We start from the raw sequence: 72,089 nt of genomic DNA on the forward strand, positions 1-72,089 counted from the left end.
TCTCTATAAAGAAAAACAATAATATCTATGGTTGATTCTATATGCTAACCTGATTAGCTAGCATCGTCAAATAGCATTATACAAAACATCTAAAAATAGTTAATCATACTTATCAATCAAAATTGATAATAATCATCGTTATGAGTGTTAAAATATCGAAAGGTTCAAACTATTTTACTGACCTTATTAAAGGTTTAGTACAGGTTCATATGACAAATTTTTAAAAGTTCGGGTTAGTTAAATAATAAAGACAAATTCCGATTTAACTCTTAGATATTGACTAAATTAAAAATAGGATTTACAGGATTCGAATTAATATTTTATGGTAAAGAGAAAAGATGCATATAAAATCCCAAATTAAAGATTTACCTAAAAACCAAGTCACTTATGTTAAACAATCTGGCTTCAGGCCATCCTTTGATAATAAATTAACAGGCTCCAGGATATTTAGTATTAGGGCCCTCACAATAGTATTGTAATTTAATTAATTTCATTTCTTATATTTAAACTTTTTAAAAATATTTTTTTTAGATCTTGCATAAAATAAATACTCACGCCGGCGAAATATGGCCACTAAATGAAACCCCTACAAGCTGACTCTTACCTATTAAATTACCTTTTTCTTTAATACTCATATAATTCTTAGGAATTCCAAAGGCTTGGGAATTGATTAGCTTACGAAGTTACTTATTACAAGTTACTCAAGGGCTATGGATTAAGCATTAGGGAATGGGTTCATATAAGATGCGATGGAAAAGTAGGGAATCTAGAGAAAATAAAGAGGATATTGTAGAAAGTAAAAGGCGTGATTGATACCTTAAATAAAGCTGGATTGGTTATCTGAAATGAAATGAACATAATTTAGAGAAAGTATACAAGTGTTATCTTGGCGATAGAAAGTTGTTGGGAACGTTTTTTTGGCATTTGTAGTAAGCGTTAGATTCTGGGTAATATGTCCCAATCATAAAGCACAGAAATCTTTCGTTAGCGCTAAAAAAGAGTTTATACTGTATTGTGATTGTGTAAGAAGTTGCATGATGATTGGTAGTGACAACGAAATTCAAACTTAGTAAAGGATAGAAAATCCTTAAAAGTTAATAACAAGAAAAATATGAATGATAATTATTTCTTGCTAAAATAAAACTAAAATAGTAAGAATAAATATTGTATTCATTCTAGGAAAATACATCTGAAAAATGCTCAGTTTTAAAACGAAAATACTCAAAATAATACAAATGCTTAGACTAAGATAAACCTTATTTCTTAGGATAACAAATTAAATTATAGATTAGACAGAATAAAATATGTGAGTTCCAAATCTTTTGTTGCCTATGCCATACAATCACAATGCAGGAAGAAAGTGGCATGCTTCATTATCAATAAATACTAAAATAGTTGCTAGAAATGTTAGGCCGAATTCAGCAATCCACAAACAGGGTATCTCTTTTTTAAAAAAATTATGGATTCTCAGGGAATAATCCAAACTTCTAAGAATTGTTCCAACAAGATGGCTATCATTAATATCAGCTCTCGAACTTTATTTTTAAAAAAGAGTTATATGACATGTATTTTGTTTTTTTGCTATAACCTTTTATTTATTATGTAAAATATTGTAGCATTGGCAAGCCACATCATTTTACAAGATAAATAAAATCTGGGCTATTTTTCTGCTATACTGTGGGTATTATTTAGATTTAAGTAAAAGTCGTGCTTTTTACTATGCACCAACCCCGGTAGGATATAGCAAGCTCTTCAAAATTAGATGCAAATATTAAATTTAACACATAAAACACAATATTTTTATCGCCATAACTATTGCATAATTAAACAAAATATAAATGTTTAAAAAATGTTTTCATATTAAAGTCATACATATAATAAATAATCTCTGACCTAATATAATATGCCTTCAGATAATTAGTTCATTATATCAAATCTTCGGGATTTTAAATAAATGGCAATATTACCCCAATAAAAATTTTGCCCTTCCCCTAAAAAAACTAACTTCTAAGCCCACAAAACTATGCCTCCTACTCTTTCCATCCCTATTTCTTCATACCTCCTTTCCAATCCTATTATATTCTATGACAAAATTATTGCCCCTCATAATTGCAAAAATAATCGGTAAAAATTAGGGTTTGGTTTGCTAAATTTACAGACAGAGAACCCATTTCAAATATTTTATAGGTTGCCCCAAGTAAGTTTTCACTTCACTCTTTTTCATTTTACCAAAACCAAAAATACTAAATAAAAAGTGTAAGTAAAAGGGCTAAAATATTGTTTTTGATATCTTTTGAATGCAGTGCAGAGCTCCTAATATTAAATAACAATATGATAGGTAGTATGCATAAAAATATAACTTTTGACAAAATTTTAAACTATTAGCCCGAGATAAAAAAAAATTAGACATTTGCCGTTTTCTCCTCCTTCGGTATCCCGTTCTCGATATTTCCTTTTTATAATGCTAAGGAATATTTTAACTAGATATTTATTTATCTTGTGATAAATAAATGTAAACTGAAATATGTATGATATAAGGGGTAGGAATGATTATTATACAAATATAAATTCATAATCATAAAATAATAATATTTTTGAAAAATATTTTAAATCTGTAATTTTTAAATTTGGAGAGCAGAGGGGTGTCCCCTTTTCCCTATCCCCTGCTGGGTACTCACCTGGCCCTTTCGTAAGGTTGTATAAACATTCATTCTACAATCTATTCTTTATTTGGAAACCGATAGCTTAATGATTTTTTAATTATATCATAAATGGAGTATTCAAAGAGGAGCGTGAACTCCAGACACAGTGAAATAAGTGATATATTTAATTTGTAACTGATACTCCTCTACTTATAAGCTTCGAATTCTTTTACAATAGAATTTTTTATATTTCAAATAATTGATAATTATATACCAAAAGAGATAAAGCAAAATAAAAATTATCGGCATTTAAATTAAATTTGTTGAAATTACTGAAATTTTATTTAAAAAAATAAACAATCTTCGATAGATTTTATTTCAATTTTTAATGTTTCTAGGAATAGAATTGACAAAACAATAATATAATATTAGAAATTATACTCGTATTCGTAAAATACTAATCCAATAGAATAAAATCCAATAATTCGTTTTAGATATAGTTCTAATAAGCTTTTTATGGTTATTTCTAATAACTTTTTGATGGTCCAAAAAAAATTATTTCAATATTTAAAAATATTGCCCCCCTCCCCCGTTCGTTGAAAATTCATGGCTAAGCGCCTGAATCAATTTTAGAAAATGGCAAATAATATACATTATATTATTTAAGTCAAAATAAATTGTCTTGAAAAAAGTATTCTAAAGTATTTATAATAAATTACATTTATTTGAATTATATTATTTTTACATTCGAATACATTGTTTTTTTTAAATTTACCACCCAGCATACAACAATTGATTAAATTATAAATAGTTTGACTGAAATTTAATAAGATATATTCAGGTCATTTTTGGAATATTTAAAAAAATAAATAGTGACACTTTAATATCTTCAATTTTTTTTAAAATGATAGCTTGAAATTGATTGAAGATGCCACCAAGACATCGAATTTTTTTATAACTTCATATCCATTCATAATGAAATCTATGAAAATGACTTAAGATCTAAACGAAATATTTATGATTTAAAGCTGCCAGGTAATATGGAGTCTAACAGGTGCGCGAATCTCGGGGTCTAATTTTTTTTTGAAAACCCAGAGGTGCGACTTAAGATCTAAACGAAATATTTATGATTTAAAGCTGCCAGGTAATATATGTATAAAACTTGAAATACCAAAAAAGTAGAATAAATCGAATGGGTATAATGTACAGCGATGATTGCTAAATTTAATTCCACAAGATCATTTACCTCTATAGGGTTGGTCTGCAAAGTTCGGTTCCATTTCGGTTTTTACAATATTAGGGCAAATTATAACATATAATATTACTGATCGATCCAAAAATTAAAATTATAAATGATACCAATTACTAAAATATTAAAACTATTTCGAACACAATCCTACCAACTGGCCCCTCTCCTTAGAAAATATTTTCATAAAGATTTGGTTTCAGCTCATTTGTAACGATACATTTTGTTTTCGTAGTTGGCTTTGGCACCTTTGATATAATTATACTTGAGGTGTCAAATTTTTAATATAATGTCCAATAATGTAGTTTTTTTCCATATATAATACTTTATTATCATTAAGAAATGGGTAAAGAAGTAAATATATATTTTAATTATAAATTGAGTCAATTTAAAATAAAAAGATTTTATGGTTATCATAACTCTCATTAATTATCCTTTTTAAATAACATTAAAATAGTTCCAAAAATATTATTTTTATCACTGACAAATAAAACATTTTTATAAATCGTTTAGAAATAAATTTAAGTTTAGCAAAAAAAATCGTAAATAAAGAACAATAAGGCTACAATTGCGTAAAGTAGAAAAAAAAGTTATTCTCTTCCAGATTTTCAGTAAGTAATAAGGAAAATATGGAGAAATAAATTCAAATTTTGGTTTAAACTTCCCACTTTTAATCTCCATTGCCTTCCTATTGATATTATTCCGTTTTTATTTTATACCCTTATCTAAACTTATTTCCGTAGATTTTAAATTTGATATGCTACAATTATTTTCATACCCATTTATTTATTTTTATCCAATAACAATAATTGCTGGATTAAACCCAATACATTATTATTTGTCAAAAGTATATTTCATAAAATATGACTAATTTTTTTAACAGAAATATGAATGATAAATCGATAAGATTATTATATCATATTTTTAATGTTTAAATTTCTTTTTAGTATTATATTTTATTATTACTTTTTTATATAAGGTTAAGTTACATAATTTTTAAAGTTAGCAGGTTATTGTTTTCTTATCGGTCTCGAAATTAGTGTTAATATGTTTTTGTCTACAATAATCTGTGTCAATTCTTCCCCCCTTAAAATAAATATTAGTATAGGTTCTTTTCATTAAATATTCTGTTTCTTAATTGGTCTAAGTGTTTTCATACCCTTATCTGTTTTTTACTTTAAATCATATCACTTTCTTTATGAGTGATAACTCCTTTGCCCCATTTATCATCACCTTGTATTTTGTACCAAATAAAATCTCCAACGTTTATATCTATTTTGTGGTAATACTATTTTATCTCTATCATCTTCTTCCTCCAAAGGTTTTAATAAGTCCTATCAAATTCTAATATCACGATTAAATATACTTTTGGGCAACTCCTGATGTAGCATTTGGTGTGTTTCTATAATTGAATAATAATTTATCAAGTGCAGTATCTAAATTAATCTTTATGTTCCTTTACATGTTCATCTTTAACGTTCTATACCATCCGCTCCACCTGGCTATAGACTGCTGATGGCATGCAGAACAGCAAATGTTTTATGCCATAATCGTTGCAAAATTTCACGAAAAGATTACTTGTGAAGTTAGTACCATTATCAGTGACTATAGTTTCAGGTATTCCAAATAACAAGATGGTTTTAAAAATTTCTTTTATTACTGTTGTAATAAATGGAAATTTACTATAGACATCGTTAATTAATTTTTTGTGAAAAAGACCCGTATAATCTATTTGTTTCCTTTCAAATGGTTTAGTTGCCGGAACCCATGGTTTTTTTTTTTTTAGGATTGTCAAAATATGTATTACAGTCGTCACAACTTTTTACTTCCATCTTTATGTCGTTATTTATACGGGACTACCACATATAATCTTTGGCTAAGGATTTGATTTTTCCTGCTCCCAACCTTCATGTAATGTTTGCAATACGTTTTTTCTCAAACATGGAATTATGATTTTGTTATTTGTAATAATAATTAGTTCCAATTGAAATTTTTATATATTCTTTTATAGGTTCGTTATTCCTTATATTATTTATGACTTGTGACACGTATTTTGTTAAAATTAATAGGTGCATCTCCTAAATTTTTTGCAATTGTAATATTTTCAGTAACTTCATCATTATATTTTTGTGGTAATCTTGAGAGACAGTCAGGAACAACATATCTGCCAGCTTTATACTTTGTTAAAATCTTAACCTCCTAAAGTTATGTTCCATTTCTCTAGCCGTAAGGACATTGTACTGTTGTCCTTTAAGCCCTTCGTAAAAATATGGACTAAAGGTTTATCGTCAGTGATTATTATAAATTTAGTCCCAATAATTACTCCTGGAACCTCTTAATGGCAAACATTATGTCAAGAACCTCACGCTCAATGTTAGTATAGTTATTCAGATTTGAGTAAAGTTCTTGAAGCGAAAGCTATTGGTTTTTCTTTTCAATCTTTTGAATGTAAAATAGCACAGCTCCCAATCCACATTTGAATGCATCAGTAGCAATTCCGATTGGTAATTTTGGATTAAAATAAATCAGTATTGGAGGAAGACTAATCAACATCTTTTAATCATTAAAACTTTTAGAGTGCTTTAAATCCCACGTCCATTTTTCTTTGTTAGCTATTTTGTATTGTATAGAGGTATCTGCAAAATTGTTCAAAAGTTTCTGTAGTAGCCAGTTATTCCCAGAAATGTTAATACTGGCTGTTTGGTTCTGGCATATTTATTATTGCTATAATTTTGTCATGATTAGCGTGTATACCATTTGCATCAATATCATGACCAATTTTATTTTTGAACAATAAACTATTTGCAAAATTAGGTATTAAACCATACTTTATAATTCTCAAAAACTTTTTCCATGTTATTTAAATGAGTTTGATTATTATCTCCAATTAGTAAATCAACGATATAAAATATTACATCTATCATATCACCAAATATTTGGTCCATCGTTTGTTGAAAAATTGCAGATGAAGTCCATGGTCCAAAGGCATTCTTGTAAATTGTTAGTATCCCTTGCAGTAGCGTAGTTACGGGGGTGGTTTTAGGGTTTGGACCCCTCCCAGAGCAAAATTTTTTTTGAGATTATACGTTCAAAAGACTTAAAAGTGATTTTATATGAATTACATTTTTCTGGTTTTGATGTCTGTGGAAGGATATTATATTACTATTGAAATTATTCTGGATAGTATTATTATAAAGTCATTGAGAATAATCTACTAAATTATAATAACATATTATTGATGCATTTAAAAAATATATTTATTATATATTATCGAAGATATGGTTATGATTTGTAAGATAAACCCGGCCGAAGGCCGGGCAAAAGGGCCGAAGGCTTTTAGTATGGACCCTCTCTAAGAAAAATTCCTAGATAGGCCACTGATCCCTTGTGTGTGGATATTGTCAAAAGATATCTACAGCTTTTATCAATAAAAATTCGCAGGAACGCATTTTTAAAATCGATATTGGTAAATTTCTTTCCTCCCGAAAGTTTAGCTATTAAATCGGAAGTGGATATCTAAAATCTTCTAGAGCTGGATTGATTGTGTCTTTAAAATCGGCGCAGAGCCTTATGCTCCCATCTTACTTGTAGACGACGGTTATAGGACTCGTCCATCGAGCATCTTTTACCGGCTCGATAATTTTTTTTTGTATCCATCTATTAAATTTTTTACCAACAACATCAATTTATGCGTAAAGTATCCGCCTTGGCGGTATAATCTTGGTTTGGGTAGTCAATATAGCTTGATATTTGCTTTGTTGAATGGTTTGTTATTTATTTTGGATTCACAGTTTTAAATAAGTTTTTTAATTTCGTCATCAGAGTTTACATCCATCTCACAAATTTGTTTAAAATATATTTGAAAGCGTTTAACCATGAACGTCATAATAATGCGTTTTTTCTTGATTCAACAATCACGGCCTGTAATTTTTTTGTGATAACATCAAAATTTACGTTGATCTGAATTGTGCCAATTACTTTTGATTAACATCATAAGCTGATAACTGTAGTTTAGATTTTTTAATTTCTGATATGCCTATTTTCTTAGCTATGTCACGAGGTATAATTGTATATCTTGATCCCGTATCAATTTGCATTGTGGTAGTGGTGTTATTTAATTTTCAGAGTTACCATAAAAGCACTGTGATCCTCATATGTTTTTAGTCAAATTGTTAACATTAAAACCAGATCCTTTTTGTTTTCAGTTGTATCAACTTTGTCTTCTACAATTTCTTCAATGTTCATGTTTCAAATATTTTTGTTATGCCGGGTTTGGTCATCGTATTGTATCTGTTTTCTCTGAAACGCCATGTGTTATTTCTTCTACCATAGTTATTAAAATTATTATCATATTGCCTATAATTGTTATTCTTATACGACCGATAGTTGTTATTATTGTTGTAATAGCCTCTAAAATTATTGCTGTTAAAATTTCGATTTCTATTGTAAAAGTTGCTTTATATCTATTATCATAATTTTGTCTAAAATTGTTTTTATAATTGTCATTAGTGTCAAAAGGATTAAATCTATTATAATTATTTTTATTCTCATTTCTAATATTATATCTGTCTCTGATTATTTGAAAATCGGGGCTTATACTTATTATTAGAATTATAAGATCTATTTTGATTTCTATAATCCAGCTTCTTATGACTATTATCATTAATATTTCTATCATTATTGTTTTTTATAACAATTAATAACTTTGTCGCTGTCTTTAATAATCACATCGTTTACTTTAATATTTAAACTATCATATTTTCTTCCTATCAATAATATTTCGTCTAAGCTAATTTTTCATTATTATTAAGTTTATATTTTATGTTATCGTTTATACTGTTATTCTTAGCTTTTCTTTAATACGGTCGTTATTAATGAAACCTCAATCTTGTCTAAACTTGCGCAATCTTAGCCACCAATCATGAAACGATTCATCTTTCCCTGATTGGTCAAATTAAATTTTATAATATGGTTATTTTTATTTGTAAATGGTACTAAGCACCTTATTTTTTAATTAAACTATCATAATCCCTAAATTCTGAATTATAGCATAAAGTTTTAAGTTTAGAATATACACCACCCATATGTTATTAAAACAAACTTATCAGCATCAAATAACAAGCGCGTAAGTAGCGGGGGGTGCAGAAGGACAAATCCCCCCCCCCCCCCCCAAGCCAAAAAATCCAGATGCCGGATATATTTTTCAAAAAATTATTGTTTATGTTAATTTATATTTTTTAATATTTATTCCTATCTCTTTCTTTTTAAATATACATTTAATTAATAACATTCATTTACTAAGTTATTTTATTAATTAATTTCCATTTCAAGTTTTCCTCGTAATATTTATCTATTATTTTCAAATTTCTAGAGGCGTAATATTTATCTATCATTTTCAAATTTATAATTAAATCATAATTATGGACATAAGAAATTTTTTTAAACATATGGATGATGATAAAAATCCTAGTCATCTTACAAAATGCAAAAAAGTACAAATAATTTTATAACATTTATAATCAGCCTAGAAGAAAAACGCATACTTCTTAAAAAGGTAAAGATACCTATGTTAAATATTTTATTTAATAATAGATTTATATACCACCCCTCAATTTTCAATATTCCAAACTTTATGTGCTAATTGAAAGCTAAGATTTCAAAACCGCTATTTTATTAGATGGTTATGGCTAGCATAGTCTATCTGATACTATGGAACTTATTGCAAGATATGTGTCTTGTTTGTCCCAAGATATGCTGAAAGAAATTTAGTTAAGCTTAACAGTCTTGTTAAGACTCCATTTAATAATTATAAAGATGCTGGAGAAATCTTTGACAATCATCAAAAAACAAATTATCACAAAAGCTGTGAACTGATTATTTTTTCAAATTAATTCAAAGTGGGGATATGATTCCCATTTCATCACAATTGACAAAAATAAGATTAAAATAGCAAAAGAAAATAGATGTAAGATTATCAAACTAACTTTTGAGCACATTCTATATTGTGAATTGCAGGGCCTAGCAATGCGTGGCCATTTGGATTCAGGAAGCTTGAATTTCAATTGTAATGATAATGAAAGTAATTTTAGTCTTGTAAAATTTAGGGCATTAGGGGATTCTGCATTAATGGAATACCCCAAGTGACAAAATATTTTAAACAGAATTATTTCTGAAACTCCTTATACAACAAAGAATGCAAAAAGCTTGTCCAACGAGATAGAGTCTTCGCCATCAAGCAGTAGCAGCTTTTATGGAGTTATATTAATGCTCTTACTGAAATATCACAATGACCTGAAAAAGATATTTCCTCAGAAGCAAGCAAATTATTGGATTCAATACTGATATCAATTTTTTTCTCATTAGAATGTATTAATAAATTATTTAACTATACATCTATTTTATATGATACTTTTCAAAAACAGGAAATTGACATGATTGAGACGATGAGAATAGCGGAGAGCATTTTATTCGAACTCAAGGAAATTAGGGCTAATGTTGATGAAAAATTACATATTTTATATGTTATTGTTGAGTCAAAAGCAGAGCTATACGAGTTTAATATTTGTATCCCTCGACTTCCAGCAAGGCAAGCACGTCGTCCAAACATTAATATAGGGTCAGTAGAAGAGTATTATAAAATAAATGTCTTTATCCCTCTCTTAGATACATTTAAAACCCAAATAAATGAACGGGTTTTAATTCATCAGGCAGCACTTACCAATATGCAGATAATACTTCCACAAAAGCCTTCCCAACCTTTTTCAGATGGTGATAGAAAAAAGTAAAATATTTGACAGATTTTTATCATGAAGATATTAAAGTATCTTATGATACCTTATTAGCTGAATGCCAACTATGGTATAAAAGATTAACTATGGTTGATATAGTCCCAAAAATGCTATTTATGCTTTGCATCATTTATAACATCTTTTATATTATTTTTCCAATGTATTAAAATTATAATATATTAGCAACTTTTCCCATTAATACTGCATCTAATGAGAGGAAATTCTCTTCTTTGAGAAAAATATATACATACCTAAGAAGTACAACTTCTGAAAGTAGATTAAATGGTTTAGCCACTTTGAATATTCATAGGGATTTTAAGTCAAGCACGGATGAGATAATTGAAAAATTAGCTTAATCCCAGCCAAGATTGGATTTTACATTATAAATATATAATATGCTTCTTTATAATATTATTTATGCAATTTTATTTTTTAATGTGTTATATATTTTTTCATGAATACATACAAAATACAATTATTCCTAAGAAACTTGTGTATTAATTTATATTTCTAATTAATTTTTTTACACTTTATATAAATTTTAAAAGCTCAAAAAATTTAAATTTCTATTTTGGGTCATTTGTTTTAGAGTGATTCATATGCTGGTTATATCCACTTAAAATTTTATAATTCACATATTTTATAATTTTTTATATGCCGGGTGATTATATCCGTTTAATATTTTTTAATTCACATTTATTTTATAGTTTTTTATATGCCGGTTTATATATTTAATTTTTTATAATTCACATTAATTTAAAATTGTGTTTTAGAAATTATTAGTCCTAATAAATTTATGATTGATATAACAATAATTTTATCTAAAAATTTAATTACCCCCCCCCCCCCCCACTCAGCAAATTCTTGCTCACGCGCCTGTCGGATAATGTTGTATTATTTTAAAAAATTGTGATTATTTCAATATATAAGTCACTTACTATATTTTGGGAAATTTTATAAAGAAGTTATAATTTAAAGTTAATAAAGTTAATTTCCATTAATTTATAAAATTTAATACATATGCAGCATGAATTTATAATATGTTTCAAGTTTTTTAAAATTTAACAAAAGTGCATATGATTTGCAAAAATTTTATCATAACTGAGTAAATAAAAAGCATTATCTAGTAATTTATAATATTTTAACATTTCCTACAAAGTATGAAATCAAATAAACAGGTCCCAGCAATTTGAGAGTCATTACTCAATATCCTGAGTGCCTACAATATCAAGTAGTTGATATTCATATATTTTGAAAGGAATATTCAAAATTTTATAGATAAACATTATAAATAATATTTTGTATAAAAATTTATTGTTTTTTTTAAATTTTTTAAATGTTAGAACTCATCATGTTAATATTTTTAGATTATAATTATTATATTCATCCCATAAGACGAGACGTTGCACCATGAGACATATTAAGGCTATTTTATTTTAAATACTGGATCATGTTATTTACCTTTTATATACATTATATTAATTTATTTTGTTTTAAATTTTTTATTTTAATAAATTTATTCTCATCACAAAAATGTATGATAGAGAATTTTCAACACCGAGTTTACCCGGGGCACCATGTTATTTTGTGTTAACTATCGTTTCTAATTTTATTATAAAGTAAATCTATTTACAAATTGTTATATAATAAATATTCAAATTTGTACTTTTATTTTATTTTTGCCTTTCAACTTACGATTTAACCTTTTACGATTCAATCTTTTACAATTTAACCTTGTAAAATTTAACTAGTTACAATTCAATCTTTTATAAATTAACTTTTTACAACTTAACCTTTTATTACTTTTGTTTTTCGTTGATTATATGTATTATAATTAATATTCTTTAGATATCGATAATATTAAATCTATTTGCTCAAATATTGATATTTGGACCTTAAAATAGTGATTTAAAACTTAGATATTTTTTATCAATACAGGATAAAAATATTTCAATTAATAAATTTAATCTAGCGTGCCAAAACCTAAACAAATTTTTTTTAGAATGGTACATTAGACTGTCCAAATTAAATAAAAAATGTTATTTTTCCGACGAGAGTAGGATAAAGGAAAAGTTAATTTCGTCAACTTTAAACGACAAAATAAAATATAAATTAAGTAACAATATTAATTTAACCTTAAATAAAATGGTGGAGATAGGAAGTAGATTAGATAGCATTAGTATTAAATTAGATGTTGATAATGTAAGTTATGTTAATTACGATAAAAACCGATAGAGATAAAAACTTTAATAATAAAAATAATGAGCATAAAGGTTTAGTTAACCAAAGCACTTCCGATAACATTTTTCCTTGATACAACTGTAGGAATGATAATAATAATTATTTTAGAAACAATTTTAGACAAAATTATGATAATAGAGATAACAATTATAATAGGAATAGAAATAGGAATTACGATAATAATAATTTTAGATACCATGATAGGAATTATGATAATAATAATTATATATACCATGATAATTATAATAACAATAACTATAATAACTATTGCTACAACAATAATAATCAATCTAACTACTGTAGAAATTATACATGGTATAATAATCAGAGGAAACAAATTCAATACGGTGATCAAAATCGTAATAATTACCAATCCTATAGTAACAACTCAAATAATTATAGAGGAAGCAATATCAATCAGAGAAAGCAAATACAATATAAGAACAACAACTATAATATGAATATTGAAGAAATTGTTGAAGATAAAGTCGACTCTATAAAAAATAATAATGATAACGATCTCAACATTAATAATTTAACTGGGGACATGCTTAATAATAAAGATAAGGCATTTATGACTACTTTAAAAGTAAATAATATTTTAAAAGTGATGCAAGTCGACACAGGCTCCAAGTTCACCATACCTCATGAATTGGCTAAAAAAAATTGGTATTAAAGATATTAAAAAATTCAAGTTACAACTTACCGCCTATGACGGAAACTTAATTAAAATCATCGGCGTTACGCAAGTTAAAGTGATTTATGAAGGTATCACGAAATATTTACAAGAGGTAGTCGTTGAGTCAAGAAAAAATGCCTTGTTAGGCCGTACATGGATTAATGCCTTCAAAAATATTTTAAATAAATTTATAGCAAATATTGACACAAACTATGAAGATAAAATTAAAAAATTGATTAAAGAGTGCGAATCCAAGTTGACGGACAATTAACAAAGCAAGTGTCAAATTACATTTAAGAAGAGATGCCCAACCTAAAATTATACCATCTAGACGTATACCCTATGCAAAGATTGATCTTGTGGGCAAAGAACTTAATAAATGGATAAATGATAAAATTATTGAGTCGGTGAATGATATTTGATGATGGGCAAGTCCTATTACCGCCGTCTACAAAGATGATGGGAGCATTAAGCTTTGCGCTGATTTTAAGGACACTGTAAACCCAGCTCTAGAAGATTTCAGATTTCCACTTCCACGAATAAATGATCTAATGGCTAAACTTTCAGTAGGAAAGAAATTTACTAAGATCGATTTTAATGCCTTCTTACAGGTCCCGATTGATAAAAGTTGCAGAAATATTTTGACTATATTCACGCACAAGGGATATTACCGATTTACTAGACTTCCTTTTGGGCTAAAGACCTCATCTGCAATCTTCCAACAGATCATGGACCAGATCTTCGGTGACATAAAAGATATCATATTTACATTGATGATTTACTTACAACCGGAAAAAACGATGAAGATCATAAACAATATAAAAAAAGTGTTTTAAAGAATATCATCGTTTGGGTTAGTATCTAACTTCATCAGAAGTGTGTTCTTTAAAAATAAAGTGAGGTTCCTAGGTCATGATATTGACGTCGATGGAAGTCATGCTAATCCCGACAAAATTGAAGCATACGCGAATATGCCAGAACCAAAATCAGCTGTTGAATTATCAACATTTCTGGTAATGGCTGGCTACTACAGAAAATATTTGGACAATTTTGCAGAAATTTCCGATCTTCTATATAAAATCGTCAACAAAGTAAAGTGGGCTTGGAACTTAGAACACTTTAGAAGTTTTAATGATTTAAAGAAGTGATTAGTCTTCCTCCTGCCTTGACTTATTTTAATTCTGAATTACCTATAGGAATTGCTACTGACGCATCTAAATGTGTTTTAGGAGCTGTATTATTTCATACTGAAAAAGACGGCAAAGAAAAACCAATGGCTTTCGCTTCAAGAATTTTATTTAAATCCAAATAAACTATACCAATATTGAGTGTGAGGCTCTCGCTATTATGTTCGCTATAAAAAGGTTCCAGGAATACTTAATTGGCACGAAGTTTACAATTATTACTGACCATAAACCTCTAGTCCACATCTTCACCAAGGGTCTTAAGGACAATAGTACTATGTCCTTAAGACTGCAGAAGTGGAATATAACATTAGGAGGTTATGATTTCAATATAAAGTATAAAGCCAGTAGTTCCTGATTGTCTCTCGAGATTACGACAAGAATGTCACGATGAAGGTGTTGAAAATATCACAATTATAAATGACTTTGGGGATATACCTATCAATTTTAATAAAATACATGATGAAACTTTCAAAGATATTAAATTAAAACAAGTCATCAATGATATTAAAAACAACGTGCCTATAAAGAACAATATCTATAAAAACATTGAATTGGAATTGAGTATAATTAAGGATTCTCTTTACAAAAGCAACAAAATCATAATTCCATCTTCTAGGAGAAAATATGTACTACAGTCATTATATGAAGGTCATTTGGGAGCAGGAAAAATCAAATCCTTAGCCAGTGGTGGTCTGGTATAAATCACGACATAGACATGTAAGTGAAAAGTTGTAACGATTGTAACATATATCATGACAATTCTAAAAAGATACAGAAACCATGGGGTTCGGCAACCAAACCATTTGAAAGGATACACATAGATTATGAGGGTCCGTTTTTCACAAAAAATTGGTTAATAATAGTCGATGCCTATAGCAAATTTCCAATTATTGTTCCTGTTAAAAATATTACGACCGATATCACTTTAAAAGAAATTTTCAAAACTATTTCGCTATATAGAATACCTGAAACTATAGTAACTGATAATGGCACTAACTTCACAAGTAATGATTTTGAAAAATTTTGCAATGATTATGGTATTAAACATGTGCTCACGTCCGCGTATCACCAGTAATTCAATGGCCAGGTAGAACGCATGGTGAGAACATTCAAAACACATATGAAAAGGAATACCAAAATTGACTTAGATACTGCACTTGACAAATTTATATTCAATTATAGAAAACGCGAAATGATACTACAGGAGTCACACCCTCCAAGTGGTTCAATTGCGATATTAGGGTTAAATGGGACTTATTAAAATCGTTGGTAGAAAAGGAAAACAGAATCAACGTTGCCTTACCACGCAATAGAACCTTTAACGTAGGAGATTTTGTTTGGTACAAAGTACAAGGTGATGACAAATGGTGGAAAGGTATGGTCACCAGCGTCTACATGACAGGATTTTTACTGGATGCAAACCCCCTTCAAAAACCTTTGCCTACCCCCCTATTTATTTTACTCTTTTCAGAGAATTTATAAGCATAACTTAAATTAATCTATCTCTACTACCAACTATTGATATTTTGCGAATATAAAGAATTTATTTTGTAGATAATAAATTCAATTAAAACCTCCATTATTTACAATGATATGGTATTATGAGCTTGCTGATATATCTAAACTTTTAAATTAAAAAGGATAGCAGAAAGTTTTATTTGGAAAACAATGTGTATGATAGTTTGCAATATATAGATTTGGTCGATAATTGTATTATAATATTTCATTAATAAAAGTATAAATTTTTCAGCAATAAATTTTGTCCTATTTCATCTCAAAATTTAATAGAAACCCCCCCCCCCCCCAAAAAAAAAATTTTTTTTTATCCTACCCCCATTAAAACAGCCTACTCCCTCAAAAACATAGGATGCAAACTGTTGCTGTTCCTACCCCTCCCTCTCATGTAGAAGCTGATGGTCACACACAAAGAAAGTGACATGATGTTCCAAATCAAGACAGATAAATGTATTTTGAGGAGACACTTAGATCAATTAATAATAAGGAATTGTTTTAACACACTTATTAATCATGATTCTAATTCTAAAGATTTTTTTAAGGAGGGAAGTGTGGACAAAAATATAAAACTACTGATAAAAATAATGTAACACCGATTTCTAGACCAATGCGAATTAAACAGAAACCTGCTTATCTAAAAGATTATGTAACTTAAAATATAAAAACATATAAAAATAAATTAAACAATTAAAAGGCAAAAAATAAATTAAACACTAAAACGCAAAAAATAAAAACGCTAAAAATTTTATATAACAATCTTATTGATTTATCATCTTCACTTATTATATAACAATCTTATTGATTTATCATCCTTCACTTATTCAACTTGATCAATTATATTTGGACTGATGATAATAACAATTTTGAAAATTGATAATAATAACGACTGAATACTACAAGGCTCATGATAGAATCACGGTTTATGAAGACAACTCGATAAGTATAACAAGCTTACGATTTAAACAAACCAACGTGCAAACTCGATTTAAGCAAACTAACGTACAAACTCGATTTACACAAATCGACGATTGAGATAAGCCAATGATTACAATGACTTATGCAACAACTTAACAACCATAACGATTTGAAGAATCATTCGAACGACAAACCTTCTATGACAGCTTAGAACATTTTATGAGAAGGCTTTTTAGAAGAAGGAGAATGTTATATAATAAATATTCAAATTTGTACTTTTATTTTATTTTTGCCTTTCAACTTACGATTTAAACTTTTACGATTTAACCTTTTACGATTTAACCTTTTACGATTTAACCTTTTACGATTTAACCTTTTACGATTTAACCTTTTACGATTTAACCTTTTACGATTTAACCTATTACAATTTAACCTTGTACAATTTAACTTTTTACAATTCAATCTTTTGTAAATTAACTTTTTACAACTTAACCTTTCATTACTTTTGTTTTTCGTTTTGATCATATGTATTCTAATTTATATTTTTTAGATAATATATATAGTGTGTGTAGAACATAATTAAGGAGAATAGATATTTAGAGAAACATTTTTTTTATATTTTTTTGGATGAACACACCATCATCTACATAAATGATAAATATCTCTAGAAGTCAAAATATAATCTTCTATCGATCTATATATATGTTTAAAATTTTAAAATTTGAATGGCTAAGTTAAATAATTAAATAACTAAATAACACGAAGATTATCTCAAAATCAAAATATAAAATAATATTACAAGATTTCCTTATCTCTCTATATTGTGCAAATTAAATTGAATATACCAATAGTTCAAATTGAGTAGATTAAAAATAATTATGTGAATGTTGAAATAAAATTTAACTTATAAATACTATTTAATGAAATTCGATCCCAACTTCATAAAATATCAGCCAAACGATTTTCTTCGCCTCGGCGATATCTAAAATATTTATAGTATATAGCAATAAATAATTTCATATATTTTAATCCTCCTCCAAATGATTGGATTTTAATTATTTCTCAAAATATATTAGATTAGGCAAATTTAATAAATTAAATTTTTTTATTTAAAATTATTTTTAAAAAATTAATTCTACTCTTCAATATAATTTATTTTATTTATTAATGGAGGTATTTATTCTAGTATATGTATTCCGTATTACGTTTATGCTCTGTTTATTTTATTACAAATAAATTATTTTAAGATACATCGAATTTATCATTAAAGTTTAAATAATTAAAAATTTATCAAGTTAAGGTAGTTTGTAAAACGATACTATTTAATATAAATCTAGCATTTGAGACATTTATGATATATAAATATTAATAAATATTTTAAAATAATTATTCAAATAAATATTTTCTTTCGAGATTAAGCGTGACTAAATTCGCGAATTTTATCTCAGAAACGCATGACCCCCGAAACTACGAATATTATTCAAGTTTCTAATTTATCTATACAAGCAACTCAGGAACAAATTGTAACCCTTTTCGGTTTTTTGGGGGCTATAGACGATTATAAATTATTTTCCTCCGAGTAATAAATTTTGTTAATATTATTTTTGATCTTTTTTATATTTCTATACATACATTATTGACTTATTATTATCAAATTCTAATAAACTAAGAGATGTCACCACCTTTATAATATATATATATATGGCTGACTTTTTATACTCGTTAAAAGTATATATATAGATATTTATGAAAGTAACTAAAAAAAAGAGTTATTTATATCAAGTATGAATTATATTTATTGGCAAAAAATATATAAAATCTACAATTGATATTGTTCTATATAATAAAATAAACCTATAAATCGAATTATTAAATTTAAAATATTTTTCATAACAATTTGCTTTCCTATCGTAGAAATAAGTTTTAAATCAATTCATATATAGTATATTTACTTACGTTAATTTAAGACAAATATATTTTTTTGGTTTTTTTAATCAATATATGATTTTTACCATACATGATTTAAAAATTTACTTACTGGTATAGTTCAGTAATTATTATATTTTTAGTCATTTAAGCCAATTTTTAGCTGGCTAAAAAATTTGCTGATAATTTTTGCCTGTTTTTTTAAAAAAAAGATAGCAGCTCAAATTTGGAACAAATATATATAAACTAAAATGCCTTAATGTTAACAGATTTTCTATGACAGGTGCCTTAAGATTGAGCCAAATTAGCTGACAATACTTGCTGGCAAGCATTTGCAGTGGGCCAGTATATACACTACACTGATATAATCTGAATTAGATTGTTTATAATTATTGTTAGCCAGTACCACTTTTTGGAGGCTGATCTAATCTGATATCTCCAATATTATTGATATTAGTTGATTACCTATATGATATCACTAATGTAATTTCTTCATTGTACATATTAAATATATTTTAATCTTTATGATTATAGCATAATATAAGTCATTTAAAATATGCCATTATCAAATTATAATTTTCTTATCATTTTAATAGAAACATATCTAGTCTATTTGATTAATTTAAATTGCAAGAATATTTTGAAAATGATTTATTAATCTTAAAAAAATTATATATATATAATTTTTTTAAACATATTTTATTTTTTAGTAATAAATTATTAAAATTTTACGATGATAATGGATATCCTAAAAAAGACAAATAAATTATCAGATTCTATAAAAAAATTTATTACTTCCCTATTTATGGTTTGCACATTTTAAAATGATCAAATCTAAATATTTTAATTAGTACTATATTTTTTAAGAATAAATTATTACTATCAAATAAAGGTGGGGTAAAGAAATCTATAAAAACAAAATTTTTTATTCATTCTTTTTATTAATAATTTTTATCATAATGAAATGATTAAAACAATTTCTTTTAGTTTTTTGTTCTCAGATAAGTATACAATATTGATCTCAAAAATGAATATAGATGGCATACTTCCAGCTATCTTTTTTGGTAGTTATAGCTAATAGCATGCTACTTTTTTTAAAATAATTTTTTTAGCGTGCTCCTTTTTTTGCTTAGCTACTTTTTTAAAATATAATGAATATGAATATAACTATAAACATGAAAATTTAAATATAATATCATAATTTTTATGATTTATTATTTAATTTTGAAATTGAAATATATTTTTAATTTGTAATTTATATTTTCAATTTGTATTATAAACCTAAATCACATGTAAATTATTTAAAATGTCATCGCAAATGGATATCCAAATTGTTGAAAGTGAGTCAGACCATGATATAAATGAAATGGAAGATATCTGGGAAGAAATGTTTTTAATAACAATAATAGAAATTTCCTATTTCAAATTTGAAAAATATATTGAAATTAATATAAAAACCAAAACTGGCTACAAATTTATTTGTTTAAAATGTAAAAAAAATATATCCTCAAATCAATCCAGTAGCTATAACCTCAAAAAACACCTAAAGGTAATTGTTATGTTTCAATGCTAGTATTTATTTTATAAAAATGTTCATGCCAACAGTTTTAAGGAAATAAAAAAACATCTAAATAATTTTTGTGTAGGCAACTAACTCTGTTTACTTCATACTAAATATATTCCTATAATATAGGTTTAATTCTTTTTTTAAAAAAAGTTAAATTAAAAAAAACATTTATTTTAATTTCTTTTATTATTAGACAACCAGATTCATATTTGGGGATTGAAGACCTAACTCAAGTCTGCTACATTAAATACAAAGAATGTGTTAGTGCTCACATTGCTCAGCATTTATCCAGCACATTGTTCTTAGAAAAACCACTGAGCGTAGCATTATATTTAAGAGGTCAATCATATTTGATTTCCATAAAATTTTAGATAATTGGTATGTATATTTTTTAAAATTCCCTGCACTTAAGTTTCTTATAGATTAATTTGAACCAGACAAAAACTTAACTTAAAAATCATATTTTAATTAATCATTATTTTAAGTTAAGTCAATTTTGTTAGCAAATGAAACTGTGATATTTTTAGTTAAATAATTTTCTAATGTAAACAAGCCCATCTATCCTAAAATTTAATTGTTATATAAATTAATGGTTTAATTTGAGTTATTTATTTTGTATCTCTTGTGATAAGCACCTTTTTTGAAAACTAGCATTACCTTTATCTCATGTTTTTGAAAGAAACCTTTAACAACATCGATATAAAAATACTCTATTATATATTTTTTTATATCCATCATTTTAATATTTAGAAGAATTACCCGACACATTGGATCCTGACGCAGTGAATGAAAATATTAATTCTATTTTGGCTCCTTCCTCCTCTTGGCCATCTCACGTTGTTCACAAAGTTAGCTATTATATCATTCATCTACTTAGTATTTTATAATTTATAAATATTTATTTTTATTTTCCAGTTATTTGTAATACTTTACAATTAGGCACATTGGCGACTTCTTTTTTTTTAGCTGATACCTAACTAAATTCCAAAAAATGTCATATATTTACAGAAAAAAGCAAAGCTATAGATTCATCAATTTTATCATTTATAATTAATTTTTGAAATAAAATGCAAAACGAAACACTAATAAAAGAAAATTAACAGCACCTTCCTTCTTGGTTGAAATGTTCATGTTTATATAAATTCCTAGCTTAATTTAGGTTAAAACATTTTTTTAAAGTTTTAATTAGCATTAATCAGTCACTGGTATTGATTAAAATGATAATATTAACTGATATTAATATCAACCAATGATTTTCTTATTTTTTTTGATAAATTTGATCATTTATTTAGAAACCTTAAAATTTTTTTTAACTTTATATACATGGGGTGATTTAAGTTTATTTTAGCATATTCACTGACACCATATTTTTACTTAAAAATATGTAGCTGTTATTTGACTAATTCACAACACTTAATATCAAAGGTCTGCAAAATGATATTTTTGCGACCTGAGCCCAAATTTTAAATTTTTTTGTCCAAGCCCAACCCAAGACCGAACGCACCTTTTTCTATCCAACCCAAGCCCGACTAAAAAAATTTATAATTTGATTTAAATATTATTAATCATTTTTTATTTTAAAAAATATATATTAAAAATTACAATTAAAATAGAACATGAAAAATATTTTTAAAAAAACGTAAAAAAGATTTGAGAATGTTAAATGATTCGGGCTAAGAATTTTCAAACACTAAATAATTGGACGAATTATTGTAATAGCAATGTTTTATTTAAGTTTATAAAAAGGAGCGATATATGTTTTTTTTCCTTATGAATTATGAGACCGTTTTAAACAGCTTGCCCAAAGGAGCAGGATGATCTAGCTACGATGTGGACAAAATTGTTATCACCCATAGTAATATTTTTGGAATTTTAATAACAGCCCTGAGAAAAGGTAATGTATATTATTAGAAGGGGAAAGGGGGTCTATCTAAGAAATAATTAAAAATTATGTGTATTTATTCACATATTGCCACCTTATATAACAGTATATTTAACCCATAATCTATTCAATGTTCATATAAATTTTCTTTTTATTAATTTGCATCTATATATAAATTTTATTCAGTTTAAATATAAAAAGTAAAGTTAAAATACAATTGAATTTAAAAATTATTGTGATTATATAGAAATAATTTGCATGATTGATGTCAAAAAAAGATGTTATAATTGTTTATAGGGTTGGACACACCTTACACGAGCCCTAGCCAGAGAAAATTTTTTTCAATGTCCAAACCCAACCCGAGCTGCTTAGGACAGGCCGTGCAGACCTCTACTTAGTATATTCTCCTGAGCAAAACATACAGCCATATTTTTTATTTGTTTTTAGTTAAGAAGTCATATCTCATCACTTGTTTAATTTGTAGGGCTGGTACCCCTCAATAATTTTTTTTGCACTGCTGAAAATTTTCAAATCACATTCCATCTTTTTTGGGCTCATTATTAAGAATTTTTTATATTGATATCTAGTTTTTCACAACCATTTTATTCCAAATACTTTAATTTTTATAAAAAGGTAATTATAAAATACTTGCATTTCTGATTATAATAATAACACCACATTGATTGATATTGGCCTCTAATATCTATACTTTTCCTATTTTAATTTTTTTTTCATATTTAATATTTTACACATGCTTGCTTTGATCGCTTTCTAAAATATAATTTTACATAGATAACGGGCTCTGGTCCTACTCAATTGATACACACAATAGATCCAAAACTCAGCAACCTAGGTCTGCCTCAATATCCTCCCCTTTCGGGAGTGTTTGAACCCTCGAGGATCGAAGAAATTAGGAGAACCATATACGTTGGCAACCTTAATTCTAAAGTATTCATTATTATTTTCATTCTTCCTTACTTTCGTGTTTAAAATTGGAAAACTGGGTGAAATTTAAGAACTCTGGCAAGAACAATGTCTTAAAATTTATAGGAATTGGAATGGTACCAGTTCTAATTAATAAAATTTAACATAATTCATTTTAATAATTTATTAGCAGAGTTTAAAAAGATCATTTTTGAGGATCTGAAGATTTTTTTCGCCCAAATGAGCAAAAGTTTTCATTTTTATAGAGTTTGAAATACTTTACAAAATAAAAAATCTTTAAAGATTTTGATCTCTAATTTTTAATCAAAAAAATTATATAGTAATTTTTTTTATAATTCTTTTGTGGTCATAAAAATATTTTATGATTAAATCACAAATTCTTTAAAAATATTTTGATCTTTTAAAAATTCTTTAATTTTGTTATCTTGAAAAATTCGCTCAAGCGAATCTTCAAAAAATCTTTGATTTTTTCAAACTGTTTTTTGAGAATGCTTAGAATTTTCCTATAAATTCATAATATTATGGGCAAAAAAATCTTTTTAATATTATCTCATATTTTATTTTATACATTGTGTCGCACTAAGCAAATCCGTTCTCTTCACTTTCCACACCTAATGTTAGTTAATTTTTATTGTTAAATTTTTAAAATGATGATAAAAAGATAAGTGGGGAAGCCCTCCTTACTTTCTTCGATTCCAATGTGGGTGAGGTCAAATACGTTCGAATGGCTGGGGATGATAGTCAGCCCACTAGATTTGCCTTTGTCGAATTTTCTAACCAAGAATCTATTCCTCTAGCTCTGCAATACAACGGCGTTTTACTGGCCGATAAACCACTCAAGTTTGTTATAGAGATATTTTTTGAGGGTAGAAAACATTTCGAATAAATAAAAAATTAGTAAGGGTATAACCGATGCCCTTGATAATTAATAGGTATACTTATGCCTTAGTGTTTTAAATCAATAAACGCTGGCTACCCTTATAAAGGTTTAACCAAGCTTTTCAAAATACTACTAACGATTAGCCTCAACTTAAATATGGGGGCGATTTTTTATAAAATAAAAACAAAACTTGACAGCCATTTTTGTGTGGTTAAAAATAGGTGATTTAAAACCTTACCTGTGCCTAACGCTCAAAACCTTACCCGTGCCTAATGCTCAGCTGGTGGCTTATTTTATTTATAAAATCGCCCTGACACCATGGTGCGCCACTCTTTAGTTATCATATGTCACGTAAGACCCGCTTATCTTAAATATTTTCAACTTGCTAAAATCTTTTTTTTTAATTATTAAAATTAAACATTAATAAATTTATTCATTTAAAAAAAATAAAATATATGGTTATATGTAAAAACACCCATATTTTTAATTTTTTATTTAAAACATGAATTCAATTTTGTGATGAACATGTCATTTTGAATTTAACGTTGACCCAGCAATTAAGAAAATATTTCATAGGGTCTCATTTATTATAGCGCTAAAATACCGTTGACGCATAATTTACAAAATACATACTGGTAAATTATACAGCTATGCTATCGTTTAACAATGAATTACATCGTTTGAGTGACATCGTGATTACTAAAAACGAGGACTAAATTCGCTAGTTGCTTACAATAAATCATAAACAAACATTTACGAGGCAAAAAAATTTGAAACACTAAAATTTATTTACCCATACATACCCCCAAAATGTTTTTTCCTATCCCCTGAAATACACAAAAATCATTATTTTAATGATAGCTGCTATAAAGTGGAGTGGGGTTTGTGGTTCAATCTCAGATGGGAACCATTTTTCTTGACCCTTTTTTAAAAAACCAATTTAAGCTAGAGATTATGTGCTATGGGGTTAGCTTATACCAGATTTGGCCAGGGAATTATTTAAGGTCTCTTAAAAAAGAGGTTTAAAAAACAAACACTTAAATATATTATAGTCTATAATAATTATTTATTTAAAAACTATATAATATATAGTACTTTTAAAACAATAAATGAATCTTATATATATCACCCCACTATTTGTTTGTAATAATTAATACAATTAATAAACAGACGATAAAAAAATTTAATGTATAAATGCTTGAAATATCCAAATTTTTAGAAATAATATTTTGCAACACTCAATATCAATATAACATTACGCGCTGGAACTCTCTGGTATCCATTTTTTAATATAAAAATTCACCCACCTATAAAATAAATTCACAAATAAGATATGCTTGTTTTAAATAAAGATTTGAATCGAATTTTTTTAATCCAAAATCATATTAAAAATGGTGAGGTTAAATATTATAAAATAGTGAAATTATCATAAGTATTAAGAATATAAGTTTTGAGAAAAGAAATGAACCTCACTCATGACCTAAATGGATCTCTTAATGCCCATCTTATCGTTCATTGCAGGATAGAACTCTCAGTACATCCATCTTGTATATGTCGTATTGGGATAATTTGGAATCTATCGATTTTAATTAGTGTTGCGTAATCGGCTAATTTTAGCCAACTACAAAACGGCTTAGCCGAGATTTTAGGTGAAAAAATCGGCTAAGCCTAATTAGGTAAAGCCTAAAAATCGGCTAAACCTAATTAGGCTAAGCCTAAAAATTGGCTAAAATAATACTCAAAAATTCTGCATCGATGCCTAGTATTAATTATTATTTATTTATTTTAGTAAAATAATTTATTTATATTTAATGTAAATATTTTATTATTATCAACAAATAAACATGATATGATTTAATATTTTTTATTTATATTGTTTTATTTTGAAATGAAAATAAATTTATTTATTTGATGTTTTTTTAATAAAAAAAATAATATGCTGCTATATTGTAAAAATGTAATATTCTTTTTAATATAATTTATTAGTGATTTTCACAATCTTCTTTGTAAATACATCTTTTATTGAGGAATTATATTGTAAATTTTATTTGATAAATAAACAATCTTTTAGGTGAAATCTTTTGTCATTTTTTTAAAATTATCTATTTTTTATTAAATGAAGTGGATTGTATGAAACTTTTTTGATGTTATTTTATATGATCTTTATAAGGATAATATTTTAGTGTGACAATTGTCATAATCGTTATTTTTAAAGTTTTTAGAATTTTTTTGACGACAATATGTTAAAATAAGTATTAATAACATGTGTAAATATAAATTTAGTGTAGATGTACCAATGAAAAGTGACAATTGTCATAAATAAAATGTCAATTTGCTCCTGTTTTTGGGGAAGAATCTAATATTACCATATGTTTTTTCTATGGCACATACTCAGGCAATTTTAATTTTACAATCTTTATTTTTACCCATTTACATCAAAGAAATTTTAAAAACTTTAAAAATAACGATTATGACAATTGTCACTTTTCTATGGTACATCTTCATTTAATTTTTATTTAAACATGTTATTATTACTCATTTTAACATATTTTCGTCAACAAAAAACTTTGAAAATAACGATTATGACAATTGTCGCTTATCTAGAGTACATCTTCACTAAATTTTTATTTAAACATGTTATCAATACTTATTTTAAAATATTTTTGTCAATAAAATTCAAAAAACTTTAAAAATAACGATTATGACAATTGTCACTTTTCTACGGTACATCTTCACTAAATTTTATTCAAACATGTTATCAATACTTATTTTAACATATTTTCTTCAAAAAAATTCAAAAATCTTTAAAAATAACGATTATGACAATTGTCACTTTTCATTGGTACATCTTCACTAAATTTATATTTACACATGTTATTACAGTAATAATATGACCTGTTGTAACACATTTTCATAATGTGAAAAAACATTCTTATATAGTTAAATAACTTTCCATAATTATTGTAAAAACATTTTGATAAAATTTTTGATATAATTTTTTTTAAATTTTTTTAATAATAAGAGTTTTTAAACTTTAATGAAGATTAACGTCAAGGTTATATATCGAATATAATTTTTTTATGTTTTGGACCCAAGTTTAATTGGGGAAATGAGAATAAAAATTTTCTAAGATTTTTAGAATAATTTTTTTTTAAAAATGCATTATAAATTTTTTTAAATTTAAAGTATTATTACAATATATTAATGTTACTTTTAGTTATCTAAAAAATGGAAATCAGGAAAAGAAATTTGATAATTTCTTAAAAAACAAGTGAAAGAAAATTCGGATTTAGGGTTTTCAGATAATTCTTATTTTTTTTTGGTTTTAAAATTAAATAAAATTTCCTAAAATGACGCATACCAAAAATCATCGAGATGTGCCACCAACCATTCTACCCATAACGGAAGCCCCGACACTTCAATTTAACTTCCGTAATTATTGTAAAAACTTGTTGCCAAAAATACATCCTTTTTTAAAAAAACTTTTAAAAACTTGAAAGAAAATTTTGAGAAACACATTATATTTTTAAAAACTTCTGGTAATTAACTTAAATTAAAACCTATAATAATTCTTTCTTTAATTTGCTACAATTTTAATTTTAAACTTCTATATTTTATAATTAATAATTTTTTTAAATGTCAAATTTTACTATCGCTAGTATTTTGAATCTATCTCCAGTTTCAGGTTTGTTAATATAATATTCTATTATTTACTAACCTTATATATAAAATTCGAGATACAACTAATGAAACTTTTAATTCTCTCGGGGAGTTATCTGAAATAACAAATAGATACCAAAGTTATTCACCTATCCCATCAAATTCCCTTAGATGCCTAACTGACATTACAAATCGATGTCATTCGAATATTCAAGAGCAACCAAATTTTGACCCTATTCGTTTGAAGAAAAAAAATGGTAATTGGAGCGATGAAAAAATGGAATTGGCTAAAATATGGCTGAGCAAACCAATTGATGATCAGCCCAATGCAAAGACAATTGCCCATGATCTAAATTTATCCATTGGTTCGGTTTATCGTTTCAAACGGGAAACTTTTCCTGAATATTACGACGACCCTTTATCTGATTATATAATAAAACAATGAGGGCGGAAGAAGAAAGACACTACAGAACTTCAATCGCATATAGCTGAATTGTTTGGTAATAATAACGGCTATACAATCAAAAATATTATAGAACATTTACCGCCACATCTAAGGTTGAGCGAGTCAGCTATATCCAAATGCATTAAATTAATGGGCTGGAGTCGGAAAAGGGTTGGGAAAGAACCCGATAGGAGAAACTCTCCAGATGTAATTCAAATTCGAAAGGAATATTGTGACAAGATGATAAATATTTTTTTTGAAAATGTATACTTCCTGGACGAGACAGGGTTTAATACCCATATTATTTCTCATTATGGGTGGGCACCTTTGGGGAAACGACCATCTGTTAAATTACCTCCTTCCAAGGGGAAAAATATATCAGTCCTATGCACAATAGGAATAAGTGGATTGAAAAAATTCACAACAATACATAGGGCTTTTACTGCGATAAAATTCAAGGCATACCTGGATGAATTATTCGCACTTTTACTATCAAATTCATTACTTTTAATGGATAATGCTCCTATACATCGAGCGAGGATAATTAGTGAGAATTATCCAAATATCATATTTTTGCCACCCTATTCGCCGCAATTAAATCCGATAGAAAATTTTTTCGGAGTAATTAAAAATCAATATAGATCAAATTCTCCTAAACTCAATAACCGAAATGAAGTTATTTCAATTGTTACGAGTATTTTAGGCAATTATTTTACATATAATTTTTCAAATTTTTATTCTCACACCATAAAGTTTATTGAAGAGGAAATTCAATGCATTCCTTTAAATGATTGAATTTGTAATTGATTTATATTGTGTAATATTTTATTTACAAAGAATAAATAAGTAATAAATGGTTTTTTTTATTTTGGTGTTTCGAATTGATCATAAAAAATTATAAACAAATAAGAAATATCTGAAAACCCTAAATTCGAGTTTTCACTCATGTTTATTTAAGAAATTATTCAAATTTCTTATCCCGATTTCCATTCTTTGGATAACTAAAAGTAAAATTAAAATATTGGAATAATGTTTTAAATTTAAAAAAGGTATTGTAAAAATCTTAGAAAATTTTTTTTATATAATATCTTTTAAAATTCTAATTTTTAAACTTATGTCTAAAACATAAAAAAAAACTATATTCGATTCATAACTTTCATTAAAGTTTAAGAACTTTATTATTAAAATTTTTTTTTTGAATTCTCATTTTTCCACTTTAACTTGTGCCAAAAAACACTATTTGATTCATAACTTTGATGTTAGTCTTCATTAAAGTTTAAAAACTTTTCAAAGTTTTTTTTAAAAAATTTAATTTATATCAAAATGTTTTTTACAATAATTATGAAAAGTTATTTAACTATATAAGAATGTTTTTTCACATTATGAAAATGTGTTACAACAAATCATATTATTACTGTAATATTTATTTTAACATATCGTCGTCAAAAAACTTTAAAAATAACGATTATGACAATTGTCACTTTTCTTTGGTACATCTTCACTAAATTTATACTTACACATGTTATTAATACTTATTTTAACATATTTTAGTCAAAAAACTTTAAAAATAACGATTATGACAATTGTCAATTTTCTATGGTACATCTTCACTAAATTTTATTTAAACATGTTATCAATACTTATTTTAACATATTTTCTTCAAAAAAATTCAAAAAACTTATAAAATAACGATTATGACAATTATCACTTTTCTATGTACATCTTCACTAAATTTTATTTAAACATGTTTTTAATACTATTTTAACATATTTTCTTCAAAAAACTTATAAAATAACGATTATGACAATTGCCACTTTTCTATGGTACATCTTCACTAATTTTTTATTTAAACATCTTATTAATACTTATTTTAACATATTTTCTTCAAAAAAATAAATAACGATTATGACAATTGTCAATTTTCTATGGCACATCTTCACTAAATTTTTATTTAAACATGTTATTAATACTTATTTTAACATATTGTCGTCAAAAAAATTCTAAAAACTTTAAAAATAACGATTATGACAATTGTCACTTTTCATTGGTACATCTTCACTAAATTTATATTTACACATGTTATTAATACTTATTTTAACATATTTTCTTTAAAAAAATTCTAAAAACTTATAAAATAACTATTATGACAATTTTCACATTAAAATATTATCCTTATAAAGATCACATAAAACCATCAAAAAAGTTTCATAAAATCCACCTCATTTAATAAAAAATAGATCATTTAAAAAAAATTATAAAAGATTTCACCTAAAAGATTGTTTATTTATCTAATAAAATTTACAATAATTCCTCAATAAAAGATGTATTTACAAAGAAGATTGTGAAAATCACTAATAAATTATTAAAAAGAATATTACATTTTTACAATATAGCAGCATATTATTTTTTTTATTAAAAAAACATCAAATAAATAAATTTATTTTCATTTCAAAATATAATAATATAAATAAAAAATATTAAATCATATCATGTTTATTTGTTGATAATAATAAAATATTTACATTAAATATAAATAAAATAAATAAATAATAATTAATGCTAAGCATCGATGCAGAATTTTGACTAATTTAATTTTAGCCGATTTTTAAGCTTAGGTGTAGTTTTTAGCCGATTACGCAACACTAATTTTAATCATTTACTGATTTACCTGAGATATATTCCAACTTGTATAGAGTAATCACATTATGAATTTTATTCTTAGAGTTTTGGAATATTTCTAACTTATATCCATTTTATATAGATTTTTCATATATAAATTTAAAAAAATACACAAATTTTTGGGGAAATTGTCTGAAATTTAAAGAGTAGGAGGTCTAGACATGCTGGAATACGTTTCCAATGATTTTTCAAATTTAAAAATCACCCACAGTAAATGATATAAAATTAAGAGAAATTTAATCCCCATAGATTCCAAATCTCAATACTACATATACATCACTATGTCCTACTTGGATTCAATCTCAAAATTATAGATTCATTTACTGATGGCAATTGATTAGATCTATGCAATTCTGCTTTTAAGCAAATTATTTTAAAATTATAATTATATTTGAATGAATAGAAGAATAGTGAAAAGAAAATAGTAAATTTAAAAATGTATCTTCAGATCAAAATTTGGATGTTTATTGATCATAGTTAGAATATATTCATGTATAGAGTTGTTAATATACACTTTTTCAATGTATCTAGACGCAGATACACGACCAAAAAATGTGGCTGGGACACCATTACATTTTTTTAAATTATAATGTTAAAATAAAATCAACTTAAATAAATGAACCAATTTTTATAATATTATTGTTAGCTTTTTTAAATAAAATAATCTCAAAATATTTATCACTGAGGCATTCCAGTTTATCCGTCAACGTATTTTTAGCTGCAAAATTTTCAAATAGTAGTATAATGTTACACTTTATGAGTAACACTTTTTACTAGAGTAATCTAAATATAGTAAAATCGTGAACGCGAAGGATATTTTAAATTAATTATTCAAAGTTTAAATTACATATGAAAACCTTGAGGGTTCTCCTAATCGCTGTGTCAGTTTTTATATCTTATAATTTTTTTGACATATGAAACCAAAGCTCAATTAAGTTTAAAAATTTCGCTGATAATGCATGTGTTGATTGTTTCTTATATTACTTCTTCAGCAGAATCATTAATCATAAAAAATTTATAAGAAATTAATTTACCTTATGTATAATAAAATTCTTTGTGTGTTGGAAAAAAATAACTCAGGCAAATTTAAAAAAAATTTAATACGGAAAAAGGATTGAATTTAAATATTTTCATTATAATAAAAAAAGGCATAAACTAGATTATCAAAATATATCTATAAATGTATACCAATACATCTAAATATGTATCTATATACAGTGTTAACAACTTTGACGTGTATAAAATATATATCTTGGGAGCTTAGCAAATTCTGGGCTATCATTGATCTTGGGGTTTTAGGAAAATAAGAAAAAATTAAATTAATTATATCATGAATTTTTTAATTTTATAGTTGATTTTGCTTATCATATTTCAGTCTGATGTAAAAGCTCCACCCCCTATGAATTTTAGAACAACTTCAATGTTCGTGTATGTATTAGGCCTGTGCCGGTCCACATATTTTTCACCGATTCGATCCGATATTTTCCGATATTGCTTCAAAACCGATCCGATATTTTTACTGATTTTTAATCACCCCCGTTTGAACCAAATATAATTAAGAAATCAATATTTTTTATGCAAAAAATCGAATTATGAATAATTTAAATTTTTTATTTCTACAATTAAGACTTTAATAAAAAAATATATATTTAATAATATATCCATTTTATGTTGGAATTATAAAATTGTAATATTTAATATATAAAATTATAATATAGTAGATATTTTTAATAAATATGAGAGCCTCTAGATTTTCTGGGAATAAGTTTCTACGATATGGACTAACTATATCTCCTGCCGTACTGAAGGCAGACTCAGATGATTCCGCAGATAACGCATTTTGCAAAATTATCTTTGTCTTTTGTAAAATATTTCCATAATTCAGCACCATATTTAAAAAAATTCTTTTATTTAAAGTATAAATAAAAAAATTGGCGTTATTTAAAAAGATTTAAAATAAATAAAAATTTGGGTGTTCCTTTCTATATTTATAAAAAAAAACTTTTAAAATACTATAAATCTATTTTAAAAAAGAAATAAAATTTTAAAAAATTATTTAGAAATATTATAATAATGTAAAATAAATATATATAACATAAAATAAAATAACAAAAAAAAAGAAAAGTAAAAAGATCGGATTGGTTTTTCTATAGGTATCGGCCCGATCCGATAATTTCGGAAAACGCTAAATACCGATCCGATCCGATATTTAATATCGGCACAACCCTAGTATTTATTATTTCACAAGCAAAAATGAATGTAATATAAATTACGAGTAATTTCGAAATAACGGCAAAAATTGTCTGAAATTTACAGGAGTTATATATATATTATACAATAAATATAGATCGGAAACTAAATTTATAATTTCAAATTTAAATAATTACCTTTAGAGAGTAAATATTTTGATTGATAGATTTTTTTTAATCTCCCCATGGATTAAACCTCATATAATCGATAAAAATAAAAAAAGAAGAAAAACGAGAAACAGAAAGAAATAAATATTTATTTTTATATATAAAATGTCTTTTAATTACCATGATAGGATTAACCACGCAAACAATGCCATAGTGAAACCTAATTCCAAGCCACCTGAAATAGTCCAAAAGGAGATAGAGAGGGCCATGAATAAAGTCAAGGAGGTCGAAAATCTTATTTCTTCCGTTTTGGATACTGGTTTTTTCTTAATAAATAAATCAATAAATTAGAAACTTGCAGAGTTTGGGATCTGTACTTTAAAGGGTTCCGGTTCTTAAATTTAGCGCCGGTTCCTGCATTTCTAAATGTAATTAATGTAGTTAGAAAATAATTTATTTGATAATTTTTTTTTATCATTAAATCAAAAAATAACCTTTGGCAGATGACCTTAAAGCGAAAAAACGCAAAAAACACTCCCGCGATTCTAGGCGAAGAAGTTCTAGCAGCAGTTCGACTAGTAGAAGTCGATCGTCGCGGGATCGGAGGAGACACAAAAATAGCCGTCGCCATGGTCACAGAAGTGGGAGCAGACGGCGTCATAGGGATGATAGTGGTAATAGGAGAAGAAGAACTCGTGAAAGGGAAAGTAGTAGGCAGCGTCGACACAATAGGAGATCGGAGGACAAGTGAATACTCGTTATTTATATGTGTCAAACTATTTGACCTTATCCAGATTGGAAATTTTTATTATTTACAAGTCTGACCTGGTCCGAAATGATTTAGGAAATTTTTTTTACAAGTCTGATTTGGTCTGAAATGATTTAGAAAATCTTTTGACCGGACTTTGAGCAGTAAGCGAATATTAAACGTTCCGCTACACGATTTTCCAACTTGTTAAGCCTATATTTTTTATAATTTTTAAGTGCCCAAATTTTCAAGATTATACTATTTTTGGCCTTTTACGGAGGCCTGCAGTTCCCTGATTTTTATATATTATTTAATATTTTACCTCGAAAAGTGTCATTTTGAACTTCCATTATATATCATTTCGAGCTTGTTTATTTTTTTTATAAAAAATTGTTACGATCCCGCGATTTTAAAAGAGTCGGCTGGATCAAAGAGAGAAAATGTCACTTATTAGAAGGGTTACACTTTATATACGATACAAGTTAAGAATGATGAATACTTTACAAGGTATTTTTAAAAAAAACGACAATTAAGAATTTAATCAAAAAAATATTACCGAGTCTCGAGATTTCGCCAAAAGATGGCAAAAATATTTCATATTTTGGTAAATTCTCTGGGATTAAAGTAAGATTTGTTTGCCTAAAATCCTGATTTTGCCTTATCTTAAAATATCATCTAAATTGAGGTTTTTGTTTTTAAAAATTTTAATAAAATTTTTATAGATAGTAATACAAATCTAATTTTTAGAAAATTTTTAAAACTTGGCTATAGCCCGTTTTTTAAACTTCGAAACACCTGACATGTAATCCTAGAATTTCATGATTTTATCATTAGATTCTGTAAACTATAATTTTGATTTGTATTAAAATATTTATTTATTCGTAGATTTTTCGTATTGATTAAACACACAAAATTTTATATGGAAATTCTCTGGGTAGATACTTTATAAACCCGGAATACTAATATCGAAAAAAATAAAGTCTTAAATTTAAAAGTAAAGGAAGCGCATTACAATTAATTTAAGTTGTAAAAAAATTGGCTGAAAACCTGGATAATTGAGGCAGCCCTGAGTTGGCTAACCCCATTCTCGACATATGTACCACGAGAAGGGAGAAGATGCTTAATTTTTATTCATAGTGTCTAGTTTAAGATGTGTCACCATTAAATCCACAATACAAAAAACCTATGAAAGGTGTATGATATACTAGAAACTCAGATTCGGAACACAAACAATATTCTATATATTATAATAAACGTTAAGGCTGTGTCCCCTAGCTTCCCTTTTTTCTTTTAAGAATTCGAGATATCTTTTATGCTTAAATTTTTTGAAAGATATGAATAATTACACCTTTAAACATATTTTAAATATATCATCACCTTATGTCAAAATCTATAATTTAAAAACAAAAAATAGTGCCCAGGCTGCTATTTTGTATAGAATTTATACAAAAATAAGTTATGTCAAACCTGGACGCGTTCTAAGACTAAGGCTATAAGGATTTTTTTTTATTCACTTTATCTTTTAACATTGACGGCAATCATTCTCGTTTCTAAAATAGTAAGTTCGAAAATGATTGGCATTAAAAGATATGAAAAGTAACTCTTTTTGGAAATCATTACAGGCCGACTTGGTCTTAAACTCCCCCCCCCCTCCCCCAAAAAAAGAAAATTTTGTCATTTTAAATAACCTTGGTTTCATTTTCTAAATTATTTCGAGGATGAAAATGAAGTTTAACGCATTATACGATTTTGTAATATTTTTTACAACTGATTAATTAAAATTTTAAATTATTATTTGAAAAAATCGGACACTAACCCTACCCTGCCTCCTTCAGTTGGCAAAAAATATAAATTAAACCCGTTACAAAAATTTATTATCATTTTAATTTGATAAAAGAAGAGAAAACATTATTTTTCTATACTTTACAAGCCCCGTCTGGCTTTGGGCTCACTTTGCGGTGTTCTAGTATATAACGAGCGTTTTCCTACGCAAAACCTTATATTTCTACGCACTTTACAAGCCCTTTCCTACGCAAAACCTTATATTTCTACGCACTTTACAAGTCCCGCCTGTCTTCGGCCCCACTTTGTTGTGTTCTAGTATATAACGAGCAAAACCTTATATTTCTATGCTTGGAACCCTAAATCAAAGCATTGGTTTGTTTTTTTTGCCCAATCTAAATCCTGTTCTTTTCTAAGGAGTATTCATCTGCATTATGGTAACAGCAGTTTTTTAAACTTATTTCGATTGTAAAAAGGTTATTTATATACTTTATCTGATATATTTTCGCAGGGAGGAAAGCAGACGTAGGTATGGCAGGAGTAATAGGACTAGTAAAAGAAGAAGTTCTTCTAGCCACAAGGAAAAACTGCGCAATGATAAAAAATCTCAAGAAAAAAAGCATAGAAGCAAAAGCAAAGAAAAGGTGTTCAAGTCAGGAACTAGCAGTAAACGACATTCTAGCAAAAGCAAACCTCCCTCGAGTTCAAGCCGACGAGATAAGGATGACTCGGACAAGAAAAAGCAGACAAAGGTTGATGTAAAAGGAAGCGATAAAAAGACCAGTAGCACCAGCAAAGGACACCGGGGGAGAGATGGTGGTACACCTGAAGTTAAACATGGTGCCGATAAAGAGCGAAAGACTACGAAACACGATAAAGCAAGGCCTGAAATTGAAATTATTGAAATTAGAGAAGAATCAACAAAAGAAAAAGAAAAAAAGACATCTCGAAAGTCCCCTGATACTTTTAAAAACAAATTCAAAGAAATAAAACATTCAAAAGCAGACGATAAAAAGCAATCCAAAGCACACGATGAAAAACACTCCAAATCAGACGATAAAAAACGAGCCAAAGCAGAAGATAATATAAAAAAAATAAAAACAAAAGATATAACACGTGAAAATAGCGATGATATATTATCGCGTCCCACATCAGAAGAACGATCTGAACAGCTTCAAAATGGCAACCAATTAACGCAAAATGGCGTGAGTGCCTGTGAACCGGAAGTGGATGAAAAATTGTCTCCTAAGGAATCTGTAAATGATTCTCCCTCTTCATTTTCTCACGATGATGGCGAAGAAGAACCAAATATTTCAATCCAGTGAGTTTTTACCGCCATTTGACGGATATTTTTCTTAAAAAAAGATTAAGTAAATAGTTTCATAGTTAAGATAATTTAGTTACATTTTTAAAATTTTATTGGGAGAAATAAAAAAACAAAATTTTCAATTTCAAATCACGCTTTAAATATTTTTTGCGTCAATCGAGTAGTCAAGTTATCATTTAATTTTTAACTAATAATATCTTATTTTTTTATTGTTCCCAAAACCGATTTGCTAACCGGTATTGATTACCGGATCGATTTGGGACGAATGTCCGATCGTGGGTTAACACTGCTCAATTACTGATTAGAGATCTAGGGTTGTTTTAATTTGGTCATTCAAATATAATTCGGTTCGTATTTAACTCAAAAATATAACGCGAATGATATACTATTCATGGGCTTAAAAAGTGTAAGGCATAAATTCATTATACTCATTGGTCCTTCGAAAAAATTTAACACAAACAAAAACCAGCAGGCAAAATTCACGACGAACCCTTTCTTAGACTCTGAAGGGGCTAAAGATTGCCAAGATGTCAACTGCTATATGGAAGCAAACCCTATATAGTCAAACCTCTTGGGTTTAAACAATCTAAATTAAGGTCGATCTCGGTATCGAACCGAATCCAAGGGTCTCTCTTAGCAATTTTAGGCTAGGCTTCTTCAAAAACGAATATGAATCATATAATATTTGATTTTTTTGAGTGAATATAAACTATTCGTACGTAAGAGTTGTGAATCTTATTCGTACAAATACAAATACTAATATTTCGTTATTCGTTTTTGAAAAGGGCTACTAAATCCTTATAAAATTGCTATAAATCACCTTATTAAAAATATTATTTAGGCACCAAAAAAGTGCTAAAGATCCGGACACGTTAAACCAAACCCTCATGCTGAAACTCCAACAAATCGAGAAAGAAATGGGAATACTGGAGGCGGTTAAAGAACAAATTTCTAATCGAGATGGTAGGGATTCGTCCGTCCATTCTATTGAAAGCGGGGCAGAAACGGCCGAAAAGAAGAAAGAGCACAAAAAGAAGAAAAATAAACATAAGAAATCGTCTAAGAAATGACAAACAAAAAAAACATAGTAAAAGGTATTCGGAAATAATAAGATCTTTAAAAATATTTTAAACATTAATTTTGTAACATATATTATACTTATATTTTTTTTTTTAATAAAAAAATTTCTTAGATTTTGTACTCTAATTTATATTATATTATCTAATAGTATATTTATAAATGTGTATCTAATATGACAATTGATTATAAATAAATGCATAACGGGAAACTAAATTCATGTTCTTTTACATCTATATGACAGTCCAATTAAAACTTTGTTACCGTCTATTTGGTTAATATATCTTAAATGTCTCAAATGCTAGATTTATATTAAATAGTGTCGTTTTACAAACTACCTTAAACCTGATGAATTTTTAGTTATTTAAACTTTTCAAATGATAAATTTGATATATTTTGAAATAATTATTTAAAATAACATGGACTGAGCATAAACGGGATACGAAATACCCATGCTAAAATAAATATCTCCATATAAAAGTAACTTCTAAAAGAATAAATTATATTTAAATTGAGTCGGAATGACTCAACCAATCATGTTAGATGCACTATACATATTCCACTTATTAAAATGTACATTCAAGTGTGTCAGTTGTAGGCACCATTGTATTATCATCCAGACTATTCACTTTAAATTAGATTTTAATAAATAAATCGTCAAACTAGTTTGCCTATATAATTTTACTAACACTAAATAATTCATGTGAAATAGAATGCCGAATTTCTATTGAGGTCCATTGTTTTAAAGAGCACCCCCTAGGTCATCTAAGAACCATTTATTTAAAAGTAATTATAATAAATTATATTAATGTAATAATTTATTAATTAGTTAGGGTTGCAAAATGTTACTAAAATTTCTATATAACTCATTTAATCAGTTTTTATAGCCTAATTGCAAGGAGGAAAATTTTATTTTTATTAATTGATGCCTATATTTTTCGTTTAAATATAATTAATTAATCATATTAGTATGACTTTTCCAAAATACTTAAACTTAGCCATCTCCCTCCCTAATCAAATCTTTTTTTTACTAATCAGATTATTGTTATGAACTTTTTAAACATACTCGGTATGCTTTTACTAATTAATATTAAAAAATTTAGGTCATAAAAGTGAAAATATTCCATAAATATTCTTTTTATAATACTATTAACTTAATATTATCGAAAAAAATTATCAAATATAGTCTCCTTTATTATAAGATAGAAAATTCATAAATATTAAACCAAATGTCATTTTAAAACATGTAATCTACCGCCCTGATAAAATTTTTAATAACTTATTACAATATAGTAATGTAAAAGGCTGTTTATTTTGACTATTCTGAAAAAGCGAAATTTTTTAATAGTTTTATTTTGAATAATTTAAGTTTTCATCCGGAATACCTGAAATGCTGTTATAGCGTTAAAAGGCTATTAGAAAAAAGCTTGCAAGGATGGCCTTTAAAATCAAAGTAAACACGTGTTCTGGTTTCGGTTTCCAAATTTTTAGAGTGCATTCTTGCTCGGGTTCTTTTCCAATTTTAATAAACCGATTAAATTAATATTTTTTAAAATTAGCGATAATATTGTTCTCTATGAAAGCAATATTTGAAAGATCTGGAAAAATATTACATTGATAACACTTAGCAAAATTAATTTTTTATTCTCCCGATATATATTAAATTTTCCCTCCATATATTTAAATATAAATTTTAAGGATTATTCAATCAGTTCTATATAAAATAATTTTCTCTTCAGTAAGAAAACCATTCATTATCTGTCAGGAGAAAACAGATTAGTTTTCTGACCCACAATTTATCAATCATCTCATGTGTAAAGAATATAAACTTAAATTTTGCAAATTAATAGGAATTGGTGATGTAGCTGAGATTTAGAATTTCTTAGAGTCGTTTTAACTGTTTCCTCTAATAGAATTATTAAAACTTTGGGAAAATTTAAAAACTTCTTTGCCTGGAGGTTTCTCAATAGTATCGTGGATCCTTTCCCTGTTTAACATAGATTCATATTTAATATGGCTTACCCAATTTATTAGAAATATGGGTATTCATTCATATCATTGAAAATAAGTTCTCGAATTTTCATGTTGTGGATAAGATTGCTTTACATTTAATTTGATGTATTTCCTGCATATCGTTAGCATTGTTACATCTTAATATTGAATATCCTTATAGAAATAATCTAATTTCAATTGAACCAATTATCCATAAGAAAATTATTCATGGCTGAATAATTCAATTATAACTGAGTAACTCTATTTAAGTTGATAAACCATCAGAACAGTATCTAACAGAGTTGTTAAAGTAGCGCGCTATCTTTTTTTGGTAGCTATAGCTAATAGCCGCTACTTTTTTTAACATTATTTAATTTTTTAGCGCGCTACTTTTAAAAAATATAATGAATGTAGTATAAACATGAAAATTTAAATATAATATCATAATTAATTATAATTTTTATAATTTATTATTTAATTTTGAAATTTAAATATATTTTTAATTTATATTTTCAATCTGTGTTAATAATCTAAAATGGCATCGCCCATGGATATCCAAATCCTTGAAAGTGATTCAGACATGGAAGATTCAATGGAAGAAAATGTACTTAATAGCTCTAATAACGATTTCCCATTCCCTAGATTTGAAAAATTTTTTAAAATAAATATTAAAACAAAATCAGGATTCAAATTCCTGTGCTTAAAATGTAAAAAAAATATATCATCAAATCAATCGAGTAGCTATAACCTGAAGAAACACCTAAAGGTAAATTGTTATTTTTACATTATAATATTATTTATTTTATTAGACTGTTCGCGCCAATTGCTATAAGGAAATAGAGAAACATATAAAAAATTTTGGTATAGGAGAATCTTCATTCAAAAAGACAAATACTATCCAAACCAAATTAACTGATAATAAACATGCCAATATTTCACAAAAATTGGCTGATAAAGTAATTGTTGATTTTATTATTGACACAGTTCAGCCATTGTCCTTGGTTGATAATCCATCATTTACTATGATGATTAAAACTTTATCCCCTGCACAACATACTCAAATATTGAGATAAGACAAAAAAAAAGACTTCCTATCTCTACCTGCAAAAGAATGATTCATTCTTTAGGCTATAAATTTTATAAGGTGATTTAATTTTTACACAGTAAATGTACTTTTAGTTTTATGATAGGCCAAGAAAAAATCTCTAACGATACTATTTGGAAAATGAAATTTAAAGTTTGGACCTTTACCTAATAGGCAAAGGTTTTTGATTGAAATTTGAGAAGCAATAATGTGGTATGCAAGGGAAACAAAGAATACCATCCTGATAAATTAAATGTTTGAGAGAACAAAGTATCTAAGCACTGACAGGCATTGTTTGAAACAATGCCTAGAATGTTTCAGTACATTATTAGAGCTAAAAGACACGTTTCTAAATTTTGACCTATATTAGTATGTGTTATATCCATCAAAATGATAACTTTGTTTATGCTATAACTCATGGCATATTTAACCTTTTTTAAAAATAAATTGTTGTTTATGTACACAATACAATTATATGTATATTTGATTTTATAATTATGACAATAAATAAAATATTTCAACCTATCTTAATAAAGCGTTTAATATTGCAATGCATAAAATAAAAACCAGGGTTATTTTCATGGTATATACACTGTATTTTATTTTAAGAGGGTTCCATGTTTTGGTTATGGTTTCAAATCTAGTTAAAGCAAACAATACTCACTAATCTTTCCCTGTATCCTCTATTTATAATCAAGAACTTTAGATTAGGTAAATGTGGTGTTTATTGAAATAAAAATAAAATTGAGAGAAATATAAAAAGATATTTTTTATTCATCCAAAGTATATTCGCGATAATCAATCTATTACGATAAATTGTATCCTTAAACCAAAATAACAAATTACAATTTATTTAAAGTTGATATATTACAGTTCTCCCCACTACAAATTGAATATGTAATGATAACGTAGTAGGGATTTATAAACTCTTTTTTTAAGAGTTGTATTTCCATTGTGTTCTGCATTGTCCAAATCTTCAGTCATTGTTATGGGTATTTCCTTAGCTTGTACATGAGCATCCCTCAGTTAATCGGCATGCTTGTTTTTTTTACAATACACTCAGACTCAACATCATACAATATCGCACATTTTCTTTGAACCACTGTCCTTTCATGCCATCCCGCAGTCCTTTTTTCTACCCAAACCTTTTGCTTCTTTTCAAATTCATGGGGATTAACGTTCCTATCTTTATAATTTAAAAAAAGTTACTCTTTTAATTTAATATTTAAGATTATTATTATACATATATATATTATTTTATGTGTTTTACCTTGTTCAAAATATCAACAATTATTATTTCATATAAATTTCTTAATCAAATATATTCACGATATTTTTGAGATATCTCTTCAAAAATAAAAAATAAATATAAAGGCTATGTTCTTTTTTAAAATAAAAATAAATCCTTTTGTTGCCAATGTATTTATTTCTTTTCCAACAAGTAAATAAAATACATGGCCAACGACAGGGTCACATATATATATAATTTATAAAGTTAATCATATTTTTAAAACCTTAAAAACATAAATATATCATGTATACATTAAAGATATCTTTTAAAAACATTATGCGTTTTTTTACAAAAACCTTAATTACAACAATAATATTTTTGTTTCGATAATGCGTTCAGTCCTTTCTTTTATAGATAGTTTTCATTGATCTAACGTAGTCCTGAACGGCCTTCCAAACATCATTTCGTTGGGGAATTACCGGTAGTTGCATTTGGAGTATTTCTGTGAGTAATCAAAACATTCGCTAAATTTAACTGGTCCGGAGATCCAGATCTCCTTCCAGCATATAAACGCATCTATATCGTACTTATATAACGCTCAGCCAAACCATTCGATTTGAGGCTATAAGAGGCCGATCTAAAATGTTTCATGTTGTTTTTAAAAAGAAACGTTTTGAATTCAGATCCAGTAAACTGAGTACCTTTATCTTAAACAATGTAACAAGGTAACCCAAATCTAGCGAAAGATTATGCAGATCTCGTCAATTAATATGTGTCAATATTGCAACTTCAACCCATTTGGTGAAGGCGTCTACTCAAATTAACCAATACTTTCCAGACCTGTCAAATCAATGTATTCGTTCTCAAGGTCGGGTAGGAAGGTTTCAATTTTATAACGGCATTTCTCTGGCTCCCGGTCTTCCTTCCTGACAACTCTTGCAGCATTTAACGAAATCTTCAACATCCCGATCAAGATTTGTCCAAAATACATTATATCTGCATAATGGTTTCATCCCCCCTTTCCCAGGATGTTCTTACCTCCTTTTTTAGATTATTAGGAATAATAATCCTATCATTATAAAATAATAATTTTTCATCGAACGAAATATTATTTTTATTGAGAATAATTTTTTTTAATTAAGATTGTTATCATTGATCGTTTCACATACGACTTTACTGCGAGTGAAATTTAAATCTTCTATTAAATTAATTTTTAACTATGATTTCATCTTAGATTTTTTTGTAACTTCATTGGATTTTTCTCTCTCCCCCTACGGGACATAGTGTCGGCACATTTGTTTTGATTACCAGGTCTATGAATTATCCAATAATCGTAATTTAATTCGCCCACCATATTAAACGGTAATTTGTTATTATATTTAGGTCTTCTTTATTATTTAAGATACATTTTAAAGAAAATAAAATGTCTTCCATACATATATTGATGAAGCTTTTCGATAAAGAACATGATCGCCGAAGCCTCCCAATCAATGATGGGGTATAATTCTTCAGCCGCCAAAAGCGTCCTCGATGGAAAGCAATCGGTTCTCTTGGCCAGTAAAAAATCTGTGCAATAACAGCTCCTAAACTATCACATAAAATCACGACAGGAATATCGGCTGCTCTTAATTCACCATCCCAAAAAACGAACGATATTCTTTCACATTTGATGGTGTTTTACAGTTTTTTGGGCAATAATCTTATCTTCTATAGGATGAATTCCGAATTCGTCAATAACATGACCCAAATAAGTAACAGACTTTTCTCCAATTTTAATTTTATCGGTCGTCATTGTCAAGTCCAGCCTTATTAAATCTTCTTAATGCTTCTTCTAGATTAATTATATGATCAAAGTTATTCCCGTCCGCAATTATTACTTCGTCTAAAAATACACTAACCATAGGAATTTCCTTTAATAGGTTTTGCATAAAGCGTTAAAATATTATCGGAGCGCTAGTCAACCCAAAAGGGATTATTAGGTATCGGTAATTAACATGTGTCGAAATTACTAAAAGGTCACTACATTCTGGACTAACTACGAATTGTAAAAATGCATCTCTTAAATCTATCGCCGAAAATATTTTACCACCCGCGATCCTATTTGTCAGGTCGACGAAAGTTGGTAGTAAATAGTTATCTATCACTAAATATTTGTTGATTGTTAAATGAAAATCTCTGCATATCCGCAGGCGCCGGATTTCTTTAAGATATTAACCGTTGGAGTAGCCCAAGTGATTGGAGTTGTTGTTGGATACACCTTTTCGATAACACCTTCGTCTATAAGTCTGCTCAACTCATCTACAACAGTTCGACGCCGTAAATGGGTAAAGATATTGGTAATGTATTCGGTTGTATGCGGATAACTGCTTGTTGGAGTTTTATTTCTCCTTATTTTTTTTTAAAAACTTGAGGAAATTTGGTTGCAATAATATTTAAGTGGGACCAATCATATTTATATTATTTATCCAAACTTCTTCCGGAAGCTTTATATCAAATTTTCTAAAAAAGGCATTCCAAAAATTATGGAATTCTCTCAATTAACACCCAAATAGATAAAAATTTAGAAATATTTTTTACTTCGACTTTGATTTGCCAATGCCTCTCCAGGTAACTTCTTCTATTATATTGCACGTAGCGCCGGCAATGAATTCCATTATAAACCGCAAGCCATTTATCTTCGCATCAATGGTAACTTTATTAGGAAATGTCAGGCGAGGTGTCCGTGTTAGAATCATCTGTAAGGCATGAGTTCTACAATCTTTTGCTATGTGGTTGGTTTCTTAGACCTCAACTTTCTTATAGCAATTTCTTAAGAATAAATAAAATATAAATTAAAATTTTTAATTTCCTATATCTAAATTTTCTTAATCTTTCAATAAATATTAATCAGAATCTTATAAAAAAAGAATTCATTCTTTATTTTATTCTTTGAATTAAAATATTTACCAATACTAACAATTTCGATTCAATAAAAATATTATTTTTGTTATAAAATTATTTCCTCTCCGACCAATCAACAATAACATTATAATTGATTAACAGATATAATAAATTAAATATTGTAAATTTTACAATACTACCACATTCACCCCTTTATGGGCATGAGGCATTCACCCAGAAAAATTTATATAATATCTATTAAACAATAGTGTGGTATGGTATACATAAGATATTATAAAATATTTAAAATAATTCACTAAGAGGATTTTCTCAGGTCATATTTATGTTCACGGTGAGTAGTATTGATATTATGAGAATAATGCTATGGTATTGTCATTCGACTTCAATGAAATATTTGACGAGCTATCATCAATAAAGTCTGATGAATAGGTCAATGATCATAGTCTATTGTTCCCAAACTGTATGGCTACACGGTTACTCTATATTGGAGTATTCATTGGCCTGGACCCTGAATTATCGATTTGTTTATTCGCTGCAGCTTGAGAAAATGATCATATTATATGTCTTTCAGTCAGACTTCAATTCACAAAAAAAATTTTTATTTATGATTTACTTCTGAAATTATTGAATATTCAGGTTGACATTTTTTGGAATAACGTTGCATAATATTAATTAAAATTAATCGAATATGATTAGGTTTTCATGGTAGCATGATATACGAATTTTATTTTACAATCTTTATAAAATAATCATTTAATAATAATATTTCTTTTTTGATTTTTTTATGCTGACAATCATTGTGTAAAGAAAACTATCAATTATTTATTTAATAATATACAATTAATAAATTTGATGTATAAAAACTTTGGGAAAAAATTTTTTTTTCTAATTGACAACATTTACAATTATTTAAACAAAAGATTATACATTGTTTTGTTGGACAGTCAAATAAAAATGACATATGGTCAGGTCAGCCATACAAAGGAATTTTTTTATCAACACTATTTTTTTAAATTTTCTTTAATTTATAGTGTCCAACAACAATTTTAAATGGTAAAGTCGTTTATAATGTCCAACACAAATTTCAATATCTTTATCCATACCAGGCCACATTGTTAAAATAGAAACAGATTTTTTATTTTATCACCCTATCAAAACCTTTCTAATTTAAGAGATAATCGTATCATGTTATTCCCTATTAGTAAAGATAACGATATCTACAACATAAAATAAATTATTATATATGTTTATTTCCTGGCCCTGACATGATCGTTATGTCTTATAACAATGACCCCATTTTCAAAATTTATGCGATTCAATTTCGCCCCCATATTTTCTACTATATTACCTTTTTCCCATTTTTTTATTTTTATTATCGAATAAACGAGCTCATATATTCTGTCCCACATTAAAACTAACTCTTTGGTTTACCGGAATTTTATCACTCTTACCTTTAATTTCAATAAATCCAACGGGACCCTTGTTCCTCCACCAAGAAACAATTTCAAGTGACACCTTCTCGGTTGCGAGAATTAAGTTAATATAACTGAGACATGTAAGTTTCATATTTATGATTTCCAGAATTTTTAACCCAATTTTCAATGGCTACCATCGAGTTGGGATGATACGGTAGAGCAAGAATATGTTGGGTTTGTAACTTAGTACAAAACTTTTTGAAATCAACACTTATGAAGGCTGGACCTCTATCAGACACTATTGTATCAGGTAAACCGAATCGGGCCCATAATTTCCTAGTAACAATTATTGTAGTATATCCATGTACCTCTTCATATTCTACCCATTTTGAATATGAATCAAGCACTAGAAGTATAATTTTTTATCCAGATCAGAGAAATCTATGTGTAGACGTTTCTACGATTTCTTTGATTTGGACCACATCTGATCTACCTCTTACAGAGCATAGCGGCACACGAATTACAGGGAACATATTTCCTTGTAATTTTTTCAATGTCATTACCCATACCAGGCCACCATACATATTCACGAGCCCAAGATATCATTTTATCCCGACCCTGATGTCCTGCATATATTAAATCTACAATTTTACTACGTAATTTTAAAGGAATTACGGCTCTATTTTTTCGCATTAGACAATCATCCACCAAGGACAATTCTTTTTCATTTTTATTTATAAATTTTACAATTATTTTTTCACTATTTTTTTCACTTTAAGAATATTTTATCTGACTCTGATCTTTATCTTTTAAAGTAGTGCATGTAAGATGTTCCCAATTTTAACAAAAAGAAAACAAACCATTGCTTTCTCTTTATCCATTACTTTATTTTTATTAAAGTCGAAATCTTTTTCACTCGACTCCAACCTGAATAAATTTTCTTTGCCTCGACATCTAATTTACACATTGAAACTACCCGCTAATAACAACCAACCTTGTAATCTGAGAGATAACATTAATTCTAGATTATCATCTTTGAATAAATGAATTATTGATTTATGATCCGTATAAATTACAAATTTTTTTCCATTTAAATATTCCCAACAGGAACCAAAAATGACTGCCGACGCTTCCTGTTCAATAATGGAATATCGCGTTTCCACTTATCGGTGAAAAAAATATAATTGGTCTTTCCAAACCATCAATTAAATGCAATAATGAACCTCCAACATCTTTGTTAGATGCATCAACAGCTAATATTATTTCTAAATCATTGTTAAAACACACCAAAATCGACTCTTCTCCAATTTTCTGTTTTAACATTTCAAATTTTTTGTTCACTTGCCTAATCAAAATGAACTCTCTTTTGTAATAATTTATATAAGGTACTGCAATCCATACAAAATCACTAAAATCTATGATAATAATTTACCATACCCAAAAATGATTGAATCTCCACTTTATTGGCGGCTTCATATTCGATATATTTTTCAAATTTTTATCAATAGGTTTTACCTCCATCCCATTAATTGGATGTACCAAATAGATAACATCTGTTACCCCAAGAACACTTTTTTCTTTACTGTCCCTCAAACCTTTATCACGAATTCTCTTGAAAATTTCTTCCAACCGTTAATAATCCTGCTCCAGTGTTATACTAGTAATTAACACATTATCCATATAATAAAAAAAACCCTCCTAGGCCCTGGAAAACAGATTCGATAGTACGATGAAAAATCGGCGTTGACACACTTAATCCAGGTAACCTACAAGAGGCAAATAATCTTTTAGGAGTCGTTATCATAAACAATTTACAAATTTTCTCCTTCAAAGGTAACTGTAAATAAGCCGTAGAAAAATTAACCTTAGAAAAATATTTTGCACCCTTTAAATTGCCTAAAATTTCTTCAATTCTAGGCAATGGATATTTTACTTCCACCACACCAGGATTCAAAGTTATTAGGAAATCGGCACATAGCCTCAACTATCCATTAGATTTTTTAACTGGAATCAATGGTGTGGCCCATTCACTATCCAATCGGAATAATAATGCCATCCTTGACCCATAGGTCTAATTCGTCTTCTATTTCCTTTTCCCATTCAAAATGAACTCTTTGACATGCCAATAAAATGGGCGAAAATCTTTCTTTAAATTTAACGTCTACTCGATAATCATTTAGACGTCCTAACAACTTTTCTTCAAAAATTATATACCATATTATTTAACTAAAATAGGTATAGCATTATTAACTTTGTTTAATTCCTTAGTTTTAAAATTTATCAATTTATCTTTATCAATTTCACTATTTACTTTAGAGTTATTCGACTCTATTATTAATTTTTGTGATATTCAAGAATATGATTATTCTTCGTTCAATAAATTAGATATTTCTTTTTCTTGAATATTATTTCGGATGTTTTCCGCAATTATTTTTCTTTCAGCATTATCATTGGCCAATTCGCTATCTATGATAAAAGAATTCCAATAATTATTACTAGGTCCGATTTTGGTAATCCAATTCCACCTCATAATAGTTTCCACATTTTTATTCTACTACCCATAAATCCAAACTTATGGTAGTATCATTGAAAATATCATCCCATCTGGTTTTACCCAAAACTTTAATTTCAGAACCATCAAATTGTTTCACACACATATTTTCTATTTCAATAATGCCGGCCAATATTTATAAAAATTCATTCTAGACATTATAGAAATGCTAGCACCAGTATCGAATAACATATCAATGTACCTATGATCAATCCTCAATTTAACTTGAGGACAAGGACATTGTATATTTTTCAGTCATTAAAATTTCATATGTTTTAATCGGCTGATTAATATTTATTCTATGAAATCAATTTTATTAGAATATAAATTCGTGCATAAATTCAACTCGGAATTTAGAGGCTTTTTAACAATGATATGTTTTTTTACAATATCACTAGGAAATTATTATAACACCTTTTATTCTGATTATAATAATATTTAACATTTTTCAATTTATCTCCATGATAATTAAAATTTTTATCATAATCTCGGGAAAAGTTTAATATTATAATTTTTTGGTCTCTCGACCTTTATATAATTACACCTATAATTAGTCATTCATTTCAACAAAATTCATAGCCACATGTCCCGTTTTCTTTACACTTAAAACACCAACGAGAATCATCATAATTTGATTGTAAACATCAAATTTATTTGGGTTAATACCCGACATTTTTCTAACATTAGAATTTTCCAATATCGATTTTCTTAACGGAAAACCTCCACGAAAATTTTGTTCCTTTACCAAATTTCAACCTTGTGTCCTTTAAACCCACAATGATTACATATAATATTATTCAAAATATTCTTCTTAGCATCAAAATTTTCACCAATATTTTTGTCCCTTGACCATTTTTTTCATTTGGACCATTTTTACCACATATCTGACCTTTATCACCATTATTATTCATATTCATCAATTTATATACATCCTGATATATAACTTTGATTAAAACTTTGATTATATTTTTCATTTCTAATTCTTCAAGGATAACCGCCTATTTCTTCAAACATTCCGGACGATCACACTGATTATCCTTTAAAATTTTAAGCACTTTTGGATAATCATTCTTGAATTCATTTAAAACTAGTTTTAAACTACTTTCCAAGTCCAATATTCTTTTCAAATAATTTTCGGATGCCATAAAATTTATTTTACATCTTTTTTTAACATATATTTATCAAATTTTTTGACACTATGAATAATACATATACTACTAAAAATAACAATATTGTAAATAAATGATCAATTAAATCCAATTCATTAAGCTTTATTAAGAACTTGATAGCAAAAATCTTTATAAATCTTATCAAACACACTAGGCTCAATATCAAACTTAAACAAATAACCCATTTCATATTATAAAATTCAATCTAACCTGATACTGTAAAAAAAAAATTTTTTACCTTTTAAAACCGCAAAATTAGAATAAGAATCCACTGGAAACGAGCACCAATTTCTTAATCTCAACTTTCTTATAACAATTTCTTAAGAATAAATAAATATAAATTAAAATCTTTAATATTATTCTAAATCTAACTTTTCTTAAACTCTCAATAAATATTAATCAAAATTTAAAATAGAATTCATTCTAGATTTTATTCTTTAAAATCAAAGTATTTTCCAATACATTTTACAAAAATCAAAAAAACTATAATAATTTCGATTCAAACAAAAATATTAGAAAAATAATGACTTTGTTAAAAAATTATTTCTCTTCAGACAAATTAACAATATTATTATTGATAGATATAATAAATTAAAATATTGTAAATTTTACAATACTAGGACAGTTAGCCTTGCTGAATCGAAAGTATATGACTTTAAATTAGATTTATAATTATTAGAAATATAATAATTATAATTGAATTTGTTGTCATTATAATTATTATTATTATAATTGAATTTGTTGGCATTATAATTATTATTATTATAATTGAATATGTTGGCATTTTAACTATTATTATTGTATTTAATAATGTTATTATAACTATTATTCCTAAAATACGTGTTTTTGGAACCTTGCATCGGCTTATGTTTAATGATTTCCATGGAAGATATCGCGATCGCTAAACGCGCGGTATCTTCAAAAGTGATTGTGCTTCGGTATACTTTGACCGAAGCTCTTTATGAAACTCAGGCAGCCCTACTCCTAAAACAAAAATATCTCTTTCCTCAATAGGCGATTTAAAATTACATGGTGAGAAAATACTTTTTAATTTGGTCGAAAAATCTATAATAGTTTCCCCACCTCTTTTTAAGGTAAAAATTATTTCAATGTAAAGAAATACTAGAGATATCCTTAAATATTTTCTCCAAACTATCAAGTAAAGTTAAGTGATTAATGCTCTCTAAATTAATTGGGTAATAGAAAATTTTTATTTTAATTAGTTATCCATACCTATGTATGCTAATAACAAATCTTTTTTTTTATTATGATCGACAATATTTTTTAATTTAAAGATGAGTTCTAAATTATATACATAGTCCTGAATATTCACTTTTTCTTTGACGAACTCTGGAATATGGAATTGACTAAATGTTGATGCTTCTTCGTTTTTCTTCAGATATATCTTCTTAGTCTTCGTTAGGCAGAGTATAATTTTAACCTTTTAATTTGATATGTCTCTTTTAAATTAATCTCGTCGCCAATGTGGTGTTTATTAGAATAAAAATAAAATTGAGAAAAATATAAAAAGATACTTTTCTTTTACAATTCTATGTTTATATATTCATCGAAAGTAAATCTGCGATAATCAATCAATTACGACAAATTGTATCCTTAAACTAAAATAACAAATTATAATTTATTTAAAGTTAATATATTACAGTAAACATTTTAGATATTATCTACAAATACCAATCTCGCGTATACTACCTTAAACTGTATTAGTAACAAGGCCCTACAAAGAATGGTAGTAAATTATCCATAAAAGGAGTCAAAATATTAAGAATCTCATAGGAGAAGAGGTAAATTTGTGAATCACACCTATAAGATATTCTTAATTTGTAGTATGATGACACGTCTTTCTTGATGGGCAAAATGAAAAATATAAGGAGTATCTCCCGTTAGTCAGCATTGCTGAGCCCGTCAAAAATGACGGGGAATGAGAATTTTCTCCTTACTCTTAATAGTTGTTACCTGTTATTTGAAAATAATATCCAATTTTTATTCTTTATAACCCCCCCCCCCTACCCCCTTTAGGAGGTGTAATCCATTAAAACTAAGTGTAAAAACTATGTTTTGAGTCAAAATATATTTAAAGCTTATACTTGATACCCATATCAATATTATTTGTTAAAATATTACAGATCACCTATGCATAATATTAATATTGGAAAAATTCCCAAGCATTCAAGGTCATAATAATTTTGATATTTGAAAACTGGAATAAAATATGAGCCTTGATTTTTTGATCAGGCCAAGCCCAGGCCTACAAAAAAAAATTTGTTTTAGGTCAATGTCTGATCCATAGTTAATAATAAAAAAATTCCCAAGCTTCCAAGCTGATAATAATTTGAAAAATTTTCCCCAAGCCCAGCCCAATATGATTTATAAAAATCTTTTCCATGCCCAGCCCGACCCATTATAATTTTAAAAAATTTTTCTCAAACCTGGCCAACCGATAATAATTTTGAAATTTTTTTCCTCCTGGGGCTAAAAAAAAATAAATATTGATATAATTAAATTATATCAAAATATAGTTTCATATATAAGAAGAATTGTATTACAAAATTTATGATAGAAGGGGCCTGAATTGGAAAGAACGTTTGCCAATGGAACGTTAAGTTTGGGGATCGAATCTCGTTAATTAATTTAACATTAGAGGTATATAGTCTCCTTCAATTTATTAACATTATGATGAATGGAAAGTTGATAGAAAAAATAAAATTAACATTAAAATGATAGGAAAGTTGATACAAAAAAATAAAAATAACATTAAGATGATAGGGAAGTTGATACAAAAAAATAAAAATAACATTAAGATGATAGGAAAAACGTTCATTTCTTGATTACGGAGATTATATATATTAGATATTAAATTATATGATATGATATATTATGCTAATTTTTCATCCCTTTTATGTTTGTAATTTGAATTCCGAGAACAGTGATGATTCATCCATATTATAAGGACTTTTTATGTATTATTTTTAATCAGATTTTGTAACATTTATTTATATTATATATTGAAATTTTATTGGAATTTATATAATTTCACTTAACTGTTTATTATTGTGCGTCTGCGTATACTTTAACGTAGAACAACTCTATTCCGGTTTAGCCAAGTCTTCGCCTAAAAAGCAAAGATGTGAACTCGGACCATTAACCCTCCGGAACCCTAGTATTTTGACTGAACCCAAATTCGGACCAGGTTTAAAAGTGGAGAGTTCAAGGGTTCTAGGTGTCAAAAAAAATTATTTAAAATTCACGAATAATAAATTAAGAGTAATCATTTTTTTCCTTCAAAATTTTCGATTTATACTTCCATTATAGAATATCTTGTTTTAATTTATATCAATTTGAAAGTGAAATATTGTGAATTTTATAGCAATAAAATTTTATTAAAAATGGTACTTATTTATAATAAGAATACGTTGCTTACCGTTTTATATCAAGTTTAAAAAGTGAAATATTGGAAATTTTATAGAAGTCTCGTAATCAAGGGCCCCATATGACAAATTTGCCTTAATAAAAAAATTTCCCCTACACGCCTCTCACCGCCAAAAATATATACAATCACTATAAGGTAGTATTTAAAAGAAAAAGTAATAAAAGTTAATAACTTTAAAACCCATAATTCAGAATTTTCCTAAAAAAGCATTTTAATAAAAAAAAGGTGATAATTCAATATTATTTTAATAATAATCTGATATAGCCAAAGTATTATAAGTCGACCTAAAGATTTCCAATAGAATTCATGGGGCAAAACCGACCTAATAGTGCCCCTTAACAAAATCTTGGATACACTTATGTTTTGGTAGTGGGTAATAATATTTTATTATAGATTTAAGACTATGCGATTACATAAAACATTTAAAATATATACTCTAAATTAATTTTTAAATTCTTTACTTGTCAATTATGTATGTGCATTTATATGATGTATAAAAAAATAAATAAATGGGGAAAAATTGTGTTATTTTGAGTCGATATTTCTTTATGTTCTCTAAAAACTGAACCCGGACCCTGGACCTTAACCCTTATCTAAATTTTATTCCTGAACCCGGACTCGGATCCCCTTTTTTTTGTCGAAGGGTTCACATCCCTACTAAAAAGTAACTAATTCTGGAATGAAATAACACTAATGCGTACGGCCTAAGACGTATATATATTTATTTCGCTTATAAATGGTTTTCCTTTATTGTATGAAAAACTGATGAATGAATTAATTCGTCCTAATCTCTGGCTTATAATTAAGTTAATTATTTAGACTTAAGTAAATTTATTAAAGAATTAATGAGTAAAGCCCCAATATTATCTCAAACCAGATATTCGCAGAACTGATTTAGGATTAAATAGTTTTAGTCATGCACTATATATGAGCGCAAACCAAATATGTATTGCTCCTATATTTTTTTTCTTATAATGTCAATAATGATTATTTGTTTTATTATTTTAATAATAACTTTTATTATAATTATAACCTATTTATAATCGCTTTTTAATGATAAGACTGAACTAATATTTATTGTCTATAACTTTCCTTTATATGGATATTATACTTGTTTAAACATTGACGACACTAACAAATCACGTAAAAATTTCGTAGATTTTAAATCATTAATTTAAATTGTGGGGCAAGTAATTCAAAAGCAATCAGAATATTTTATAAACAGGAGCCCGAATGTCCCACCTACCCACCACCCTTAGATAAAATCCTGGTTACGCCGCTTTATTTCCCCTTTATTTATAAATTTTAAACATTAGGCTGTGTCCAAAGTCTAAAAAATATAAATAAATAAATTATCAATTTATGTTCAGAAATATTTTTAGATTTTGGACACAGCCTTAACATAAATAATTGTCAAGGAATAATTAATTTAGAAGATATAGTTTTCAAATATAATACCATAATTTTCACCACTTGACATTTCGGAGACATGGTACTGGATTTCCCACACGAAGAGTTTGTTCTCTCACCTTTTAACAATATCTAAATAAAGTAATCCCAGAAGTTAGGATGTAAAAAAACAAATAGAAATCTAAATAATACATTATTTATTTTATACTTATGGTTCATGAGAAAGATACCTTAGAGGTTCCGTAATTAACAGTTTTATATGAATATCCTGGCCCAAAAAAATGTTTGATAAATGTACATCTCGATGAATTATTCCTAAAAAGTAAATATGCAATAAGTTAACTTTGCTCCAAAAATAGACAAATCACTTAATTTAAAAAATAAATTGATTTAACCTTTGATCTATAGCAAATACAATTTCAGCGGCAAAGAAGGCTACTTCTTCCTCTGAGAGTAACCTTTTTATATATCCAAGATATTTATGGAGTTTCCTGGACAGAATTCAGTAGAATATATAAATCTGTGACATAAACATAAAATTTTGTTTTTTTGCTAAAAAATATTTTTTATAAAATTTTAAGTTTTTTTGCTAAAAAATATTTTTTAATCTCTAAATTAAATTAAGTTCAAAGCCTTATCAAATGCTTTTAATGGTGTCTACTACAGATAATGATATTAACTAGATAACTTAAATATATATATACATTCTTATTTAAATGTACAAGTTTACCAATATTTTTTATTGGACAATTATATTTTAACTAGTAGATAGCCTCAAAAATGACGGGGAATGATAATTAATTTCTTATTTTTATGATGGTTGTTACCTGTTATTTGAAAATAAATTTTTATTCTTTTTACCCCCTCCCCCCTTCAGGCCAGGTTCAATCCATTAAAACTAAGTGTAAATACTATGATTTGAGTAAAAATAAATTTAAACCTTTTATTTGATAATACCAATATTATTTGTTAAATATTATTGATCACTTATACCTAATATTTAATATTTAAAAAAAATTCCCAGACAAAGTACAGTAAAAGCCATAATAATTTTGAAATTCTTCCAAGCCCAATGAAAGATCATAATAATTTTGGTAGTTGAGAACTGAAATAAAATATTTAAATAATCATAATTATTTAAAAATACAATCAAAATCATATTTTCATGGGCCTTGGTTTTTTGAACAGGCCGATTCCTGGCCTGCAAAAAAATTTGTTTTAGGCCAATGTCTGACCCATAGTAAATAAAAAAATAATTCTCAAGCGTCCACAAGCTCATAATAATTTTGATAAATGTTCTCCAAGCCCAGCCCAATATAATTTATAAAAATATTTTCCAAACCCAGCCCAACCCATAATAATTTTATAAAAAATTTTTCTCAAGCCTGGCCAACCTATAGTAATTTTTATAATTTTTCCTCTGGAGATAGGTAAATCTCTAAAAATTATATCTATTTTTAATTCTATTTTAACCCAACTCCCCCTACTTCAGACTAAGGCCAACCCATTAAGACTAAGAGTGAATACTATTTTTTTGAATAATAATATATTTAAATTAGCTTTTACCTGAGGGCCATATAAATATTCTGTGTTAAATATTACACCTATGACTGATATTAAAAAAATTCCCAAGTAAGGTCCACGCACTTGGGGAAATTTTCTCAAACACGCCAAAGACTATAATAATTTTGGTAGTTGAGGACTGAAATAAAATATATAAAAAGTCACAATGCATTTAAAAATACAATCAGAATATGGACCTTGGTTTTTTGAAAGAAATTTTCAGGCCAATTTCTAGCCCATATTTAAAATTAAAAAATTTTCAGGAATCTAAGACTATATTAATTTTGAAAAATGTTTCCCAAGCTACGGCCAAGTCCATATTAATTGTGAAAAATATTTCACAAGCCCAGGAAACTCCATAATATTTTATTTTTACCTTTGTTACAGAAAAATAGGTCTGATGTAAGGGGTTTATAAGAATTAAATCTGTTAAATATGTATACATTTATTTTGCCATTTTATATCATTGGGAAATTTTTCTAAATTATCATCAAATGAAGAGGAAATATCTGATTTACCTATCAATCGTTAGCTTATGGTATTTATATGAAATTCATGAATACATATTACAGTGAGAGGGGGGATATTTTTACCAGATGTTTAAACACAATAAAATGATATTATTATATTTTTATTTTAATCATACTTAAACATTAATCTATGTTAAAAAAATATTAAACAACTTTTTTAAAAAATGCCGAACTTGAAGTTTGTAATAAAAAAAATTTTTTTTAAACTATATTTATATGGTAAATGAATAATTTTACATAAAAAAACATATTTACAATAATTTCACATATCATTTATTTGGATATTTTTGCATATTTAATTTAATATTAAATACTTTTTCGATGTTTGTTGATTAGTGTTTTAATAATATAAATTTAAATTTTATTCACTAACTTCTTTTTTCTATCACAATCTATTTATACAAAAAATATCAAACAAAGTTAATTGAATATATTAAACAATCAATTTAAATAATATAAGATATTCAAATGATATAACGTTAATATATTTTAAAAATAAATAAATATTCAAATTTAAAATATAAGACTAATAAACAATGTTTAATATAGATTATATACTTTCAAATAACATTAATAACTCTCCTCTATTCCCAAATACTTCTGTAAATTATTCTTTTCCAATCTCAAATGAATGATATGGAAAATTATCAATCACCAGTGGCGTAGCTACGGGGGGGGGGGTTTCGGGTTTGGACCCCCCCCCCCAGAGCAATTAATTTTTTTTTTTAGAATATTCGTTTAAAAGACTCAAAAGTGACTTTATATCAAATAAATACCATGAATATTTATATTTTTCTGGTTTTGATGTTAGTGGAAGGATATTATTACTTTTAATTTTAAATATATATATATAAATTATCCTGTATATTATTTTAAAGTCATTGATAATAATCTATTAATTTTAATAATATATTATTGATGCATTTTAAAAAAAATTTTATTATAATTTATCCAAGATATGGTTCGAAAATAATAATATGAAATAAAAAAGTGCATAATCTACCCCCCCCCCCTCAGAGCAATTTTTTTTAGATTATTAGTTCAAAAGATTCAAAAGTGACTTTATATCAAATAAATACCATGAATATATATATTTTTCTGGTTTTGATGTTTGTGGAAGGATATTATTACTTTTATATATATAAAAATTATTCTGTATATTATTTTAAAGTCATTGATAATAATCTAATAAATTATAATAATATATTATTTATGCATATTTAAAAAAATATTTATTATAAATTATCCAAGATATGGTTCGAAAATAATAATATGAAATAAAAAAGTGCATAATCTACCCCCCCCCCCCCCCCTCAGAGCAATTTTTTTTAGATTATTCGTTCAAAAGACTCAAAAGTGACTTTATATCAAATAAATACCATGAATATTTATATTTTTCTGGTTTTGATGTTTGTGGAAGGATATTATTACTTTTATATATATAAAAATTATTCTGTATATTATTTTAAAGTCATTGATAATAATCTAATAAATTATAATATATATTATTTATGTATATTTAAAAAAATATTTATTATAATTTATCGAAGATATGGTTCGAAAATAATAATATGAAATAAAATAGTGCATAATCTACTTTCTCATGCCTTTGAGGTTAAAAAATATTTAATCCAGTGTACTAATTAATATCTTATGCATTATAGGCTCTATTGAAAATAATAAGGATGATGTAAATACACCAGGTCAAAATAACATTTAATATAAAAAATATTTAAAATTAATAGCTAACTATTTTTATTTTAGAATTTAAAATTAAACACCTAGTCATAGTTTTAACTATTTTAAAATTGCCAGTACAAACCACTTTGGGTAATTTATTATTTTAAATAATTTTGGCTAACCAAAATATTTTGACATTTATAAGATATACCCAAACGTAGGAGGGAAGAAAATGATCTTGATACACTCATTTATATACCCAAAGACCATATAAAATCACTACCTAGTACAAGTAATATAATCTATTAAGATTTAAATATTTTTTATTATAGATTTAGATATATCAAGTATTACATTTAATAAAAATGATGATAGTCAACAAAATGAACACACCAAATCACTAATTAATATAGAAAATCAAAATTTTAATGATGAACTTGATACCATAAGCAACAATTTACCACCCACATCAGGTATTTTATAATGACCTAAATGAATCACTAATTAATATAGAAAATCAAAATTTTAATGACGAACTTGATACCATAAGCAACAATTTACCACCCACATCAGGTATTTTATAATGACCTTATTTAAATGAATCACCAATTAATATAGAAAATCAGAATTTTAATGATGAACTTGATACCATAAGCAACAATTTACCACTCACCTCAGGTATTTTATGAACTTATATGACCTTATTTAAATGTATTCATTTAAATTTTAGAAATACCTAGATAAAAAATTATGATAAAAATAAGCTAAATACACTTGATCACTTCAAATACCTAGTAAAAGTAATGTTAACTATTACCTTTAAATATTTATATCATAATTTTAGGTATATCAAGTATCACATTGAAGAAGAATGATAGTAGTCAACAAAATATTATAGGCTGTATCAATTTAGAATTTAAAGGTTATCTAATATGTTGTTTTATTTTAATTTATTTTTATAGGAATATCTCAATTAATATTCACACCAAGGGGTAAAAAAAAATAGTGATAACAAACAAAAAAATACACTAAGTCACAACAAATCACTATCTAATAAATGTAATGTAATCAATTACTTATTAATATTTACATTAAAATTTTAGATATATCTAAAAAATCTAGGGAGAATTTAAATGGAAATGAAGTTCCACTCATGTCAGGTATTAGTCTTATTTAAATTATATTTATTTAAAATCTTAGCAATTCCCACATACTCCAGAAAACTAAAGGATAATAGACAACCAATTATACTAGATCATTTAGAACCATCACCTACTACAAGTGATATAGTCTATTACTTTATACTTATAATAATCAAAAGTTGGTTCCAAAGCTAACATGTCATCTATGATTATTAGCCTAGGTTTCTCAATATTAATTTTAAACATCTATCATATATTGGTAAAAAAATATTGCCAACACAATTTTGATTTTTTCACTTTGAAGGATATCGACTTAAATTTACAGTTTAAAAAAAACATTTATTTTTTAATCTATATTTTTAATGTGTTTACTAATTATAAAATATATCATTTATAATTAAGGCAATATAATATTTATAATTAAAGCAATTTATATGTGTAATACTAATATTTATAATTAAGGCAATATAATATTTATAATTAAAGCAATATAATATTTATAATTAAAGCAATATAATATTTATAATTAAAGCAATATAATATTTATAATTAAATCAATATAATATTTATATTTTAAATAATCGCTTTTTATTTGTAAATAACTTCTAAAAGTATAATAAAATGAAACGTATATCAATAAAATTGTGTTAATGTGTTATTTTAATTAAAATTATGTCAATGTGTTATTTTAATTAAAATTAGTGGTTAATGGCTCAATTTTAGCCGATATGGCTAACTCAATATATTAGCCAGAAAATTTTGCTCATGGAGATACAAGTTTTATATTATTCGAGAAATCTCTAGGCTTGAACAATATTTTTTGGCAAAAATATTGAGTTAGCTGTTTATAAAAATCAGCTCAAGTCGAGCCGTTTAACAACACTAATTAAAATAATTAATAATTCTAGGACTTTTATATTATAAGGCCCCCCCAGGCTTTTATATGTGGACCCACTCTAAGGAAAATTCCTAGCTATGCCACTGTCAATCACATTCTAACATTTTTGCAAATAATAATTCTTTAGAAATTATAAATGTAAATATAAATCATCCTCAAGTATCCTCCATTACTAAACCCAAAAGAACATACAATTGTTGGAACAAAGATAAAATTGAAATGGTAATGAAAATTTATATGCCAGAGGAAGAACAGATGAAGATTAGGGACATAGCTAAATTTGTTAATATGTCGAAAGCCTCAATACATAAAATAAAACGGGATACATTCCCAGAAATTATTGGTGAGCCCTTAAAAGAATTCACTCTTAGACAAAGAGGGAGAAAAATAAAAGACACATCAAACATTGAAAGGCAAATTATGGACCTGCTAATAGCCAATAATACCTTCACAGTTAAGGAAATAATTGAGAATTTGCCTTCTGGTTCTCCAAAAAATATTGGAACCAAAAAGAAATATATCAAAAATCTTCGATGGTCCAAAAAAAAGAGCTGGAAAAGAACCGGATCGCAGGAATACACCTGGAGCTATCAATATTTGGCAGGTGTATTGCCTAAGATTGCTGAACATCTCCAGAGAAAGACTCCATTTTCTTGACGAAACAGGCATTAATATTCATGTTGTACCCAATGACATTAATACTATAGACTGCCGATCGTAATGCTAAAATCAAATTTGAAATGGCAAAAATTGAATTGAGTAGCAGCCATTTTGTGTTTGGAGGTTTTACTAAAGAAATGTATGATAATTTCATAAATTTCAGATTTATTTTTATTATACATTATAATTATAATTTTTTACTAGATGAATAAAAATACATTTTTAGAGCAAGTAATTTATAGTTATACTATTTAGATTATTGCCTAATGAAAATTTTTAAGATTTATTTAGAGTAATCAAGTTAGAATAAATACTCTTTATAGTATTAAGATTATAATTAAATATTTTCTGGTCTTTATTAACATTTATAGAGAAAGTAAAGGATATGTTTAATACTTAATGAATATTATTAAGATTTATTTAGACTAAGCAAGTTAGAATATATACCTTTTGATGAGAATGTAATTAAATATTTCTGCTCTTTATTTACATTTGCAGTTTATTACTTAATGAATATCTTTATTTATAGAGACTAATCAATATAAAAGAAAATTTCTATAGTAATAAGAATATAGTTTAAAATTTTGTCATTTCCAGAGTAGTAAGGATTTCTTGTTTTCTTTAATACTTCATGAATATCTTTAAGATTTTTCAAAAATATTTAGACTTATCAAGTTAGACTGAATATTTTTTATAAGAATTAATTTAATATTTTATTTCAATAACAAAAATCAAAGTGAGGAAAGATATATTATGATTTGAAATCTATTATAAAATTTAATATATTTTTATATTTTAAGAAAATGGTAATATATTGTAGTGCATATGGCTGTAACCAAAAATATTGTTCAGGAAGTAAATTTCCTTTCATAAGTATGATAACTCAAATTAAATATTCTATTTTTTGTCAGAATTAAATCTAAAATATTTATTATATAAAGATGCAACTTATATTAATAGCCTATTTTTTCTTGTAAAAATTAGTATGGCAGATTTCCTAGGAAAATAAAACTATATAATGAAATTTATCACATTTTTTTATTTTTAGAAATGACTCAGAAAACAAAATTGAATATACATGATTTTATTGATAAATATTTTGAATTATATAAAAAGAATCTTGAAACTATGATGGCATCAGGTAGTAACATGCTAATAATCTCCATTAACGAATCACGGAATAATATACCATTATATGATCCTTCGATGATTTTATAATGTATAACTACACAAATTCCTATAGTGCAAAGTACACTTACATTTTTTCCTTTTGAGGGTTGCCCAAGAATGGACAGGTACAACATGACATTAATACTATAGATTACCGATTAATGTATTTGAAGTGGCAAAAATTGAATTGAGTAGCAGCCATTTTGTGTTTGGAGCTTTTACCAAAGAAACGTATGATAATTTCATAAATTTCAAGTTTATTTTTGTTATATATTATATTATTTTTTTACTAGATGAATAAAAAACATTTTTAGGGCAAATAATTTATAGTTATACTGTTTATTAGATTATTGACTAATGAACATTTTTAAGATTTATTTTGAATAATCAAGTTAAAATAAATACTCTTTATAGTATTAAGATTATAATTAAATATTTTCTGGTCTTTATTAACATTTTTAGAGAAAGTAAAGGATATGCTTAATACTTAATGAATATTATTAAGATTTATTTAGACTAAGCAAGTTAGAATATATACCTTTTGATGAGAATGTAATTAAATATTTAGGCTTTTTATTTTCATTTGCAGTTTATTACTTAATGAATATCTTTATTTATAGAGACTAATCAATATAAAAGAAAATTTCTATAGTAATAAGAATATAGTTTAAAATTTTGTCATTTCCAGAGTAGTAAGGATTTCTTGTTTTCTTTAATACTTCATGAATATCTTTAAGATTTTTCAAAAATATTTAGACTTATCAAGTTAGACTGAATATTTTTTATAAGAATTAATTTAATATTTTATTTCAATAACAAAAATCAAAGTGAGGAAAGATATATTATGATTTGAAATCTATTATAAAATTTAATATATTTTTATATTTTAAGAAAATGGTAATATATTGTAGTGCATATGGCTGTAACCAAAAATATTGTTCAGGAAGTAAATTTCCTTTCATAAGTATGATAACTCAAATTAAATATTCTATTTTTTGTCAGAATTAAATCTAAAATATTTATTATATAAAGATGCAACTTATATTAATAGCCTATTTTTTCTTGTAAAAATTAGTATGGCAGATTTCCTAGGAAAATAAAACTATATAATGAAATTTATCACATTTTTTTATTTTTAGAAATGACTCAGAAAACAAAATTGAATATACATGATTTTATTGATAAATATTTTGAATTATATAAAAAGAATCTTGATATAATTTCTTTTGTAATTATTTTTTTAGCAAATAAAAAGAGGTTATATTTTATTATTTATAAGTCTTTATATTTTATTTTTGCTTTGAATTATGTTATTTCTTAATATTATAACTATCCGTTTCTAAATATATTTATTTAAATTTAATTCACTAAAGTGCAAAAATCAATAATGAATATATATATCGCGAAAAATATAATAATCTTATAAATTTTTACAATAATGAATATAAATAATATATATGTTATATTTACATCTAATAAAATAATTGTATTATTATAATGAATATGTATATCGCGAAAAAATTATCTTATAATTTTTTACAATAATTAATACAATAATATATATATGTTATTGAAGTACTTTGTGATCGGGTCATGATATTTTATTAATAAAAATTCCAAAATTAATTTTAAACATAAAAAAGATTAATAAAGAATTTCAAAATTATTTTACAGGAAAAAATAAAGTCTCTCTAAACTATAAAAAATTCGTCCCTTTTATAGGGAAAATAAAAGGCGCAATTATAAATTAAAATTAAATTGGCGCAAAGTGAAAAAAAGAACGTTTTTGTGGAATCGAGTTGTGTTAGTTTTATCGTACATAATTGGGGATAAAACCTACCCCCTTAAACTTCCCGAAACTCAAAATATACCTTGGGATGCAGGGTGGTCTCCCGGACCCAACGGTCTAACTCATATTTTCGGATCACCTTACTGAGGACTCCTAAGTAAGAAATCCAGTAAAGTGAGAGAAAACACAAAAGCCATATGTGTTAATCTCACTGTGTTTAACTTAAAACAAAAATTACCAAAAAAAAGAAAAACATTTTTTAACTTTCATTTTATGGTACACAAAGGAGATGGATAAAAAAAACTTTAATTAATTTTAACATAAACAAAAGAAGGGGATAAAAAACTTTTACATCTTACACATAATAAAAGAGGGGGATAAAAAAACTTTTTTATCTTTAACATAATAAAAGAGGGGGTTTAAAGAAAAACCTTTTTTTTTTTATCTTTAACAGTTATATTTATATCTAATAAAATGTTTTATTATAACTAATAAAGTAAAGTATAAAGTTCAAACTTTTTTTCGTACAAATATTCACAATAATTTTTCCTTCATCTATAAATAATTAAGTTAAATAACATTTTTATATTACTTGATTTATTGCCCTTGAAAAAGTACTGCTTTGTTAAGTTTTTCTCTAATATTTAATTTCAATTTGGTTACAGCTAGAGATGTAAAGGTATGGAAATTTCCCGGTAAATAACGGGAAATTTCCCGAATTTTCCCTTAATATAAATATATTATTTATTTGCAAAAATTATGATTTATATTTTATAAAATATAATATTTTATTTCAATAATTATGATTTATAATTTAATTTATAAATAATTTTTATTTTCCTCGTGAGTCTTTAAACTTATTTTTTTTATTAGTGCAATCATTGAGTGCAATTTTTCAAATCTATAATTTTAAAAGTACAAAAATAAAGGTAAAATGTTTCACATTATATTCTCATACATAATATTAATGTGATATATTATAGAATTATTAATAATTAATGATATATTTAGATTTGATATATAATAGTGCGCACAAATTGAGCGTTTGCAGTATGTTTGTTAATGTAACGCATCTTTGTTTAGATTGAAAGCAGTATGTTTTTTATTAAAGTTTTTTTTATAATTTCTTAAACAAAATGAGTTTTTCTTACCTTAAGGTAAAATAAGGAAGTTTAATTATATTTGTTTATTTAGATTTCCTAAGAATTTATGATTCAATCAGGGTTTTCAAATTTTTTTGCGGCCTTGGATGCAAAACATATGTATATAAATGTTTCTTTGTTTATCCTACCTTAATTTATATATTTATAATAATCTATATATTTTAATAAAAATGTGAAATAAATTTTGAATAGTTTGCTTATTTATATATTTTATATTTTTTTCAAGACACTAGATATAAAAATAAATAGATTTAGAAATATTGCTAATCAAATTTCAAGTTTATGATATAATTTGATTAAATCTATCTAATAATTGCTAAATAAATTTTGAATAGTTGCTTATTTATATATATTTTACAAAATAATTTTAATTACATTTTTCAATCTTTAATTATAAAAATGTACACCATAATAAGAGTATTAAATGTCTTATTTAATAAAATAATTTTAATTATATTTTTCAAAAATGGACACTAGAATATGGAATAATATAACTTTATTATATATAAATAAATAGAATTACAAAAAAAAACAAATCAATTTTCATAGATATAATTTCATTAAATAATGAGGTTTGATTTGCAGGTATATCTGTTGAATTTGGAGGCCACAATTCAATTTTCCATTAAAGTATAATACAATGGAGATACTTCATTTTTGAAAAAATATTTGTTTGATTTATATTTTATAGAGAAACATTCTATAATAATGTTAAATTTATAGATAAATATATATTTTACTGGCTCTCAAGGCACCCTTTCCAAAAGAGTCAATATATCCAACAATGCATTTAATTTTAACCCATTTGCCTTCCTTTGGTATAATTTCTTTAGGACTAAAACTATCCTCTATTGTTGGCTCCATGAATTTAATGTAATCATACCATCTGTATGAGAGTTTAGAGCCAGAAGCTCCTGAAACCTTGCACAATTATCTTGGTCTTTAAAGTTTTGCAACTTCTTCTTTATGCATGCTACAGTTGTATCATGCAATGGAAATTCCATCCCCAAGCTATTAAAAATATAATTTATCATTATTTATATATATTTACCTTAAACTACTGGTTAATAAACCATCTAATACTAATATAGAATTCTTATGGTCTGGACGCTGCTGGCTCCAGACCATTTGTTGAGTTTCCAGTAAGGTACATAATTTTTTAGTAACCTTATCATCCCTTTTAAAATTATAATAAGTATCCTAAAATTATATAAATATAAATTCCAAAATTATATAAATAATCATTTCTAAAATTATATAAATATCAATTAATATATTCTAAATAATATAATATCAATTAATATATTCTAAATAATATAATATCAATTAATATATGAAATAAATTATACCTACAATTTGTATCCATTTTTAAATTTTAGCTCAAAATTAAAAAAGCATAGAAAAAATCTAACCAGTTTGCTTTTTTATTAACGTTTGCCGTAAAAAAATCCAAGCTGCACTCTACCATATTAGCTTTTAAAACGGAGAGTTGCAACGCTCAATTTGTGCGCACTATAAGTATCATTATATGTTAATCATACTATATAACTGATATAATGATTTATGATGTTTAATATATTTTAATCATACTATATAACTGGTATAATGATTTATTGATGTTTAATTTAAATTAATATGATTGCAATATTTTATAGATGCCTCGGAAATCTTCCAATATCTGGAAACATTTTATTAAAGATAGAGCTAATAACAAGAAAGGATATATATCAATATGCAAATTTTGTCAATTAACATATAATTTCCCAAATTCAACAAAGATGTCCTCAGCATATCAAAAAATGTCAAGGGTATATTAACAGTTTACAATTTAATGAAGTTGATCGTGATAATAATAATTCTACTGAAGAGGATATTGTAGTATGTTTACCAGATTCCAGTAATCTTAATAAGATTATATCCCAAAAAAACAATAAAACCATTCTAAATACTTTTAAAGAAAATACCAATAATTTTAATGCTGGCACATCTAAAATTAAAATTTTTTTCGAAACCGAACAAAATCAAACGCAACTTGACAGTGCTTTGGCATTGGCTATTTTTATGTCAAATTGCCCTTTTAATTTAGTTGAAAATAAATATTTCATCAATTTTTTAAAATTAATGCGTCCAGCCTATAAAATTCCTTCTAGACATGCAATTAGTAAAACATTACTAGATTTTGAATACATTAAAGTGAAAAATATTATTAACAATAAATTCAATAATTTAAAAGATTTTACTCTCATAAGCGATGGCTGGACAAATATTCGCGGAGAGTCCATTATTAATTTTATAATAATGACTCCAGAACCAATTTTTTTAAAATCCATTGACACAGGTTCCAGGGCTCACACTAGTGAATATATCGCATCTGAGTTGATCAAGGTAATAGAAGAAATTCGTTGTCAAAAATTTATCTCACTAGTAACTGATAATGTAAAGAATATGAAAAAGGCCTGGAGTCTTGTTAAGGCAAAATATAATTATATTGAATGCTTTGGATGTGCCGCACATGTTGAATCTGCTTATTAAAGATTTATGCCAAATACCTTTTATTAAAAAGATCAAAGCAAATAATTAAATTTATAAAATTTCATGGTATTTTATTAGCAACTTTTAAAGAAAGGCAAATATTGAAAGGATATAAATCTTCCTTAAAAATTCCAAGTCCGACAAGATGGGGAGGTTTTGTTATAATGTTGCAAAGTGTTGTGAAAAATAAGGAAGTTTTGCAAGAAATTGCAATTTCTAGTTTATTTACAAACAAACAAAGAAGGCTTATTATATTAGACAAAGAAGGATACTGGGATAAATTAGAGTCTCTCTGTATTGATTTTTTTGGAATTTATTTATAAGAAAATTATATTTGTAGAATCGGATTCAGCGGTATTATCTGACCTTCCAGAAATATTTTGGGACATAAAAGATAAACTCAATTCATAAACTTTTATTTTTAATGAAAATTATTTGAAAAGTGTTATGCATATTAAAAAACGAAAGAAATTTTGTTGCCGAGAATATCATTATGCAACAAATCTTATGGATCCTCGATATTATGGTGTGAAATTAACAGACCGGGAATTAACAGCAGCTTTAAATATAATAAATATTATTTCAGGCCAAATTAATTGCGATATTGGAAAAATTATGGGTAATTTAGCAGAATATCGTTCAAAACAAGGTTTCTATAAAGGAGCTGGCATAGGAGAGCTCAATCCATACCAAACCACTCATATGGTGGAAAGGGTTGTGTACAAATCAACCCCTTTGTCAAGTGGCAGTAAGATGTCTTTCGATACCACCCTCAAGTGCTTCGTCAGAAAGGGTCTGGTCAGCATTTGGAAAAATTCATTCAAAAACGAGAAATAGAATAAAGAATGAAAGAGTCGAAAAATTAATATCAATAAGGCATAACATACATTTAAAGGATCATACAAATACATCAAGTTCGGGATATCATCAAAAGAGTTCAGATTCCGATTTATCAATATCAAGTGATAATGATGATATTTCAATTTCATCCCATGAAGATATTGATGCTATTTCATTAGCATCCCAAGAATTTTAAATGTAATTTCTGATACATGCTTTTTGTAATTAATAAAGTTATTCAAAAAATGATGTTTATAGATTTATTTTTGTCTTTATTGTTTAATTATATTATTTTCCCTTAGTTCTCCAAATTTAATAAAGTTATTCCATAAAAAAAATTGAAAGGTTTAAAGTATATTTTGTGGTTATTTTTTAATTTTCCGTTATTTCCCGTTTTTTCCCGTTATTTCCAGTTTTTTCCCCCAATTTTCCCTTTTTTCTCCAATTTTTCCGGGGAAATTTCCCCTGAACCAATTTTCCCGGGAATTTTACATCTATAGTTACAGCCATATGCACTACAATATTACCATTTTCTTAAAATATAAAAAATATATTAAATTTTATAATAGATTTCAAATCATAATATATCTTTCCTCACTTTGATTTTTGTTATTGAATATATAAATATTAAATTAATTCTTATAAAAAATATTCATTCTAACTTGATAAGTCGAAATGTATTTGAAAAATCTTAAAGATATTCAATAAATCCTTACTTCTCTGGAAATGACAAAATTTTAAACTATATTCTTATTACTATAGAGATTTTCTTTTATATTGATTAGTCTATATAAAATATTAAAGATATTCATTAAGTAATAAACTGCAAATGAAAATAAAAAGCCTAAATATTTAATTACATTCTCATCAAAAGGTATATATTCTAACTTGCTTAGTCTAAATAAATCTTAATAATATTCATTAAGTATTAAGCATATCCTTTACTTTCTCTAAAAATGTTAATAAAGACCAGAAAATATTTAATTATAATCTTAATACTATAAAGAGTATTTATTTTAACTTGATTATTCAAAATAAATCTTAAAAATGTTCATTAGTCAATAATCTAATAAACAGTATAACTATAAATTATTTGCCCTAAAAATGTTTTTTATTCATCTAGTAAAAAAATAATATAATATATAACAAAAATAAACTTGAAATTTATGAAATTATCATACGTTTCTTTGGTAAAAGCTCCAAACACAAAATGGCTGCTACTCAATTCAATTTTTGCCACTTCAAATACATTAATCGGTAATCTATAGTATTAATGTCATGTTGTACCTGTCCATTCTTGGGCAACCCTCAAAAGGAAAAAATGTAAGTGTACTTTGCACTATAGGAATTTGTGTAGTTATACATTATAAAATCATCGAAGGATCATATAATGGTATATTATTCCGTGATTCGTTAATGGAGATTATTAGCATGTTACTACCTGATGCCATCATAGTTATGGATAATGCTTCAATACATAAAAGTCATCTAATTGATGCCTATAAAGAGAGAATAGAGTATCAACCCCCATATTCACCACAATTAAAAAATTTTTAGGGGTCTTCAAAAACAAATATAGGCTATTAATTCCCAGACCAAGCACAAGGGAGCATATAATAACCAATATAAATCAAATTGTGCATTAATTTATTCCTTGTGATTTTTCAAATTTTTATAATCAATTTCAACACTATTTGGAGCTGGACTATCGTGGACAACCAATTGAATAAAGTGATCAAATTATATAATAAATTATGATTAACATTTTTTAATATTAATTAAATAGGTACTACTAAGCAAGCAATTTCGTATGACTATGAACTACCATTTAAATATTTTATATAATCAATATTCATGTATTAGTGTAATTACGAATATATTTTTTATTATATAATGTTTATATGTAATATACGAATTGAATAAAATATTAAATTAAAGTTATGTCTCAAATCTATGTTATAATTTTCCGATGTCCTCACTACGTAATCGTGACGTCATGTCATCGCTATATCATGTCATCGGTTACTATTTATTTTTATTTGTTAATTTATTTTTTTTCAATATCTATACAAACAGTAACTATGTAACTGTAGGATGCCAAAGTAAAACCTTAAATATTCTTTTTTTATCTTTACAAAATTTTACAACCTATGCAAGTATTGGATGTCAAGGTAATACAATAAATATATCTTATTTTCAAAATTTTACAAAATATTCATATTATCATTAAGATTTTATAAAGCTACCTTTAAAAAAAATAAATTTACTCTATAAAATACCAAGAGTCAAAATAATTATTGTTCAAGAAGTTGCTATTAGTGAAAATAATTATAAATGTATAATAAAATATGATACATAATATTTTCATTATATCAATTATATTACAATATTCAAAATTAATTTTCTTATTTAATTTATTTTTAAATAGATCAA

General features: G+C 26.2%; 1 protein-coding gene and 1 long non-coding RNA gene across 5 annotated transcripts; both read left to right on the top strand.

Moving 5' to 3' along the window:
- Window positions 1–18,642: 18,642 nt before the first annotated feature.
- LOC135922782 (splicing regulatory glutamine/lysine-rich protein 1-like) lies at window positions 18,643–38,682 on the top strand. Of its 2 annotated transcripts, none has more exons than XM_065457252.1 (9): window positions 18,643–18,792; window positions 20,900–21,045; window positions 21,457–21,554; window positions 23,381–23,536; window positions 24,195–24,373; window positions 33,743–33,872; window positions 34,054–34,301; window positions 36,596–37,405; window positions 38,253–38,682. In XM_065457252.1, the coding sequence occupies exons 1-9, from the start codon at window positions 18,668–18,670 to the stop codon at window positions 38,479–38,481; spliced, it is 2,121 nt and encodes a 706-aa protein (XP_065313324.1). In that variant the 5' UTR covers window positions 18,643–18,667; the 3' UTR covers window positions 38,482–38,682. The 2 variants fall into 2 exon arrangements, with proteins under 2 accessions (XP_065313324.1, XP_065313325.1); XM_065457253.1 differs by having other exon boundaries at window positions 33,743–33,873; window positions 34,058–34,301; window positions 38,253–38,681.
- A 20,843-nt stretch (window positions 38,683–59,525) lies between these two features.
- LOC135922013 (uncharacterized) lies at window positions 59,526–63,041 on the top strand. Of its 3 annotated transcripts, none has more exons than XR_010570698.1 (10): window positions 59,526–59,612; window positions 59,668–59,754; window positions 59,795–59,935; window positions 60,081–60,140; window positions 60,193–60,262; window positions 60,307–60,384; window positions 60,425–60,521; window positions 60,566–60,622; window positions 60,663–60,743; window positions 62,963–63,041. It is a non-coding gene; the product is annotated as an uncharacterized LOC135922013 (long non-coding RNA). The 3 variants fall into 3 exon arrangements; XR_010570697.1 differs by lacking the exon at window positions 62,963–63,041 and adding an exon at window positions 59,976–60,035 and having other exon boundaries at window positions 60,663–61,025; XR_010570696.1 differs by lacking the exon at window positions 62,963–63,041 and having other exon boundaries at window positions 60,663–61,025.
- The last annotated feature ends 9,048 nt before the right edge of the window (window positions 63,042–72,089 follow it).

Source organism: Gordionus sp. m RMFG-2023, chromosome 1 (assembly GCF_954871325.1).
Source record: "Gordionus sp. m RMFG-2023 chromosome 1, tfGorSpeb1-WG-v2, whole genome shotgun sequence".
Classification (NCBI taxonomy): Eukaryota; Metazoa; Nematomorpha; class Gordioida; order Chordodea; family Parachordodidae; genus Gordionus; species Gordionus sp. m RMFG-2023.

Excerpts from the sequence above, each read along its gene's own strand:
- LOC135922782 (XM_065457252.1), top strand. The coding sequence starts at position 18,668 with ATGACCCCCGAAACTACGAATATTATTCAAGTTTCTAATTTATCTATA. Across the intron at positions 21,555-23,380 it reads CATCTCACGTTGTTCACAAA|ATAACGGGCTCTGGTCCTAC; the intron begins GTTAGCTATTAT and ends AATTTTACATAG. Across the intron at positions 23,537-24,194 it reads TTGGCAACCTTAATTCTAAA|ATAAGTGGGGAAGCCCTCCT; the intron begins GTATTCATTATT and ends GATGATAAAAAG.